Here is a 71182-nt window from a genome sequence, read left to right as displayed (position 1 = left end):
TGGCTTGAGGTCTCTCATCAGGGTGCAGTCAGATGCCAGGCGGGGCTGCTGTCATTTGGTTTGGGGCTGGGGGATTGACTTCCAAGGTGGCTCTATACACGTGGTGGAAGGGCTAGCGCCAGCTGTGACTGGAAGGCCTCATGTCCTTCCACGTGGACCTCTCCCCAGGGCTGCTTGAGCGTCCTCACAACATGGCGGCCAGCTTCCCTCAGAGCTGGTGACCCAGGAGAGAGCAGTGAGAAGCTCCGTGTATCTTATGACCTGGACGTGGAAGGTGCACTAGCCACTAGCTCCCCACTGGTTCCATCTCCTCGGCATCTCTGTGTCCTGGGGAGGCGAAGGGCTGTGCAGGAGGTGAGAATCACTGGGGGCCGTCTGGAGGAGGCTGCCTGCCACAGGGTGTGTGAAACCCAGACCCTGTGCTAGCTGCTTTATATATGTCTCTCCTCTCCACAGCTCTGAGGCAAGGCTCCTTCACCCTACTCACAGGAAGGAAACAGAGATGAAGTAATTTGCGTCTTGACCCTCCACGTAGATTTGAACTCCACCCCAAAGCTTGTGCATTAGGCCCTTGCCCTGTTCTGACTCTCGGTGTCTTCTATGCCTTCTGTCTTCCAGACAGTACTGTGTTCTGCTCAGCTGCTCTGTGAGAGATTCAGAGGCTCCATGTGGGGACGGCTGGGCTCTTGGACTGGAACACAGGACCAAGGCAGCGGTGAAGAGTGGTCTTCGTTTGAGCTCAGGCTGGTTTAATGGAAAGATGATGTCTAGAATCTGGGAGGTGAGAGTCACTGGTCTGGGCAGGCTGCAGGACTGGGGGTGACACTGCAAAAAAAAAGTCTGCAGATGCCAGAACCTATTTAGGAGGAACAATCCTGGGGCAAGTGGAAAGCTGAGGAAGTGGCAATGCTTAACCTAGTAAAAACAAGTAGACTTTGAGGTGGAAGATGGGGCTGTGGTGACGTCTACACACTTCTGTAGGAGCCCCTGGTGTGGGCCCCAGGGATGACTGCCAAATCTCCAGGCTGATTTCACCAAGAACCTGACTTCACCTCTTGCAGCCTATGCCCCTGAAAGCCATCAGAGGAGCTCATTTTCATGTGCAGATGTCACACATCACCCACCTGCTCAGCTCCCTTGGGCTTGGCACCAACACTGTGATGGTGAACTTGGCCATCAAGGCCTGGCCTCATCTCACACTGCGGGCTTTGCTCTCCATGCCCTCCCCAGACTGGCCATTCTTTTCCTTCTGCAAACAGTCCCTGCTCACCCACACAGATGGACACATGTGCATACAGAAACACGCTCACACACAGGAACGTGTCCACACCCACCCACGTACATGGACACACATGCACAAAACATAGAGACACGCACAGGACCATGCCCCCACACACATGCACATACAAACACACTTGGACACATGCATACACAGACACACACACAGATACACTCATCCATAGGAACACACTGTCCATACCCCATGTGTATACACATGGAACACAATCACACAAAAACATGCTCACACACCTATATCCACAAGCTCATTCACATACACACAAACACATTCACATATGAGAACATGTTGTCCATGCTCACACTCACATAGACACACACACACTTACTTATTCAGAGACACATGCTCACACACATTTACACATAGTCATACTATTCACATACACACTCACATGCACATCTGTATGATCACATGAATGCACACCTACTGACACTCACTCATGCTTGTTCACATGCACACACACAAACATGCACACATACACATTCATCCACATGGACTTCTTCTACTCACTCTTGCACACACACCTGCTCACTCACACACACATTCATACTCACACACACATGCTCACCCCCCACCTGTGCTCACACAGCCCCCACTCACACACACAGGCCCTACCTTTTTCTGAGTAACACCTGCTCAGTCCTCAGCCTGAGCCATGGTCTCTGGGGAGCCTTCCCGACTCTCCAGATGAAGTCAGACCTTCCTGTTTGGGTGCTCTCATAGCTGTTGTCGTTTGCACCTACCTGTTTGGTAGCTGTGCCCCCACTAGACAGTGGGCTCCAGCTGGATCTCCCACCCCTGCATTGAGGGCAGTGGGCACACTGTGAATTGTAGAAAGAAGTAGCAGGTGCTCTGTTCTGCAGGCAGCCCTGGTGGAGACTGACGTGGAGGGGGGAGCAGATGACCATTTGGGTCTAAGTCCCAACAGTCTCTGCATCCCAGGAGACAAGAAGATTGTGGTAAGTGCAAAGTCCCGTCTCAGGAATGAACTTGTGAATTAATCTTCATTTGCAGCCCTCAGAATCGCTCCTCTGAAATTCCTCGTACCCAGAACTGCTCCCGGGGAAACCAGGAGTGCCTTTCTTTCCTTCTGTCTGGTATTTTCCTTACATTAGCACTGTTTTGTACACCATGTGCCAGGCACCATCTCTCCCTGATTCTGACTTGTGCCCTGGTGTCACCATTGCTTAATCTCTGTGGGCCTCAGTTTCTTAAATCTCTGAAATGGGCTAATAAGCCCATCTTTAAGGAGAAGTACATGAAGTATCACATCTGGAAGCTCTGTGCACAGATGTGCAAGCCCTGCGCCTCTACTGTGTCCTGTCCTTGGCTCTCCTGCCCTCCCTCCTGCGGCTGAGGACGTGTGAGGCTTTCAGACACCCCTCTCCACCTGTTATTTCCCAACAAGAGCTCCACCTGGCACATCCTTAGGCCCTAGGCCCCACCCTGACAGACTCACTGTGAAACCAGGAGAGGCCGGCCCGTAAGGAGGAGGTGAGGGCCTGGGACTGGCGGTCTGAGTCCCAGAGGAGGGGTTGAATTCCTACTGGTCCCAGCCCACATGTTAGATGTTGACTCATGGGATTTTCTCAAGATAAGAGTGTTTGCCCCGAAGGGATGGCTGCCCCAGCCACAGGAGCTTGGTTCTCGGAGGTGGGTCCTCGCTGCTCTTGCTCCCCTAAATGCTCGCCCTCTGGGGCTGACTCCAGGGGCTCTGGCATGTTATTGATAAGGCTGCCTTTCTCGATGCTTCCTCTGTGAGCCTGCCCTCGGCAGGGTAGCCTGCCACCCTGCTGGAGGATGCCTGGTGGAAAGTTACCCCCTTAGCAGGCAGGTGGAATGGGGCTGTGTGGCTTTTGAGGGTGATTGCACACCCATTATGTTGGGGAAACAAGCCAGGAAGGGCTGAAGGGGTGGAGGGACCTCTGGAGAGGGCACCACTGCTGGTCTGTCTCTTAGTGTTAGGACCTGTCACTCCCCCAAAGTGGGCCTGGCTCAGACTGCATTGCCCTGGGCCTGGACGGCTGCAGCAGCCTGCTGTTCCGTCTCCTGCCCAGTCCCTCCTGGCTCCGTAGGCAGCCCCTTCCTCGCCTGGGAACTGTCAGCCAGAGCTCCCTGTTAACTTCCAGGGAAGCCTGAGCTCCTGGCCTGCATCTCAGAGTTTGGGTTCTTGCCTCATCTGTCTCGTGTCCTTTTGCCCACCTTTCCTTCCTGCCCGCTGATGGGAGAGTCTCTAGATTTAGGCTGGTACCCAGGGGAGTAAGCATGGGGTGGCTTGAACCTCAGTGACAAGAAAGGGCAGGGCTGACCACAGGGGCTCCCGCCAGGAGATGAGTCTACCCTGCTGAGGCACACATTGTCTTTCCCATGTGGGTTTCTTCTCATTGACCCTGTGCGGTTTTACTCTGGGAGGAGATTGCACCTAATGGAATAAGATTCCAGCTCTGCTGCTCATGGCTCTGAGCCTTTAGGCAAGTTCCTGAACCCTGTGAACCTCAAGTTCCTCATTTGTAGATTGGAAGTGATAGCAATACCCATCTTATAGTAGTAAGGATTGAATTGGATCATCATTAGAAGCACTTGGCCCATGGCCTGTTCACGTCAGTGTCCAACGAATGATGGCTGTTATTATTTGGAGGATTTTTGAGCCTATTAATCACTGGCCCCTTGTTGGCGTCTGATCCCCTAAGGAGGAGCTCCAGGAAGGCTTGTTGCCGAACATTAGGCATCTGCTCAGGGAAGGAGAGGCTTGGGTTTTCCTTGAGAGGCTGAGCCGAGGGAAGCTGCCCAGGCATCTGTTCAGGAAAGGAGAGGTTTGGGGTCTCCCTTGAGAGGCTGAGCCCAGGGAAGCTGCCCAGCAGCCCCAGGTGTGGGGTCACAGAGGAGGAGCTACCAAACCCCTGAGATCACAGAGGGCAGGACACAGGTCTGGGTCTGGAGTCTGGATGGGGAGGGAGAAGGTGACAGCGCAGGGGAGGAGGGTGGCTTATTTTCCTTTGTCCTCAGTCCTCTGAGTGCTTGATCATCCCAGAGGACCAGCCCCACTGCTTCTGTCCCCAGGACTACCTCTGGGCACTAATTCAGGCTGAGAACCAACGATCTGTTGTAAACAGAGATGGGAACATGTTTGGTCCCATGGGATAGGGTGGTGAGGAAGGGACAGATGCAGACTCCACCAGGTCCCCAGTGCTTGGAGCCCCTGCTCTCTAGAAGGGGGCCTGGGCCAGATCCGTGTTACTCAGTATGTGGCCCGAGGACCCCGCTGGGTGAGGGCTGTTAATGATCTAGTAAGTATGGAAATTTAGAGCAGACACTGAGACACATGACAGCCATTTGAACGAGTAATGATCTGTTGAATATAATAAAATATATAATATTATAATGAAATATAATAGTTGGCTTGCATCTTGTATCTTTTTTTCCGTATCATTGTTCTAGGAATTTATTTATTTAAAAAATATTGTATTTATTTATTTGAGAGAGAGAGAAAGCACAAGTAGGGGGAGCGGCAGAGGGAGAGGGAGAAGCAGACTGTTCCCCCAGCAGAAAGCCCAACATGGGGCTCAATCCCAGGACCCCGAGATCATGACCTGAGCCGATGGCAGACATTTCACCGACTGAGCCACCTGGGTGCCCTAGAACTTTATTTTTATTGTATTTTACAGAAGTATCCATCTGTGATGGGTTGGAAATTGAGACACAAAACCTTCATTAGTTCATCACCACAGGTGGTTTAAGTGCTGGGACCAGGTGGTCCCTAGAATTCTCCTTGTGCTGAGATGCCAGGACCCTTTGAGGAGGGGATGTGCTGTGGCCTGCAGTGACCTTGGGCCCCGAGCCCTGGGAATAATTGTCGTGGCAAATACACAGGGCAAGCTCGCTGAGCCCTGAGCCTGGCTCTGAGCCTGGCGCTGCCTGCTCACCTTGCCTGGGAAGTAGACCCTTTGTTGTACCCACAGGATCCTGTTTTTATTTAAAATTTTGATACTTTAGTCATCATATTTTTTTTTGTTTCGCACTCATTTGGATTATTTAGAATATTACATTAAAATATTATTTTTCTTGATCAGAGTTTTTGGTGCCCTTTACATTTGCACCCCAGGCCTATACCCTGACTAGAACCCAGGGGCTCTGGGGTCACCCACCACTGATAACCAGAGAAAACCAGTAAAGATGTTCAGAGGCTCATGAAGAACTGTTTATGGGCCCAAGGAGAGCTTATTGTCTGGGGGTAAGCCCTGGGCAGTTAGAAGAGGAAGTTAATGATGAAAAGTCTCTGGGTGAATAGTAGTATTCCCCTCTGTCTTTCCACAGGCTCATGTTTTAAGAAGCCCATCGGAATTGATAAAATCTTAAAAACTGGCTGGGTCTTGCTGAGAAATCAGGTATGTCATGGATGGAATGTTCCATTAACTCACCTACTAGAAACCATCATGCTCCCCTCCCCTTCACATTCTCCTGTCAAGACTGGCGTTATGGGAGAGGCACCTGCTGGTGTTCACGCATGAACAAGGGATGCCCCCTCCAACACAGAAGGAAGTTCTGCAAAGTTCTCTCAGGAGTGGGGAGGGGTGTTCGCCCATTGATGGTTTTCTACTTGATATGGTTCCTCAGAGGCCTGATCATAAGGTGACCTCACAGACAGCAGTGCTTTTGGAAAAGGAGAATGTTAAACACCCCAATAATGTTTTCTACACAGGCCACCATGATAAAGGGCCACAGCCAGGGGCTTGAACGACAGATACTTGTTTCTCACAGTTCTGGAGGCTGGATGTCCAAACTCAGAGTGCAGCACGGCTGCCTCCTGGCAGATGCTCTCTTCCTGGCTTCTAACTCTGTCTTCACATGGAGGAGAGAGAGCTCTGGTGTCCCTTCTTATGAGGATACTAGTCCCATCAGCAGGGTCCCACTCTCATGACCTCATAAACCCTAATTATCTCCTCCAGACTTCACCTTCAAATATCATCCCATGGGGGTTAGGGCTTCAATATACAGATTTGAGGGGGCACATTAAGTTCACGGCAACCTTTAATCTTCTACCTTAGAAGGGAGGGTTTGCCCCTGTAGATTTTTTTTGTTTATATTTTAGCTTATGAGGCTGGTGCTGGAATTGAGGCCAGTCATTTGGGATAGCTCCTTAGTGGTTCCCTTGGCCAGTGTTTCAGTTTTGGGGCAAACTAGGCTCAAATAATTAAGCTCAGGACCCAACTGACAGTGGTCTCTTCACCACAGTTCCTCCTGCCAAACCTGCACCCCAATTCTTGGCAGGTAGCTGGGTGGGCATGACCCACAGCAGGGGGTACCCAACAGCTAAGCTACAGGAGGAACCAGAGGTCCCACTACCCCACAGTCTCTTGCCTCTGTAAGCTGAGTTGTGGCTCACATGTTTTATTTTCCAAGCATGAAGGGACCTTAGCATTCGGATTTCTGGGGCTCTTGAGCTGGGCATGTTGACTTGTCTATGGACTTGGACTTCAACAGTGCACAGTGAAGCCACACTGTAACTTCTCCTGAACATGGATTTACTTGGAGAGTGGTTAATCATCAGCTGGGTCCAAGAATCTTTGCCCTGGTTGAGCTCCTTCTATTGTATTGTCTCCTAAACGTTCCCATTTATTCTTCAAGAAAATGTCCCTAGAACAACAAGACAAAAGTAAATAAATACTAGAAATTCATCGCTTCCTAATTATTTTATTACAGTTTTACAATTTTTAAAGATTATTTATTTATTTATTTATTTATTGACAGAGAGAGAGGCAGAGACATAGGCAGAGAGAGAAGCAGGCTCCATGCAGGGAGCCTGATGTGGGACTCGATCCTGGGACTCCAGGATCACATCCTGAGCTGAAGGCAGACGCTTAACCACTGAGCCACCCAGGGATCCCCAGTTTTGCAATTACCCATGCTCTTGAGGTTATTAACATTTTTGTAACTCTGTGGGGGAAATACTACATAGTGGTGTGCCACTATGCATCTCTTCTCAACTCAGTGTCCAGTGCTGCGACATCTGTAGCTACAAATGGATAATGATGGTAGTTTTTATACAAGAAGTTGGGCCTTCCCCTATGGCCCACCCCTCAGAGCTGAGAACCTGCTGTTACACATTTAACAGTGTCCCACTGGAAAGAGGAGTAAAAAAATGAGCTCAAGGTTTTTGGTCTCAGAAATGGGAAGAGTTGAGTTTCCATTTACCAAGTTCAGGAAAAATGCAGAAAAACAGTTCTGGGGTGGAAATCAGTGGTGTGGTTCTGAATATTTTACCTATGACATGAAAATCATACAAGTCTGGGGTTCAGGGAAAAGATTCTAGGTGAAGATAAATATTTGAGAGTCATCAGTGTTTGCTTGACAGCGCCGAGAGGGAAGATGAGGTCAAGGCAATGAGTTAGATAGGAGGAACACAGTTCCAGGACAATTGCTGGGGTCCTCCAATATTTATAGATCAGCATGAACACCAACCGCCAGCAGAGGAGACTAAGAATGGCCAAGGAAAGTTGTAAGAGAACCAGGAGGGTGCAATGCGTTTAAGAAGCCAAGTAAAGAAAGGACATCTAAAAGGAGGAAGTGATTAACTGTGTCAAATACAAATAATGACAGAATTGGTCATTACATTTGGCAACATAGAGCTATTGATGATCTTGGGAAAAGTCAAGGGGGTCGTGGACAAAAAGTCTGATTGGCATGGGTTCATGAGAGGATAGAAGGAAAAGAGGTAGGAACAGTAAGTAGAGATGACTCTTCAGAATGTTGAAAGAGAAGCAGAGACTGAAGTAGTTGCTGGAGGGGCATGTGAGTGCACGTGAGTGAAGATTCCCTTTTCTTAATTTAAGATGAGGTATATTTAGGCACACTTGTACAATGATGGGAATAATCTGGCACAGAGAGATAAATTGATGATACAAAGGAGAAGTGACAATTGCTAGAACAATGCCTTGGGTAGTTGAGAGAGGATGGAACTCAGAGCACAAGTGAAAAGATTGGCTTTAGGTGGGAGCATGGAACAGAAGGAAGGAAGGAAGGAAGGAAGGAAGGAAGGAAGGAAGGAAGGAAGGAAGGAAGGAAGAAGAAAGAGATAAAGAGAAAGAGAAAAGAAAAAAGAAAAAAAAGAAAATGTCCCTAGAATCACAAAAGCCCCTGGGATGCATAGTTGGGACAAACTTCCCCACATCTGAATGAGCAGGAAGTCTGCAAGCTTCCAGATGGAGTGACAGGGCTTCTGTTGGCCACAGCTGCCACCTGACTGACCCCCTTCCTTGTTCCCAGCTTAGGTTTGATTCGATTCTGGTGGGTGACTCATGGCTATGTCACACTCCAGGATGCATAGCTGGACATCAGTCCTTATGGTCCTGGGGGAGATTCATTCTGCAGCCGGGCCAGCCTCCCATGATGGGAGCCTCACCTGAGCATCACAGGTCAGAGCTGGGGCTATGTTTGTGGAACAAGTGCTCTGGTGACTCTCATCAGGGAGGTTTTTGGGAAACACCAGCTGGACTGCCCACCAGAGTCAATGGGGTCCTGCCTCTAGTCCCACCCCAGGCCAAGGGAATCAAAATCATGCAGACCTGGGCTGAGGAAAACTATTTTTCAAAACTGTGCCAGGTGATGAAAATAATAATAATAATAAAATAATAATGATAGTAGTAATAACCAGTTTGTTCCTTTTGTAAGGGATACATTTTAATTTTAAAGAGCTTAAATCACACAGAAACTACAAGAGAGAAAGAAGAAAAGTCATCCTAAGCTCTACCATCTAGGAGCAGCATTGTTAGCTTTATGCAGGCAATGTTTCTTTAAGCATCAGCACTGATGGAAGAAGGCTAGATGGACAGGCACACCTGGCCACACGTTCTGAGGCAGGTGGGCCCACGTTAGATCCCCACAGTCCAGGGGACTTTGCTCTCTGCAAGATCCATGGCACCTTCACTGGGCGCAGCCAGTGTAAACTCATACCTCACGGTGGCTGGAGTAGGTCCTGGCTGGGGAGTTCTTCCCGGAGGCCCAGAACCCACCATCTCTGTACCCATGTTAACCTTTCACACATTGCTGGCACCTCATAGCCCTCTGATCCAGCTGTCCTTTCTGACGGGAGTGGGGCACAGCGCCATTTTCTCCAAACCATCACCTTAAACAAATGGGAGCAATCAACCATTAACAATGTGAGACAACACGTTAATGTTGTGGCCCACCAAAACCAGGGGACTGTGGTTACTACTGACCCCAGCACCTCTGCACCAGAGCTTCCCAACAGAGGTTTATCGTGGTTGACCTCTCAGCCCATGGTGGAGCTGGGGTGGGGGCACATAGGCATCAAAGGCCCCAGGCCAGAAGCATCCAGCAAAGGAGCCTCAATGAACCATAGAATACTGCAGATATAGTAGTTTTTTCTACATAAACTGGAATATTAGTGTCCTCAGGCTGCTGTGACAAACTACCAAAAACTTGGTGACTTAAAAAAAATAGAAATTTATTTTCTCATAATTCTGGAAGCCAGAAGTCCAAAATGTAGGTGTCAGCAAGGTTGGGCTTAATCTGGAGGCTCTAGGGGAGGATCCTTCTTTGCCTCTTCCAGCTCCTGGTTGCTGCTGGCGTCCTTTGGCTTGTGGCCACATCGCTCCCATCACTGCCTCTGTCCTCACATGGCCTTCTCCTCTGTGTGTCTCCTCTTCTGTGTCTTAAAAGGACACTTGTCATTGGATTTCGGGCCTGCCCTAATGAATAATGATCTCATCTTGAGATGCTTGAATTGTATCTTTGAAGACCCGTTTTCCAAATAAGATCACATTGACAGGTTCTGGGAAATGGACTATCTTTTTGGGGTCACTATTCAACTCACCACAACTGTGCTGTGAAAAGCCGGAAGCATATCCAACAACCCGGAAGATAGCAGCAAGACCCTGCTCGGCCTGGGAGGTGTAATGGTCTGGGTGTGTGTCCCACCACACTCATGAGTTGAAAGCCTAACCCCCCAGGTGATGGTATTAGGAGGTGGAGCTGTTGGGAGGTGATTATATCCTGAGGGAAGAACCCTCAAGAGTGATATTATTGCCCTTATAACAGAGACCCCACAGAGCTCCCTCAACCCTGTGTGGGGACACAGCAATGAGTCTGTGACCCAGAGGAGAGCCTTCACTTGACCATGTTGGTGCCCTGATCTCAGACTTCCAGGCTCCAGAACTGTGAGAAGTAAATTTCTGTCATTTACAAGCCACCTGGTCTATGGTGTTTTGTTACAGCAACCTGACCAGTCTAAGACAAGAAGTTTCTCCAACCAGGGCTCTACCTCAAACAAACTGCCTAAGCCTAGTATGGGCTTCAGAGAGCTCCCAGTTGCTGAACCCCTAGAGACACTAGGAGGGTGACATGCCTGGGCAGGGTGCGGATGCCCCGTGTCCCGTTCTCCATACCGTGTCCTATGCACCTCTTCCACCTGGATGTTCATCTGTGTCCTTTATCATATCCTTCACTATATAGCAAACTGGCAAGTGTGTTTCCCTGAGTTCTGCAAGCTGTTCTAGAAAATTACGGAGCCTGGGGAGGGCGTGGAGGGAACCCTGATGTAGAACTGGTAGGACAGAAGTACAGATGGCACCTGAGACTCACAATCAGCATCTGAGTGGGAGCAGTCTTGTGGGACTGAGCCCTTCCCTTGTGGCATCTGTGCCAACTCCAGTTAGTGTCAGAATTGAATCGAGTCATAGGACACCCAGCTGGCGTCGCAGAGAAGTGCTCTATGGGTGGGAAACCCACATCTGGTGTCAGAAGTTTCGTGAGTGTGGGGAGGAATGAGAAACACACGTGTTTTTTCCGATGCAGTTCCCCACGAGGCCACCAGGAAAGGGGCATGCATCCTGTGTCGACAAATATAGGAAGCCACCCCACTCAGCCCGAGGATGTCCGGTGTGGCTTGGAAACCTCCTCTCTGCAGCTTTGGGGGCTTCCCCGGCAGCAACTTTCAGGTGCACATCTGAGGAGTCCTGGGGAGGACATCTGTCTGGGAAGCTTAGTTGGGGGGGGGGACATGCAAGCCTAACCCCTGCCTGGTCGGCCACCCAACACCACTTTCAAGGCACTTGCTAAATGCCTGGAGGTGCGTAAGGCTCAGGGATCCAGATGGGGACAGGCTAACTCTGCCTCCTGGAGACCCTGGTTGGGTGGGGGTTGGCTGGCCGGCTGGAGGGACAGCTCTGGGAGAGGGGTGCTGGTCCCAGCCCCTATCTGTTGAGTCAAGTGGATGATGGCTGGATAAGGAGGAAGGCTCACTCCACCGAGGAACAGGCCCTTGGGGGACCAGAGGAGCATGAACACCTGGCTAGTGGGGTGTGGGAGCAAAGCCATGTTGGGGGGACTTTGGTGGGCTGAGGAGGGAGCACAGGAGGCGCCCCGGGGCAGTAGAGGTGGGTGCAAGTTCTAGGCCAGGACGTGGGGCAGGAATGGAGCAGTGGGGCCGACAGCCGTCCCTGCCCTTCAACAGAGCAGGCTGCCCTGCTCCAAGCCCCGAACCTTCCATGCACCTGGGCAGAGTGCTGGCTTCCCTGCACTGGGCTGCACTGGGGGTGCTTCTGGCACTTTCTGGCCTGTGGCAGCTCCAGGCCTGGGCTGTGTCTGGCCCCCTGCCCCTGAAAGAGCAGGCCCACGTAGGCCCTCACGATGGGGAATGAGGAGACGCTAGTGCCTGGCAGTAGTTTCCCATTGCTGCTGCGACAGGTCACCACGGAGCCTTCGGGGGACCAGGGGAGAACCCATTTCCTTGCTTCCAGCTTTGGTAGAGGCGCCCATGTTCCTTGGCTCGGGGCCGGCACCACCAGACCTCTGCCCCGTTCCCACGGCTTCTCCCCAGGAGCCCCTCCTGCCTCCCTTGTGTAAGGGCCCTGGTGATCACTCGGGGCCTACGGACAAGCCGTCCCCTCTCCCTCTGTCTGGATCATGAATGCAGTCCCACCGGCCCAAGGCAACATGGTCACAGGTTCTGGAGACCAGGACGTGGACATCTCTGGGGCCAGCGTGCTGTCTACCTGAGGCCGTGGGAGCCGCGGCCCTAACCTAGTGCAATCCCGACCATTGCAGTGTCCGTTTTACAGATGAAGGACTGAGGCCCAGAGAGGTCAGGCAATTTGACGAGAGCCCCAGCTCCTGCACTTCGCGTGCTCCCTGGGCCTGAGATGAGGGGAGGGCACGAAGCCCAGGTCCTGGGAGGACTGGGGAGGCCGGACTTGGGCTGGAGTGGGGCCCTGGGCTGGGGCCTGGTGACAGTGCCCAGCACCCAGAGCTGCCCTCCCTGCCCCCGCAGCTGCCCGGCCGCACCCCTGTCCTGGGCGGGATGGGAGGCAGGGTCCGTGCTTGCAGCGTCTGGGCTCGGGTCCCAGCCTGGCTCGAGTAGCCACGGTCAGGCCACTGACCCCTCTGAGCTTCACTGTCTACACCCGCGAACCAGGAGTAACTCTTCTTTCTCAGAATCACTATGAAGCGTCGGCGCAATGACACCAGCCAAGGGCTTTAGCGCAGAGCCTGGGCACGGTCCGTGGAGCAGGACGCATGGCCACGACTGGGGGTGTCCCCTCACCGAGGTGAGCCGGCCGGTCTGGTCGGCCGCATGTGCGGGGAGGCCGCTGCTGACCCGAAGTGAGGGGGGCCCGGGGCTCCCGGCTCGCTGATGGGAGGCGCCCCTCGGGGTCTTGGTGTGGCCGAGGGGTTGGGTGGCCCTGGGCACGTCTCCTCCCCTCGCTGGGTTCCCACCTGTAAAATGGCAGAGTTGACCTGTGCGAGGTCTCCCAGCCCTGCTCTCTGGGGGGCCACGTGGGCAGAGGGGCGTCCTGGGGGAGCACGTCGGTTGGTGCTCAGGGCACCTGCTGGCTGGCACTTGGGCGTCGTGTTGGGTCAATACCCAGTAGTGGAACGGACCACGTGGTGTTTCTGGGTTTAGTGTTCCAGGACGGTGCATCCTGTTTCCACAGTGGCTGCGCCGGTTCGTGTTCCCAGTGGCCGGGCGCGGGGCTCCCCTCTCTCCACGCCCCTGTTACAGCCACGTCTCCTTCTTGATTGCCTTTCTCTCTCTAAGGTGATTTCAGGACAGAAACTGTCCTTATGCGAACTTTCCTATTCTTCTTTAAGCATACAGTTGTCCACCAATTGTAACATCGCCCCCAGCTTCCCTGACTGAGGGATGCAGCCCGAGATCTTTCTCGAAAGGATGGAAAAGTGCCGAGCATCCTCCTGAGGGAGTCTGAGCACACTGCCCGGCCTGGACCAGCGCTTCCCCATCGTGGCCGGAGAGGACCCCTGGCCCCCTGACCCCTGGCCCCCCGGCCCCCATCTGCCGGCCAGCCTCAGACGGCCCCAGCGGGGCAGCTGTCTCCACTCGTCCTTCCTGCTGTGGCTGCACTTTTATTTCCAAGCTCAGTGTCCATGGTAAACAGGAGACACCAGATTTTTTTCCGTCCTCCATTCCTACCCGTGTCAACCCACCAGACAGATGTTTTCCACTTGTCTTGCCTCCTCCCTGGCCAGGCAAGGTTTTGAATCAAGAAAGGGAAAATATAATTGCAGTGAGGAGTCAAACATCTTTGCCCTTGAAAGAGGAAAGTCATTCATGTGCTCAGTGGGAACTTTCTGAGTGTGGCCCTGGGATGCGGTGGGGTCACAGGCTCCCTCCCTCAAGGCACTCACAGTCTGGTGGAGGGGACGCGAGAGAGATCCTGGTTGGGGAGCAGCCCCCTGAGCAGCCCCCCAGGGTGGAAGGCCTGGGAAGGGGCCTTGGAGGGGAACTGAGAGCTCTCCAGGGGAAGGAGGGTGTACACTGCTGGGAAAGCATCTGCCAAGGGACAGCAATCGAGGAAGGGGGTGTGTTGGGGAGAGGGTGGGGCTGGCCTTTGGGTGCATGTGGCAGGGAGAGGCCAGATGGAGCTGGGTGCCAAGGAGGGCTCTAGGGCTGCATCCCAGAGGGACAGGGGGAGCTTCTGGAGAATCTGAGCAGGGTGCTATGCGGTCATACCTCGGAGGGCAAGCTGGAGGCAGCAGGTGCAGGCAATGGTCCAGGTGGGCCCAGCTAGGGAGGGGACAGGGCTTGAGAAATGCTCGGGAGATCAGAGCAATTCATCCTGAGGAGCCTCAGGCTTGAGGAATGAAGGAGGGGCTGAGTATGTCCCAGGTGTATGACCCCACTGGGCTCCAGGTTCAGGTCAGCTGGCTGGAGCAGGTCACGTTCTGGCCAGAAGGAGCAGGGTGCGAGGAAGGTATGAGGGTGAGGAACACACACACACACACACACACACACACGGGGCGGGGGTTCGGGGGCGATAATAACAGACATTTACTGAGTGCTTACTCTGTGCGTAAGCACTTCACACATACTATCTTACTGACTTCTCCCCATTTTACAGATGAGAACACTGAGCTTGGGAGAGAGCACATAGGTCCCTGTAGACGTGGCTGGGGATGCCAGAGCTGAATCCTAAATCAGGCAACCTGAGTGCGGAACTGCTTTGCCACCTGAGGCTCAGACAGCAGACCCTCACCTTGGGTGACACTGTGTGGCTGTCCAGTGGGGTTGGCATTGGGTCTGAAAGCTCCCTGAGCATTCCCCAAGCTACTCACTGGACAAAGCTGCTCCTCTTAAGCCAGTGTGGATGCTTTTCAGATCCCTTCCTTCCTGTTGTTTAACGGGGCCCTGGGTGTGTAGAGCTGGACTATGTATCATCTTTGTTTATGACACTCTCTGAGCTCCCCACGGAAGACCCTCTTCCTCTTCCCTGCCTCCCTCCCTGTCCCTTCCTCCTTCCCTTCCTTCCTGTATGTTAATCTAATAAACACCCGTTAATCAACATCCAACAAGAAAGCTGGAACCCTGACAACAATTGCCATGTTGTGTTCCTCCATCCAGAACTTTCCTCCCCCAACCCAAGGGAACAGATTTCCATAAATCTTCTGTTTATCATCCCCCTGGTTTCATTTGATCACATCTAAATATAACCTCAAAAATATTTTTAATTTTGGTCATGTTTAGCTTTAAAAAGGGCATTATGCTGTATAATTTAAAAAAAATGTGAAGTTTTAGAACAGTTTTGGATTTACGGAAAAATTGAGAATGCAGAGAGTTTGTGTAATCCTTTTGGACTTTCTTTTTTTCTCCCAAAATTATATTGCTGTTTTGGAAAGCATTTTTGGCATTGTCTCATGAATGAGCCTTTACATACCTCACATACCAGCAATTCTTCTCCTAGGTCTTACCAGGATGTTCATGGCAGCACCATTGCTAGTATTAAAACGTTGGACACAGCCCACATCCTGGCAACAGAAATAGACAAGTAGATAAATGAATTATGGTGTATTTAGACATTGGGATATTATGGAGCAGTAAAACTGAATGACAGTGGGGACACAAATATGAATGAATCCTAGAATCTAATTTGAATGGATATTCAAGTAAAATAAAAGGAAATCTGAGATTTTTCCCTCCTTGGTGCATAGGGGACCCCAAAAAGTTGTCCAGCATTTAGGGGCAATTGTGGTCAAAGGCCACCACCTTTTGAGAACAGGATGGGCAGATGTCAACAGAAGAGGGCGAGACTCTGTCTGCAGGAGGACCACCTCCAAGGTTGGTTTGGAGCTTGAGGTGTGGCCAAGTTGAATCAAGGTGACCAGAACTGGAGGTACCTGTAGAGGGTTATAATGCACCACAGTTGAAGCTGGGGAGCCAGTGTGGGAGGGGCCTCCGCTAGGCCTGGAGAGGGAGAGAGAGAGAGAAGACAGCTCCCAGGGGAGTGGGATGGGGAGACACCCTGAAACTGGCTGAACAAGCATTGTGGTCACCAGAGAACGGCCCAGAGCGGGGCGGGGGAACTTCTCCAAATGCTGCCCCAGCTGAACAAACTGTCCCTTAGCCTCATCCAATTTCCATGCTCACTTAGCAACCCTCATATTTTTCTAAAATAATTTTTATTGTAAAACAGTGCATCCTTATAAAAGAAAAAATTTAAATGCATAAAATAGAGAGAAGGAACAAAAACCATCCATGCTTTCAGTGCTCACTTTGGACTACATTTAGGCGTATTTTATTTCAGCCTTTTCCATATACTAATAATTATATCATGCCCATTATTTTAACTCATGTCTTTTATCCAAGCACACTTTTGCAATGTAAACCTTTTGTGGTCATAATCTTTAATGAATGTATATAGTTCATTGAGTGGAATCTATCTATCTATTTATCTATCCACCTATGTATCTACCCATCCATCCATCTATCCACCCTATTGATCACTGATCTATCTACCCATCCATCCATCCATTTATCTGTCCCACCTTCACTTCATAGAATATATTCTATAGAAAATATATATTTTTTATTCCAATGGTTGTTCTCCAATGGCTGGTTATTTTGGCTGTTTCTAGGTTTTCACTATTATAAGTAATCTTGCCAGGAATATCTTGGGGCAAAAAGCTTTTTCAGTATTCAAATTATTTCCTTAGGAGACATTCCCAGAAGTGGAATTATTAGATCAAAGGGTTTGAATATATTTAAGCCTCATGATACTTGCTGCCAGATTGCTTTCCAATTGTATGGCAACAACTCACCCTCCTGCAGGCATCCTGTGATCAAGCGTATTTCACTGCACCTTCATGAGCATTGAGCATCTAATTTTTAAATAGCTCTGCTAATTTCTGATGACCAGTCTATGGAAATCAATGACATCCTAGAAAAGACAGGAGCTGTCCTAGAGGGCCAGGTCCTGGGAAAACTGTCCTCCAGTGTGTATTATGCTGCTGTCCTATTGACCACAAGTTTGCCATCATTTGACTCCAAGTGAGCCAGTCCCTTGGGCAAGACGACCAAATGGAGTTCTATGGTCAGCTGAGCTGAGGCCCAAACCCATGGATTTGAAGGTCAAAGGATCCAGTCAGGAGTCTCTCTGGCCCCTCGTAACCGCAACTGTTTCTGGAGAAATGAATGCCCTAGAAGGAAAGAAAAATATGAGAGTGCCAGTCATTGGTGCACCTTCTATTTCACTCCTATCAGTGCAAAATGAACAAACCTTTTCAAACATTATAAAGAGAAAGGGAAAGGATTTCATTCAAGCCCAAGGTAGGACAGCTGCCCGGGATACACAATCCTCACGAAGAAGAGAGTGCTCCGGGGAAGGAACATTTGGTGCAGGGTGATGTGTCTTTTACATAAAGAATGACAAATCATCATGAAGAAGTACATTCCAGAAAGTTACAGACCTTATCTTATGTTTTTAATATGTGCAAGACTGTATGACTTGAATATTTGGGAACCAAGGAGATTTTTTGTTATGTTTTTCTTATCTTTATGTCTGGAATGCTCCTTTTTGGTTATTTATTATTTTTTTTAAAGAAGCAGACATACAGTGTGTGCTCGGGGCAGAAATAGAGCCCGTGTTTTGAGATTTTGCCGAGTCATTTTGGACTTTGGCAAAATGTTGAAGGAGAGCTTTCCTGGGAGCCCAGAGAAAAGTTGAAAATTTCCCTTATCACTCCTGTGTTCTCCTCACCAGTAGATCTGCAGTTTGTTCAGGCAGTTTTGTAGATGCCCTGAGCTCATAGTGGGAGCCCGGACCCCAGCCCCAGGAGACGAATCACAGCTGTAGTACGGCTGGCATAATAACATCATTCCCACTGGCCAATCAGTGGTCCCAGGCAGGTATACGATGCCATTTTGGTCAATAAAGTGTAGGTAGAAGTTGGCCAGAGTAGAAGTAGAGTAAAAGTTGGGACACCTTTGACTCGCATGACTCTTTAGCCCTTTGCCCTCTGCTCTTTTTGCTGCCTGGAATGCACATGGAATGCCCTCTTGTGACTGCGCTGACAAGCATGAGGACAAAAGCTACTACAGCAAGAATGCCTGAGCAGAAAGATAGATGAGCCTGTGTCCTTGAGGAGCTGGTCCACTCTTTAATCGCCTGTTCCAAGACTTACTTCCTGCTTTGCAGAAAAACAATCTTATGTGTATTTATGTCACTTTGACAGGCTCCTCAGTTACTTGCATCTGAATGCATTCCTACCAAGAGCTGACATTCTGTGGGAGCCAGGATTAATAATGCTAGCTGCTGCGACAATGTTCGGCGGCTAAACACCATTCAGTTTGTTTCTCACTCGTGTCACCATCTGATGTGGGTTAGGCAATGCTCCTCCAAGCTGTGACCCAGAGATCTAGGCTCCTTCCATCCCGTGACATTATCTTTTTCAACACACGCATGGTCTCCGTGGTTGCCATGGAAGGGGAGGGGGAATGCAGACAACCAAGTCCGTGATCTTATGGCCAACCCTGTAAACAGCACGGATTGCTTTTGCTGGCATCTCCTTGGTCAAGACCCTGTCATAGAGCCTCAATCTAACTGCAAAGCAGAGGCTGGGATGTCGTCTTTCTGTATGCTCAGGAGGAAGAAATGGGGTTAGTGAGCTAGCAGCTGGTCTCTACTCCACACTCGCTGAAAGGGAACCATCCCAGAGATGAACACGTTGGCATCACAGTTTGCCAAAGACCCATCTGGGAATGTGGGCTCTGGATCTGGAAAGCGAGACTGCTCTAATGTGCAGTGGCCGAGCTGTGTCTGAAGATTGGCAGTCTGTCATCGGCGTCCAGGGGCAACCTTGCCAAATGCCTGATTTCTGTTTTTGTTGCTTTGCTTTGGAAAAAAAAAGTGATATTGACATTTTTCAGAAGTGTGATTTATTTAGGTGTTTTTTAAAAAAGATTTTATTTATTTATTCATGAGAGACAGAGAGAGGCAGAGACACAGGCAGAGGGAGAAGCAGGCTCCCTGCAGGGATCCTAATGTGGGATGCAATTCCAGGACCCTGGGATCACTCCCTGAGCCAAAGGCAGATGCTTAAATGCTGAGCCACCCAGGTCATCCCAGAAGTGCGATTTAAAAAATACTAAGACTCCCTCCCTCCCTCCCTCCCTCCCTCCTTTCCTTCCTTCCTTCCTTCCTTCCTTCCTTCCTTCCTTCCTTCCTTCCTTCCTTCCTTCCTTCCCTTCCTTCCATTTGTATATCCTGAAGAGTTGGGTGACCTGTGGCTTGGTTTGGAATGGACTCATCGGGATCTAAATCAGTTTGGTCAGAATGTCTTCTCTTAGATGCTATTTTCACAAATTCTTGTTAACAGTCATGGGTACTGACTCTGTGCAAAACTCTGGGCCACCCTTGGGGCCCAGATACAACCAAACAGTGTTCTTGCCCTCAAGGAACCTGTCGTTTTGCCATCATACATGTCCACAATAAGAGGGGAAGGACAGGAGGCAGCCAAAATGGGTGTCATGGCTGAGACCCCAGGGTTTATTGCACCACATGTGGTCACACAGGGGAAACTCACCGGTCAGGGCCTTTAAGAAATCTTGGTGCCATCATTCATTCACTATCAGGCAGTGTGTGCAAAATGCTAAGGACCGTATCTGAGATGTGACACACTCTTTCCATTCATTCATTCATCTAATTGGGAAGGAATCCCTGTTATGTTCCAGGCCCTGGGCTGATGCTGAGGATAGGTAGAGAAGGCTCTATAGGGTTGTAAATCTGGCAATCCAGTTCCGAAGCTCCCATCCAGCTGAGGAGCTGATCAGACAAGCAGACAATTATAGCACAGTGATGGGAGGTGTACTGTTCATTGTGGGAGCACACAGATGGGAGGTAGGGAGGGCTTCCTGGAGGAAGTGGCACCTAAGCAGAACCATGAAGGATGAATAGGCAGGAGCTGGCCACGCAGAGATGTTATATAATTCACAGGTCTCAAGGCAAAACGAAAATGCAGGGCCTCTTATTTAAAAAGCAAGGACCAGTGCCATTTCAAGGCGCTAAAATACAAAGCTTTCCCCATTTCTTCCACATTTACCTCTCTTGTCTTATCATAGGGTTTTTACTTGTATTTAATGATTTTCTACATAAAGAACAATTAAAAATTAAAATTATTGGCACACATTTGACCGGTCATCTTTATATTGTGCAATACCGGTTTTAAATGGAGATCTAAGAGCCTTTAGCTTGTAAGCGGAATCGCTGAAACGACATGTCCTATTTCAAAGGTCCTGCCCGCACATGAACTTCATTCTTACCAGAAAAGTGAGAACACTCAACTATTTTTGTTTTGCTTCTTGACGAAATCACATTCTGCCCACGTGCTGGGCCTTCGCCTTCCTGCTGAGCCAGGAAGGGCTGAGTCAGAGGGAACTATGGGGGGGCCGTCTCTCCCGGTCCTTCAGCACCTTCAATTTTGGCAGAAGTGATTGGCTAATGCAGGGACCTCATGTGACTAAGAGAGGGTGACGCAGTGCCCCGGTCCTTCTCGTTTCTCAGAATGCCCCGTGCATGAGTATGTGTGTGCATGCGCGTGCTTGTGTGTGCACGTGCGTGTGTTCTGAAGAAGCTCTGATCAGAATGGTTGCAGATATGACGTGCGTACCCAGGGCTGCCTGTGAGTGCGGCTGAACTGCACACGTCCGCGGGGCCGCTGGAGTGGCACGCTTGCAGCATGGCAAGGAGCAGCACATGCACACACACACACTGCATGCACCACCACCCTCCACCCCGCTGCTCACAGGCACCCGTTGTTGTCCCATCGCATCTCATCTCCAAACCACAGCTGGGAAGACGGAACTATGGCTTTAAGATAGTGACCGCAGAGCATTAAGCCAAGTGAGGAGCCCTCCTGGGCGTCGGGCCAGGTGGGCCAGGTGCGGTGCTACGGGAGCTGTGCCGGGTGAGTGTGAGAAGGCAGGGAGCGGTGGCAGACGTGCCCACTGCACATACCTCCTGCCCCGCACGCAGGCTCCGGCCCACGGCACTCACAAGATACAAGAGTTCAAAGATAAGGTTAAGAATTTCACGATGGCAGTCAGATGCATTAAGTACCTTGCCCTGGTGAGCACCGGGCCCTCCTGGGGCTGGAACCCGTGTGACAGCAGGGGTCACGAGCTCCCGGGGCTGCCCCAGGGACCCGGTGATGACAGCTTCCAGTAATAGAGAAGATACAGTGGGAGGGCTCCAAAGCCTGCCCAGGCTCTGTGTTTCCCTTCTGTGATGCATGGGGGGCTCCCTGTACCCCAACTTCTAGCCATTCTCTGTCCTCTTGCCCCTGCTCATCTCAGCTTCAGGGATCCCCGGAAATGAAGGCTTGCCTCTGGGCTAGCCCCATGTGACCACGCTGAGAGCTGGGAGCTCCACAGCAGGCAGGACCTCAAGAAGGCCTGGCAGACAGAGGGCTTGTGGAAAGCCTAACTGGAGTCGGGGTGGGGGGGTGTCTCTTCCTTGGACTGACTCCAAGGCATCCCAGAGCGAGGGACCCCAGCACAGCCCACCAAGTCCACGCCCAGCCTCCACTGGCCTCTTCTCCTCCGCAGGCCTTTACGTCGCCTCGACCCTGCAGAGAGCAGTATTTGGAAAGCGCCCATGTGCCAGCATCCCAACCTTGACCTACCAGTTTGGCCCATCATCCTTGACTAGGGTGCTGGTGTCTCCGTGCTCAGCCCCCTGCCCACCTCTCCAGCCTTGTCTCCGCCTGCCCCGGTGTCTCTCCAACCACCTGGCCAGGGTAAGGGCACTACAGAAGGGGCGCAGCGATGCAGGCTGCCAGGTGGCCCTGGGGGTGAGGAGTTGTGAACGGGCTATGAGGAAGCACGATGGCTCAAGGACTCTGCTTCCAGTTCTGCTAAGTCAGCTGGAAGCTGGTAAGGCTGGAGCAGATCTGCTCAAGGAGATGCAAAGCAACAGGAAGTCTGGAGATAACACAGGATGGGGGAGGAAGTGGAGGACGCAAGCTCCCTCCTGGCCGGGTGCCCCCTCTCCCTGGCGCCGGAGCTGCCCGTGATCAGCTGCCTTCAAGTCTCCGTGGCGTGAGCCGAGCTGCCTCGAAGTGTCAGGAGGCCCCAAGCATTTCTGGCCACTTCCGGTCCAAGTGGCTCTATTTCTGGCAGTTTAATTTTAGATGCTCCGCTCCGGCGTGGGAAGGAAGACAGGAAGGGCACTTAGGTGGCTGGACCAGAGGGGAACTACAGCTGCACGACTTTTCAGACTGTGTCCCGTTAGCAACAGGCTGCTCGTGGCTGCTGAGCTGTGCCACCCACACCTACTTCCAGGTCGGAGGGCCGGGAGGGCAGGGGACCAGGCTGAGCCGAGGCCAGATACAGCTGGGAAGCTCTTCTACACCGAAGAAACCAGGGTGTGTTTGCAGAAGAACCAGCACATTCTGAGGAACTTGGGCCTCCTTGTAAGGATGGGGATGGGCTAGGAGTCGGCCAGGCCCCGGTCATGACCCCAGGATGATGTGAGGATTCGTGGACACAACAGCAGGTCTGGGCCAGCTCAGTGCCTGGCACCCGGCACGACATCCGTCAGTGATCGCCTGTCTCCTGCCCTGTCCCTCTCTTCCCTCATAGAGGCATCTCAGGGGGGAAGAGGCTGCCCAGGACCAGATAGCTTGCCTTTGGGGACTCCGGCCAGCGTGGAAATCCACAGGCCTGAGGGTGGAGGCCAGTAGGAAAGAATTTGGGTGGGGATGGTCTTTAAAAACTGGTCACCACAGGAGTGGTGACTGACGAGTCTCCTGATACTTAAGAAAGGGAAAGGGTAAGTTTCCAGATCTAAGACTGATGGATTATATTTTTGATTGAGCTCATCCCTGGCCCGAATTCTGGGACACGTTATAAAACAGAAAAGAAAGTGGAGATCACAAAGAAGTCTGGTTTGTTTGGTATTACAATATTTACTTGTCTGTTTACTTATAGGGCTGAGCAGAGGGCTGGTGCTCGATCCGCGCACTTGAAAATGAACTGTTAGCAAGCCAGGGTGATGTCATTTGCCCCTGGCCACGGGGTTCCTATGGGTGTCCCAGGAAAATGCCCTATGGGTAGGCTATTTGGAAATTTGGCAGGGCATTTCAGAGTCCCTCCTGAAATCTTCGTGAACCACAGAGGGGAAATGGGAACTGAATGTTGGCCAGTTGAGGTAGGACTGAATTTGGTTGTTGGACTAGCTGTGAATCTGGTAGAGCTGTGAGATTGCCGATATTTGACCATTTTGACCTACAAACATGGCCAGGTCGCACGGTTCACCGGCTATTTATTGGACTAGGAAACTGCATAAATCCCTTCCAGCACAAGGGCTCTGTATTGCTAGGAGACTCTGCTTGCCCAGAGAAGCTGGAACTCCAGCCACTGCATGGAGGTGAAGACTCCGATTCTGGGGTCAGAGGCTCTTGGCTCAAATTCTGGCCCCTACCACTCCTAGGGTTCATGAAGGAGCATGCACAGTGTGCCCAGCCTGGTGCCTGCCCAGGGCTGGCCCCTCTCTCTGCTGAGGGTCTTTGCACCATCACCTGCTCTCTGCTCTACCCCGGGGTGAGAGGCAAAGCAGGAATGAAGCCAGGAGGTGTAAGGTCAGAGCTGTAAGTGGCAGTGCATTGGGTTTGGGATCCAGGGGGAACAACAGGGGTAGGGGAACTTTGTGCAGTGGATAGAACCAAAGGATGGGGAGGCGCTAGGAAGATGCCATGAGCATTGAGACTAGCATTTGCCAAAATGTAGATAGCAACCGGGGCCAGAGACATAAGTAGGGCGCTCAAGGATCTAGTTTGTTAGTTATTGCTGCAAAACCAACTCTCAGCCCCCAACTCAGTGGCCTCCAACAGCAAGTCTTTGTTCTCAAGATCAAGGGTCTATGGGATGGACGCCGGACCTGGGGGTGGCTATTTCAGACGTGGGTTGGATTTTTGTTCTCGTTTTAGGATGAAGAGAAGGAGCATGGCTAGGGCATGTTTTCCTCAAGGGGTGAATGGAAGCATGCCATGTTCCTTGAGGCCTGTCACTTCTACCTAAATCCCATTGGCCACGGCAAGGCCAGGTTGGATGAGGGAGGAGGGTGCACAAACCCTATGGAGGTGGAGGAGGGGGAATGAATGATCACCAGACAAGAATCCATTTTGCCACCATGTTCATCTGTAGGAAAGAGTCAGCAGCCACTAACACGAGTACTCAGGTATGCTGGAGAGCTTCTCTTTATTTTCATTTTTAAATTTTTCTTAGAGAGAGAGTGCAAGTGCATGTGTATGTGTGTAGGGGCAGGGGCGGAGGAGGGAGGTGCAGAGGGAGAGAGAGAATCCTACGCAGCTTTCACACCCACTGTGGAGCCCAACGTGGGGTTTGAGCTCATGACCCTGACATCATGACTGGACCTGAAATCAAGAGTTGGATGCTTAACTGACTGAACCACCCAGATGCCCCTGGAGAGCTTCTCTTTATTATTTATTTAAAAAAAGACTTTACTTATTTATTTGATAGAGAGAGTACAAGCAGGAGAGCAGCAGAGGGAGAAGGAGAAGTAGACTCCCTGCTGGGCAGGGCGCCTGACATGGTGCTTGATCCCGGGACCCTGGGATCATGACCTGAGTTGAAGGCAGCTGCCTACTGACTCAGCCACCCAGGTGCCCTGAGAGCCTCTCTTTAAAAGGCTGGGGACACACTCGTTACACAGCTTCATCAAGCTGCTCTGTGACCCTGACAGATTCTAGTCATGAAAGCAGCCACTCCCATTATGCTCCTTCTATGGAAGCCAATTAGTGCCAATCCTCAAATCAGCCCTACCAGGTAGTGTTATTTAATTTTCTCTTTGAGGAAACCGAGTCTTTGAGATGTCAGTTGACCTGTCCTGGCCCTTAAGGCATTTCAAGGCAGAACCAGGACTCCAAGGCAGATCCGGGTGCCCCAAGGTCTGTATGCTTTACCTTGTGCCAGCCTTGAAGGCCTGAGACCAAGGCACAGGAGATTCCAGCTCACAATAGGCTGCAAAGAGGTGTTTAGGGGCAGAGAGGGTGCCCTGTGATCCCACTTCTAAAACGGAGTCCCATGCCTATCTGGCTGCTTTGAGGGACTGGCCAGAGTGACTTTCCTTTCATGAGACTGGGTGAAACTCATACTTAGTCGCCTTTATGGGGTATGTTAAAATGGCCAGCTCCAGACTAGCAGGGGGTAAATTTGGGTTCTTTATGGTGAAATGTATCATGCTGAAGACATCACATTGGTCCCCTAGGAGGTAGGAGACAATGAAGTCATCATTGCTCATAAAGCTCATCTGCCCTGAGCTCAGCTCTGCTGCTGGCTGCCCTGGCTATGGATGCTCAGTAAGGGGACAGATTCTTAATTCCATACCTATTAGTGTGGATGCCATGGGAAGGACGGCTCAGCCATTGATCCTGCTGGGACAGATGGCCCTGTGTTCCTGCCAGGGCTTCCCAGAGATCCTGATTCTGAGTTTTGGGGGCCTGGCATATAGGTCACCCCCGGAAATGACCTTGGAAAACCATATGTTGGGGCCCTGCAGCGGGAGCATTTGTATTCATGAGAAAATTGACGATCTCATACCTCTGGGCTATAAAAGGGCCTTGGTGCCAGGCTAATAAAACTCCGAAATCAATATTCCACGAGGTCCTAAGTGTTGCAGAATGAGGCGCTGTTTGCTTCAGGTTTGCCTCTGAAATTAGATAAATTAACGTAATGAATTCTCACAACTCATTTGCATACATCGCCAATTTGATTTTAGAGGGAAGCATCGGAGAAGATGGTGCTGTGGATGCGCATGTTGGGTTTGACCTATTTTCTGAGCTCTTTGTGTCTGCAGCGTGTGCACATTCTCTTCAAATGAAGCCGTGGCACCGTGCTTTAGAATGAGTAGGAGGTCCTCCGCCGGCACAGAAATGAGCCGATGCCCCAGGGAAGATACTGGGTGGCGTGTGAACTTCAGGGACTGTGCTTCTGGTGGCCTCTGGCTCAGCCAGTGACATTGGGAAGGCGTCTCGACCTCCTAGAAAGTCCATCTGTGTGCTCGAGGCTGGAATTCTGGGGGGGGGGGCTGCCCACAGCCTGCGTGGGTGCTGGGAGGAGGCCGTGCTGTGGCTGAGGGTCCTCTGTCTGTGCTCGCTCCCTTCTCTCTTCTGTGCAGCTCATACCAGCTCTCCAGGCCGGGAGAGGGGACCCCACGCCCCAGGCCATCTTCACAAGGAGCCTGAGCCGGCCACACGGTGTGGCGAGGAGCACTGCGATCCTCGGGCAGCATGCCACACACGCGGGGAAAGAGGTGCCCTCTGCAACGTGGAAAGAGCCAGACCTGGGACTGGTCCCAGGGCATGTCCCATCCCTGTCCCCAGATGGTCTTCAACACCCTTTGCTTTCACTGATGAGCCCTGGGAGTGCTGGCTCCTTCCTGGGCTCCTAGTGGAATCTCACCTGTGGGAGAGATGGATCCATTTCCCCCCATACTGGGCCGTGTGCAGGCCCCAGCTCTGGGAAGTAAGGCTCTCCCATTAAACGCGCTTGTTCCTCCTGATGTGTGGAGATGGGGTTCTAGAAGCCTGGAGTGTGAGTGTAAGAACCTGGCAGACGAGGAGGTGAAAGCTGTGTGAGAAGTCAAGGTTTCTCAACCCTGAGAAGGAAGCAGGTGAAATAGTAAACCTCCTGCCAGAAGCTTTGAAAACAGCATTGTTCATCTGCCAGCAGGCGTCTTGTGTGTCCCCTTGAGGACGGTCACACAGGCATCTCATTATTCCGGGGACATGGCCTCATGTCCTGCCTCCAAGTCTTTGGCCCGGAGAGCCCTCGGTGACTCCGCTGACCCGGAGCCTGGCTCCCCACAGCCTCTTGGGCCCGAGTGCGGCACTGTCGACAGTGCTGTCTCCATCAGCGCCATCACCTGCCCTTGTCTTGTTCTTACATTCTGGAACATTCTGGGTAGAAGTTTTAGCCAAATGCCAGTATAACGCCATGCACTAGGTCAGAGTGTTCTTGGGTGCCATCGAACAATGGGAATTGGCAAAAATGCGTCATGTTTGCCAGTGGCAAGAACCCCCAAGTCAAGTGGCAAATGCCCCTGATGCAGGACAGGCAGGAAGAAAGTTCTGCCCAAAGTCTAAGTGTCTTCTAGGCAAGGAGGCCTGGCGCGGCGGTGTGGGGTCTCGCGATGCCGGCAACAGCGAGGTGAGGATGAGGTGGTTCTCACCTCATAGGGCTAGAGCAAGCGTGCCGGCTCCAGTGGCAGTGTGGAGCACGGTGGCCCGTGATCAAACTGTCATACCTGTCAGGTGCCGCCGTGGCACGGCCAGGCTCCCTCCACCTCATTTCAGGGTTTGCTCCTCATCCACGGCAGGGATGGGGCCCACCAGGGGCCTCCTCAGAGTCACCCTCAGGTCCCCCTGCCCTTCCCCACCCTTGGAAAGGGAGGAAAGTAAGGAAGAACAACGACCCCTGGGGTCACACTGCCACCACACCAGGCCTTGCAGACCTGCCACCCAAGATTAGCTCCACCCTTGGGCAGGGATTCCCTCTGTCCCAAGATCCCATCCTGCCCCAGGCACAGGATGTAAAGTCTCAGCATCTGAGTCTGGGTTCTGTGCATTAGAGTTCAGGTTTTGGGCGAATGATTCTCTGTCTCAAGACTCAGTTTCCTCCTCTGTAAAATGGGTGTAATCCTGCCTCCTTTGCTGGCTTGTGGGAGAGGCGGAGGACATGCACAGCAGGAAAGGGCTTTGTAAATGGGGGATGCTCTTGATGCATCTTGGTGACGATACATCCGGCTTTCAGGGGTGTGAAGACGTGGCCTTCCAAACAGTCTACATTGATTTTTCACAAGACCACTGAGGACCTGTCAGTAGGGATGCCATTGTACGAATGACAAGACTTCTATGAACCTCGAGGAGCAGGAGAAGCAAATGCCAAAGGTGGGTGCTCCTGGGTGAGTGTTTCAGCTTCAGTTAGTTTTTCCATTAGAGACACTCACAGCTGGGCTGGACCAGCCCTGAAGGTGTGCTGCTCCGTGGGGCTGCGGTAGAAGGCACAGAAGGACCAGACTGGGGAGGTGGGGGGCAGGGAGGAGGACATTTAGTGGGGGAGGCCTCCCGCCTAAGAGTGGCTACTGCCGCAGCTCTGTCCTGGAGGTAGTGGGGGGCCAGGCTGAGGGGGACCAAGGGGTCTGCATCTCTCTGACCGGACCCTGCTTCCCTAGGTTACCAGAATCCTCCAGGGGCTGACATCTGCCCCAGGGGACCCTTTGGTCAGTGTGTTGGATCAAGAACTCCCCCTGCCCCCCAGGCATTGGCTCGGTGGAATGTGACTGGGTGACACACCATCCTTCTCTGTTCTCCTGGGACTACGATCTAAGCTCAGGAAGAGCCCTGACCGCTAACCACAGCCTTAGCTAGGAGCTCCCTGCTGTACCTGACGCAGGTATGGGGTCCAGGGCTGCAGGTGTCAGATATCTGAGGGTCCAGGCTGCTGGCTTAGATGTGGAGAGTGGATGGGGCAAAGCCACTCCCCAGGGAGGGGGGGACTTGCAGGGAAGTGGTGAGCCCACCCGCTCTGAACCAGCAGCGTGCTCAGCACGAGCCAGGGAAGAAAGCTAGGCCTGCGTGCGGGTGTGCGAAACCTCCCAGGTTTTAACATTTTTAATTCCCGTGTATTCACATACAGTGTTACATTAGCTTCAGGTGTGCAGTATAGTGATTCAACCCTCCCGTGCAACACCCGGTGCTCATCAGGGTAGGTATAATCGGTGTTCTCTTCATCCCCATCACCTATTTCCCCTGCCCTCCCCCCCACCTCCCCTCTACAAACCACCTGTTTGTTCTCTATGGCTCAGTTTTTTGGTTTCTCTCTCTTTTCTTTCATTTGTTCATTTGTTTTGTTTCTTAAATTCCACATATGAGTGAAATCGTATGGTATTTGTCTTTCTCTGACTTATTTCACTTAGCATTATACTCTCTAGATCTATCCATGTTGTTGCAAATGGCAGGATTTTATTGTTTTTTATGGCCGATTAATATTCCATTGTGTATATATGTATATTTGCAGCCTCTTCTTATCCATCCATCAGTCAATGGGCATTTGGGCTGCTTCCATATCTTGGCATGAATAATGCTGCTATAAACAGAGGTGTTCCCAAATCTTTCCAAATTAGTGTTTCAGGTCTCACATTTAGGTCCTTAATCCATTCGACTTTATTTATTTATTTATTTTTATTTATTTATTTTTTATTTATTTATTTTTTTTAATTTATTTTTTATTGGTGTTCAATTTACTAACATACAGAATAACCCCCAGTGCCCGTCACTCCCACCCCCCGCCCTCCTCCCCTTCCACCACCCCTAGTTCGTTTCCCAGAGTTAGCAGTCTTTACGTTCTGTCTCCCTTTCTGATATTTCCCACACATTTCTTCCCCCTTCCCTTATATTCCCTTTCACTATTATTTATATTCCCCAAATGAATGAGAACATATAATGTTTGTCCTTCTCCGACTGGCTTACTTCACTCAGCCGACTTTATTTTTGTATATGATGTAAGAAAATGGTCCAGTCTCATTCTTCTGCATGTAGCTTTCCAGTTTTCCCAACACCATTTGCTGAAGAGACTGTCCTTTTCCCATTGCGTATTTTTGCCTTCTTTGTCAAAGATGAATTGACCATATAATTGTGGATTTATTTCTGGGATTTCTATTCTGTTCTATGGATGTGTGTATGTATTTTTGTGCCAGCACCATATTGTTTTGATGACTTGTAATATAGCTTAAAGCCTGGCATTGTGACGATGCCCCCAAATTTGTTCTTTTTTAAGATTGCTTTGGCTATTTGGGGTCTTTTGCGATTCCACACAAATTTCGGGACTGTTTGTTGCAACTCTGTGAAAAATGCTGTGGGTATTTTGATAGGGATTGCATTCGATCTGTAGATTGTTTGGGTGGTTTAGACATTTTAACAATATTTGTTCTTCCAATCTATTAGCATGGAATGTCTTTCCATTTCTTTGTATCCTCTTCAATTTCTTTTATCAGTGTTTCCTAGTTTTCAGAGTGCAGGTCTTTCACCTCTTTGCTTAAGTTTATTGCTAGGTATCTTATTATTTTTGGTGCAATTATAAATGGGATTATTTTCTTAATTTCTCTTTCTGCTGCTTCATTGTTAGTGTATAGAAATGCTACGGATTTCTGCACATTGATTTTGCATCCAACACCCTCACTGAATTCATTTATCAGTTCTAGCAATGTTTTGGTGAAGTCTTTAGGGTTTTCTATATATAGTATCATGACATCTACAAACAGTGAAAGTTTGACTTCTTCCTTACCAATTTGGATGCTTTTTACTTCTGTTTTTGTCTGATTGCTAAGGCTTCCAGTACTTGTGTTGAATAAAAGTGGTGAGAATGGACGACCTTGTCTTGCTCCTGAACTTAGAGGAAGACCTCTCAGCTTTTCCCCATTGAGGATATTAGCTGTGGGTTTTTCATATATGGTGTTTATTATGTTGACGTATGTTCCCTTTAAACCTATTTTGTTGAGGGTTTTTTTTTTATCATAAATGGGTGTTATATTTTGTCAAATACTTTTTCTGCATCTATTGAAATGATTATATGGTTTTTATCCTTTTTTTTGTGGATCTGATGTATCACGTTGATTGGTTTGTGAGAAATATCCCAATTTTTAAAAAAAGATTTTATTTATTTATTCATGAGAGACACAGAGAGAGGCAGAGACATAGACAGAGAGAGAAGCAGGCTCCTCGCAAGGAGCCTGATGCAGGACTCAATCCCCAGACCAGGATCACGCCCTGAGCTGAAGGCAGATGCTCAACCACTGAGTCACCCAGGAGTCCCCAAATCTTCCAATTTTTAAGTGATAGAACCACTTCAGATTTCTGTAAGATGATGTGAAGAGCTAAGCAGTGCAATAGAGGACAGTTGGGTGCACGGAAGACAGAGAGACAGGAGGCCACCTCCCTCCCTTCCTTCCCCAGGGCTGGCTGGTGCATGACCTACAGGCGGGGGACTCCCTGACCCTTCCTCCCAGCTGCTCCTCCCCAGGACATATCACATCTTCCCTTCCTCCCCTGCCATGTCTGCCTTCTTGTCCCTTACTCTGAGCGTCACACTGCTGTCCCTTTGGCCCCTCCCAGGTCTAGCTCTGGATCTTGCCTGGTTTTCCTCTCTGACCAACCCCCTGCAGGTCATGCACTACCATCCCCTCCCTCTCCTGACCTGCCCTCCAATCTGCTAGTCCCAGCAGCTCCCAACAGCCTTTACCACCATCAAAAACTGCTGGCTTCCAGGTGTGTCCCTCGGAGAACATGCTTGGGAGGAACAGCACCTCTTGCTCCCCCAGCCGTCCTTCTGTTCATGGCCTCATCCTGGAAGGACTGGGTGTGTCATTCTTCGTGCCGGCCACACCCCAGCTAGCCCAGAGTCTTGGTTGATGTCCTCCCTTCTCCCCCCATTTTCTATCTTTACTCTTCAAATTCACCCAGGAGCAGAGTGGAAGATGGCAGAGAGAGAACCTGTGGATCAGTCAGTCACCCCACAAGCAACCTCTCTCACATGCTTCTTTCCCATCAGCCCCTGGCCTGCTCCTCTGGGTTAGAACCAGCCTGAGCCTTGGACTGCGAGGCCGTGCAACTCCAGGGCTGCAGCAAGACCACAGTCAATTCCCATGGTGCCTTTGCACTAATGAGAGCCCAGTGCTCCTCGCTCAAGAAAGACATTTGGTAGTTAGTCCAACATTGCAATCTGAATTGCTGGGGGAAGGGCACTCCCTGGCACACAGCAACTCTGGTTGCACATATGTGTGTGTGGGCAAGTGCACACGAACCCGAACCTACCTTCCTGTCCAATTACACAGCTCCTAGGCACTGGAGCATTTGTATCTGTTTAGTCTGAAGGAGTGCAAATCAGGCCTCAGACAGCAACGGGGGAGGGGGGCAGGAGAGGCAACCTGGGGATGTCTACGCTCCAAGTGTCCACAATGAGTGCCTGTGAGTATGTACATGGCAGGGTAGGTTAATGTGGAAGGGATTTCCCGCTGACTCTACTCCTCAACCTTACAGACTGGCCAGGAAGTCTAGAACTCCATGGCCCCTTGTGCATTCTATGTGCTATGTCTACAAGCTGTGTGAAGCCCCTCTCAGTGAAGGCACCCATGTGCAGTGTGCAACCTGAACATCCACACAAGGCCTTCTTGGGTTAAAAGTATAGGTTTGGATAATAGTCCCCTGGGCTTGTATCTGGGCTCTGCTAATTGTTAGCTTGAGACCGAGCTTTGCATAAATTAACCACGCACCGTGTGTAGCTTTTACTATCAGGGAGCTACGAAAACGGGCAGATCCTGGCGACCGGGGGCCCTGGGTACCGTCAGTGTTACAGCCCTCAGCTAACAAGACAGGCCCGAGGGCCCGCAAATGTAGAGTTCAGGTCTGAAAGGGAGGGCAACCCTGAATCTTTTCAAAAGGTGTCCTGGGTAACTCCAGCAGATAATCCCTGAGCCCACTGCCCCCGGATGGGCCAAACTACCCAAGGTTCTCCAAACCTCTAGCTCTGCCATGACTTCTGCCCTTGTTCCTGCTGTCCCCTGCCTGGGCCGTGCAGACCTGGTGAGCTGACCTCGTCCCTCTGGGCTCCGTGTCAATACCCTGACCCCTGCATAGAAGGAATCTGGTGGTCCTCCCTTCTCTGAGCGGGCTGGCCCCGTGCTTGGTCTCTGACCTGGATGGTGGGCAGCCCGAGGGCCCTTGGGCTCGAGCAGACTCACCCCCGAACCTCAGCGAGGCGCTGGGCACACAGGCCACCAGCGGATATGGGTGAAGGACCATGGCATGTCACTGTGCCCCTACGTGTCCCCTGGGCTGTGAGCTCCTGAGGGGCAGACGCTGGCTTCTCTGGATCTTGGAATCTCCCAGTCTCTGCCAGGAGGCAGGGGCTGAGCGGTGGTGGGGAAACAGGCTCAGAAAGCCCATGTGGGAATTCGAGAAGCTGCTGAAAGAGCTATTGCCTCCTCAGCAAGAGGAGAGAGGGGAGGAGTGACACAGCTTCTGGGCTGCCCGACAGGATGTGCGTTAACTCCTCCAGAAACCACAGCACCAGGGGCTTTGGGGCTGAAATTCCTGCAGGACACCAGAGATTGTTCTATAAAAATACCCTTTTAAAAATAGCAGCTGGTTTGGTTTTGTTTCCTAAAGGCCGTGGAGTGCGGCTTCCTGATTTGGGAAGACAAGTGTCTGAGCAGCACAGGGAAGGCCAGGGTTTGGGCCCTGGAGGGTCAGCCTGGGAGTTCAGGGTGCCATCCGCACTCTCACGGGGGCCCTGGGGGCCGGACCTGGCGGCCGCACCCATGGGCAGTGACCCGTGACCCACAGAGGCTCTTCAGGTTTTATCCTCCCCCACTGCTTCCTCCCCCTCCCCTCCTCTCCTCCACTCCCCCCTCCCCTCTCCCTTCCTGCTCCACATATAGACCTGAGCTTAGAAGAGCTCCAGAGACTGGCACCCGGAGGTGTGAGTCCAGATCCATCACTTCCCAGCTCTGAGATCTTGGTCAAATAACCTCACCTCTCTGGCTCCTTTCCTTCTTCTACAAAATAGGAGTAACAAGAGTCCTAGCCTGATAAGGCCCTGGTCGGATGACAGAGGCAGCGGCCTGGAGTCACCTACTTCCCCATCAGGCCACCCCTCAGGACTGACTCATCAGAGGGTGACGAGGGGGAAGAATGGGAAGCCCCTGCTCTGGGTGGCTCGAGGGGCCACGCGGCACAGCAGGGGTCCCTCCGTGGCTGTGTCCTCCTGCCGTGGAGTAGGAGCGACGTGTTTCCCTTTTGGTTTTCTGTTTTCCCAAAAGTTGTGCCTTTTGCTGCACTGTGCTTGCGGTCAGAAAGACGAAAACAATAAATGCCATTTAGAAAGAAAATAGCATTTGCTGAGAACTTCTGCTTTCTGGTCTCAGCTGGAACCCAAGGGCCCTGGGGGGAGGACTTCGTGTGGGCTTCAGGCTGCCACGCAGTAGGTGGGAGCCACCAGGGCCGGGACTCTGCAGGGACTTGAGCCGACCACCCTGGGCTGGGTGGCCTGCAGCAACCAGCGGCCATTCCAGCCCCAGCAGGGGCCTGTGGGGAAGATCCGGGTTGGGTGTGTTTGCTCCTGTGTCCCCCACTCCCTTCCTCCACGGTGACCACCTCCTGCCACTCTGCCTTCGGGGGCCCTGCTTCCCCCCTTCTCTGTCTTTTGGGGCTGTTGACAAAACTCCAACTCCTTGGTCAGGGGCTGGGATATTTCGACCCAAAGCTCTGTTCCTGTGGACATTTTGTCCTCGAGACATTTTGAATTCAAGGATTTTAATCAGAATTAGTCAACAGTGATGCGTTTCCCTCTAGAAAGTACCAGAATTCCACAGGGAACTCCATTAAGCCAATTTAATCCCTTTACCAGTTTTCTGTCCAGCACAGTTAAACCATTTCCGATGTTTCCGTCTCCATTTTGCTGAAATTATTTTCATAGAGATCAATTCTCTTGCATTTAGAATTTCGCAGCGGAGGTTTGCTCCATAAATCAGTTCCTTCTCCATCTCAGACTTTACTAATCGCAGCTGCCGCCGTGGCGCTGTGTGGAGTCCGTCAAGGTTGGTCTTCCTGGGTTATGGTCTAGTTTGCGTTTTTCGGAGTTAATCCATGAGGACACAGTGAGCAGTTTCAGGAGACAGGGAGCTAGTGGGGCAGGGCCCGTGGAGGAGGGGAGAGGGAAGGGACAGAGGGAGACACAGAGAGGGGGACTGAGGGGCCTCTGGGCAGAAACAGAGCTGATGCTCAACTGAGGCTCCTGGTGAAAGACCACAGCCCTCCCTCTGCCAGTCTGAAGGCCCTTCCAGGAGCATCCTGGCTGCTACTGATGCAGGTGTGCTGCCACCTGGCACACGGGCTGGAAGGTAAGATGGAGGGGCTGCCAGCTGCCACGTTCTGCTGCATGAACAGAGCCTAAGTAGGAGGGTCAAGGAGCACAGAAGAACGGTGGACCAGGAGACAGCCAGGAAGGGAAGTCCAAGGGCCTTGATCATTTCAGACCCTGGATCCAGCCATGCCTGACTGCAGCGCCCCAAGCTGCCCTGTTATATACTTCTCCAATTTTTTTTTCTTAAGGTAATTGATTTGGGGTTCTTTCACTTGCAACCAAACATATTCTCCTGAACACCCTCCAGCTCTGGGCTCACACGTCTGTGGTGTCTGTTCCCGCTCATGTGATTTGATGTTCCTCAAAGCCTTTCAGGAACCCCCTTGTCTCTCCCCCCCCACCCCGTGTCTTCTCCCTTGGCTTAGCGTTGACCTATCAGGAGTCTATGGACTACAGACATTCTTTTTCAGATGCCTCTTGAGTGCCCAGCATGATGCTGGGGACCAAGAATGGGGTGGAAGCATTGGGACAAACTCCTCAATCTCACTTCTCTGTTGCCTTCTCTGTGAAGCAGGTAAATCACAATTCTCGCCAGCAGCTCTGTGAACAGCAGACTGTCGAGGTACTAGGAGATGCTGGTAGTCACTCACTGCTTGAACCATGGTGGAAAGGGCCCCCCGGAGGCTGGGGCAGGAGCCTCAGGATGGCTCCCAAGGTTTCACGGCTCTTAGAGGCCAGGGAGTTAGTGACCTGTGACCCGCCCTCGTGAAGGGAAACCTCTGGACTGAGAGGCCGAGAGGGGTCAGGGGTCCCGAGGGACAGGCTGAGTGCCCAGCACGCACCTGCTGCAGCGAGCAAGGCCGCAGGTGGGCAGCCTGTGAGATGGGCGCCCCGGAGCCCTGGTCTGGCGCTGGGATATTCATTCCCATGCTGTGTCTGTATTGCTGATGCCTGCTGGAAGCCAGATCCTCAGAAATAGCTGGCACCCTCTTTTCTCGTGGCGCCTGTAACCACAGGTACATCAGTCTCTGCTGTTTACCGGAGTCCAGAGTGGGGCCTTCTGTGGCCTCTTGGACCCTGGTTCTGGCCACGATGTTTATTGGAAACACGGGGGGAGCCTCAGCACGGCTCCCTGGTGGTGGGGCCTCCTGTGCAGCATTACACATCTGTGGGGTGCTCCCCTACATTCTGGGGGTGTCTGCTCGGTGGTGGCATTCCTCTGTAGGCATGTGGAAATTTGATTGGGGGGGGCGGGGAAAGCTGTGACAGGTGTTTTTTGGAGCAGTGAACTCAATCCTCAAACATGATTTTGTATTTTGAGAGCTAACAAGCAAAACCAAACACCAACCTTTGTTTTCATAAAACAAAGAAAGGCAAAACTGAAAAAATTGTCTTGGTGGCAGGGAGTCCTCACAGGAGTGGGAGGGAGGCAGAAGCACACCTGGGGTGGGGGTGGTCACCGTGGAAAGCTGTCTCCCTGCGCTGCTCCAGCCCGCCTCGCCTGGATTAGCCCTGACCTGACGCAGAATCAGCTGTCTTGTCCCACAACTTTAGGCATTTTGAAATGTGTCGGAGACGTCCTTCCTTGCCACATACAAAGAACATGTATCGTGTTACAGAGAACCGAGGTGATAAGGGTTGTGTGACCCCCATGTATTTTCCATCCAAAAATGCCAGGGAGTAGGGACACCTGGATGGCTCAGCAGTTGACTGCCTTCAGCCCAGGGCGTGATCCTGGGGTCCCGGGATCGAGTCCTGTGTTGGGCTCCCTGCGTGGAGCCTGCTTCTCCCTTTGCCTGTGTCTCTGCCTCTCTCTCTCTCTCTCTCTCTCTCTGTCTCTCATGAATAAATAAATAAAATCTTAACAACAACAACAAAAGGCCAGGGAGGGGTGGGGCTTGAGCCTCTGCAGTAGAGCAGGGTGGTGGCTGTGAGGGGCAGAGGAATCCACCCCGGGTGTCCCCAGAAGGTCTGTCCTCCTTCTTTGAGTCCTGGCTGAGCCCTTGGACCTCAGGGGATCCTGTCGGAGAAGGCCAGGAGCCCTGGACTGTGGTCCCCAACACAGTCCATGGAGACCGTGAAAGACAGGAGACGGACCAGATGACCTGGTCTGAGCTGCAGGGGCGGTATCATAGCTGTGTGACCTTGGACAACTCACTTAACCTCGGTTCCCATCTCTATAAGCTGGGGCGGCCGCTCCTCCCCTGTTCCACTGGTTAGCATCAAGACAACCCCTGTCCTCCCTCCCCTGAAAGACTGTAGGCAGCGAACGGATCTGGACGACCCTCCCCGCTGATAACCAACATCTGTCGAGAGCGTCTGTGTGCCGGGCACCGCTCAGATGTTTTTACCTGTGCTTATTCAACAAGTCCTCCCCACGACCTCATGGGGCAGGTGCTATTCCTATTCTTTTTTTACAGATGAGGCGACCGAGGCAGAGTGAGCTGAGAGAGGAGGCGCCAGTGTTTGAATGTGGGTGGCCTGGCTTCTAGTCTGGGTGGCTGGGTGCCGGTCCACCCCACCTCCAATGACAGTCCTGCCAGTCGGTGGGTGGGTGACAGCAACACCCTGGTGGCCTCTGCCGAGTGCAAAGGGGAAAGGACACCACCTGATCTTCTGAAATCTAGGAGCTTTCTGTGGGCAAAGAACCATCCGTGTTTCTTTCTCCACCTGCATTTCCTCTTCGACTTTCTTCAAACTTCCTTGTTGGCTTCCTTTTTTTTTTTTTTTTTTTTTTTTTTAAGATTTTATTTATTTATTCATGAGAGACACACCACAGAGAGGCAGAGACACAGGCAGAGGGAGAAGCAGGCTCCCTGTGGGGAGCCCGATGTGGGACTCGATCCCAGGACCCCGGGATCACGACCTGAGCCAAAGGCAGACGCTCAACCGCTGAGCCACCCAGGCACCCCACATGTTGGCTTTCTGAGACAGCTCCCAGTTGGGGAAGGTGAGGCATAGAGGGGTGACTTGTCCAAGGTCATGTAGCACGCTGCTGGCAAGAGGAGCTGGAGCCTTCTGGCTGCAAGTTCAGGGCTTCGTGGCGCTGCCAAAGTAATTTTTAATATGACAAACGTAATGGGGAGGGAAACAGAGCTAGAGAAGGGGCTCCCTGTTTTTCTGTTTCGGACTGAGATCCTCCACTTGGGGAAATCTGCCTAGTGGGCAGCTGCCTCTTATGACGAGTACCAGACCAAGAGCACAAAGGTGGGGTCTGTCTGCAGGCTCAGGAACAGAGCTTAGCTAGGGACCAGAGAAGGGTGGTCAGGCCTCGCACTCCCTTCCCTCTGACAGGTGACAGACCTCGTGGAACCCTGCTTGGCCTGGGGGTGGCTGGGGATAGTCGAAGGGCACAGGGAGGCACACCAGTGCTGCTGAGCGCACTCCTGCCCACAGCTCGGTAGCTAGCACGTGGGCTTTGGGGCCCTGCTTCGTAACCCGGCTCAGCCACTCACTGGCTGGGAGACCTTGGGCAAGTCCCTTATCCACTCTGTGTCCTGGTTCCGTTTGGTGCAAAGTAGTGATTATAAGAGTAAACACCCCAGAGGGCCTTGTCGGGTTAAATGGGACGGGTGGATACGGCGTGTGTGCACTCGATAAACGTTAGCTGTTATCAGGATTCATATTATCATTAGCCGTAATGATGGCTGTCGGTTGCATATCTGGTTTGTTCCAGGCTTGTTCCTGGGGTCATGCACTTGAGAAATGTGACAGTCAAAAAAAGTTTGCAGAGTTTATGCAGGTGATTCCTGGCTTAGGCCAGGACCCTGACGGTAGGGTCAGAGTCAGAGTGAATCCTAGAACCACTACTTACCTTGGTGGGGACGACAGTGGGTCACCTCATCTCTCTGAGCCTTGGTTTTCTCATCTGTAGAATGGGAATCTGTTGGTTCAAAACGTTCTTCACTGGGAGTAACAGAATGCTCAGCTAACACTGGCATAGATGAAGAGGGGTTATTTTTTAAACTGCCCTCACCAGAAGTTTGGAGTAGATGGTCCAAGGTTATTGGCGTGGCTCCCAACAGCAGCCCACATTCTTCTTCTCCTTTTTTTTTTTTTTTTTTCCAACTCTTAGAATATTGGTTCTGTCCTCATGCTTGCTGCCTCATGGCCTCAAAATGATCGCTCCAACACCTGCCTCTGGTGCCTCTGGTTTGTGTTCTGGTCAGAAAGAAGAACAAAGTATTCTGTTTTCAGAAGGGGAGCCTGCCTTTGGCTGATGTCTTGTTGGCTAGAATTATGGTGAATGATCACCCCTCACTTCAGTGGGGCCTGGGAAATAAATTATTTTCACTCCCTAGACTCATCAGCAGAGGGGAGACAATTGTGGGTCCCTTTAGGCAGCAAATCCGCAGGGCCCAGCGTGGGGCCTTGGAGAGGATGTACGTGAAATGCTAATTCCAGTGCCTGACACAGATTAAGTGCCCAAGGAGGGAACACTTTATCCTTATTAGCTAAATTTGCTAAGGAATGAATTTTAAGAAGGGAAGGATTAATATCTTACAGTGCAAACCGGGCCTTCGTAAATGGATTTCCTTCTAGTTCTTCTCTTGGCTTCCATTGGCCTGCGTGGGGTTGCCCTTATGTCTCCCAATCTCAGACAAAGCTTCCACTGAAATCGCCTGCCAGGGGGCCATTCTGAGCCCCCCACCCCTCTTCCTGGGCCCTCCTCAGACTGGAGGCTTCGTGCTGCCTGGAGAGACTTGGCTTTGGGCACCCGTTACAAAACACCTGGAGAGTGTGTTTGGCCAGGGGGAGGCCGGACTGCCCTGCGACCTATCAGTGCAAACACGGGGTTAACCTGCGTGTTCTCACCCCATCCCGATGCAATTGGTGATTTCGGCCAGGAGGCCCTGAGAGGTTCCTCCCAGCCTCCTGACTTTTCCAGAAAGCTACCATCCTTTCCTGCATGGTTTCATTTTTAAGAGCGTTTTTAAAAAATGTGTTCATCCAGATAGAACTCCGAATTCATGATAAATTCATGATAACACAGCGGGTGTTTATGGCAATAAGTGTTTTCTTTGGGCTCTTGGTTGTTTACTGCCTGGGGTGATTATGCATGCAGGGGGGTCAGAAAGGAAAGTCATTAATTTCACAGCCAACCACAGGTCTCCTCGCGTAGCGGGCACCTCACCTCCAACCTGTCTCAGCAGCTAAGGAACGTGAACCTCAAACCTGGGGTCATCCCCCCGGCAGATCTCCGTTGGTTCGGGAGCCAGTGCTTGGGGAGGGCAGGAAGGAAGGGTTGTTATCAGGAACTACCCCGAGGTCTAATCAAACTGACTTGCTGATTCCCAGGTGCCAGTGACCACTGGACAGCACTTTGGCAAGACGTGGGGTGGCAGCCGTTGATCTGTGAGTCTCCCCCTGAGCAGAGAGGCTGGCAGCTTGTGATTCACTCTGGGGCTGAAGGGGGTTGAGCCGAATAACAACCCCGTGGAAAGTGGGAATTAAACAGATCTTTCAGCCTTGGCTCCCCGGCTTCATGGACCTTGCTAACAAATCACAGGCCCCGGTGCCAGGCCATCAACACAGCTGCAGGAGATGGGACGGCCGGGTTTTGATGGCTGACTTGGTTGATGCTTGGACCGAGGGTATCATCAATCTTGATACTTTTGGAAAGCTGTATGGATTTTGCTGGGGGAGGAGACTAGCTATATTAGTGGGTTAGGAAGGCTTATAAATTAAAAGCATGTTGCTGGTAGTTCTTTCGAAGTTCTCTGTGGCATTTTACATCCACCCTTACATAAAAACATCTAACATTTATTGGAGTACGTCCCATGTGCCAGATAGTGTGGAGGTCTCCCATGGATGAGCCTCCTGTGTTAATCTTCACCATGACGCTCTGAGGGAGGAACAATTCTTTTTTTTCCCCCTTTTTTCTTTTTTAAAAAAGAATTTACTGGGACACTTGCGTGGCTCAGCGGTTGAGCGCCTGCCTTCGGCCCAGGGCATGATCCTGGAGTCTCGGGATGGAGTCCCATGTCGGGCTCCTTGCATGGAGCCTGCTTCTCCTTCTGCCTGTGTCTCTACCTCTCTCTCTGTGTCTCTCATGAATAAATAAAATCTTAAAAAAATAATAAAAAATAAAAAGAATTTACTTATTTATTTGAGAGAGAGCACCAAAGAGAAAGAGCATGAGTGGGGAGGTGGGGCAGAGGAAGAGGGAGAAACAGACTCCCCACTAAGCAGGGAGCTCTATCCCAGGACCCTGAGATCATGACCCAAGCTGAGCTCGGCAGACTGAGCTCCCCCAGCACCCCGGGAGGAACAATTCTTATCTTCAAATTGAGGATGAAGAGATTCAGGTACCAAGAATAGAAGTTGCTCATCTGGGGACGCATCTGTTGGACCTGGCCTGAGAATGTGTTTAGTGTTTGATGGCTGTTAATGACAGCTGGCAATCCTTAGAATTACCATTTCCATGTGTCTCCCGTGGTAGAGCTACTGCATTAGCAATAGTACTAATTAGCAAATAATAACAACTAGCAACTAATAATAATAATTGCTAATAATTATGGTGTTATAATTAACTAAAATAATATATCAATTAATGATAATAATAATTAGCAATGGCTAGTGTATCCCCTTGCACCTGTACTCTGTCTTAGTTGTTCTAAGGCAGTTCTGTTCTGTTCTTTCTTTTTTTTTTTCAAGTAGGTTCTAGGCCCAGCATGGAGCCTAATGTGGAACTTGAACTCATGGCCCTGAGATCCAGACCTGAGCTGAGATTAAAAGTCGGACTGAGCCACCCAGGCGCCCCCCTCAAGGTGAGCGTTCTTAGCAGTTGTGATGCACAGAACACCAGGGGTCATCTGGCCACGCACAGTGGCACTCTTTTGCTATCAGGAGGACAAAGGATCCAAGTCTAGAATAAGAGTTTACTTCCTACAACCACTTCTTAAGCCATCTTGGATTGGTCTCCCCCAGAAGCAGACCCTTGTAGTAAGTAGTTTATCTAGGAGGTGATCTCAGGGAACATCTGTAGGCAGATGAGAGGGGAAGGGTACAGCAGCTGATGGGTGGTGTACTATCAAGCCAGTTTTGAGCTGTGGGCATCTGGAGCTCATTCCCACCCGAGAACTGCGTGGCGGTGTGACCACAGCTCAGAGTCCCTTCGCAGAGGGCTGTGGCAGCTGGGCTACTTACCCTCCAACCTGTGTCACTTATGGCTTGAGGGCTACTTCTGGAGACTTTTTACACTGCAGTTCTTCTGGCCCATACAGCCCATGGGCTGAGCGTGGCTGCCCGTGCTCCTGTGGCAGGAAGAACCTTCAGGCAGAGTCATGGGTTTGCAGTACGCAGCCTTTGGTGTCTGGAGAAGAATGCCAAGGGGATGGGTGAGCATCTGCCCCCGGGGGCTCACTGCTCCCAAGCCGTCTGTTCTGATCTCGGACTCCAGGTTGCTGGAAAGCCCTCTCTTCAGATCCAAAATCGGTCTGGTGTAGTCTGAAAACGACCCCACAAGGGTAGTGAGTCCCAGTGCCTAGACCCTGTGAATGCTGCATTATTGGGGAAAAGGTTCTTTGTTGACGTGAGCGAATCAAAGACTTTGTGATGAGAGATTATCCAGGATTTTGGGGTGGATCCTAATTGTTATCCTGGGTGTCCTTGTGAGAGAGACGTGGGGATCTGAAGACGGAACAGGAGAAGGCAAGGTGATCACGGGGTGGAGATTGGAACAATGCCGTCGCAAGCCAAGGAAGGTTGCAGCCCCAGAAGCTGGAGGAGGCAGGGGAGAAATGCTCCTCCGGAGCCTCTGGAGGGATGCAACACTGCCCAAACCTTGATTTCGGACCAAGGATACTATTTTGGCATTTTGGCCTCCAGAACAGTGAGAAAATAAATTTCTGTTGTTTTAAGCTACCGAGCTTGTGGTAGTTTATTCCAGAAGACCCAGGAAATTCATATAGCATGGCTTTGAGCTCTCCTGCTCTGCCAAGATTGCTCTTCCAATAACCGTAGAAGGACCCGTGCTCCCTGGGCCTTTTTTCCTGCAGGCGAAGCAGAACACCCCAGTGTCCTCTGCTGGTTCTTCCACCGGCACACTCTTCTTCATTCCTTTACTTGGGTAAAGAAAGAAGGCATAGCAACAGACAATAGCCAGCCAGCCCTGGACCTTCTCCCAGATTCTGGAAGCTGAACCCAAGAATTGATGCCAGACCCAACCAAGCCCGTGCTTGCCATGCCTCATCATATATGGTAGACTGTGCTTCTGTGTCCAACTTCGTGGCTGGCTCAGTTGGCAGCATTGTCTCTCTACCACTTCCCAGTCCTTGCCCTGAGGCCCCAGAATGCCTAGTGGCCAAGTCCAAATATAATGACCACAACTTGTTCGTCACTAGCTTCCAAAGAGTGACCAACTAAGAAATCACAGGTCACTGGTCCTCTGCAGGTCTCAAAGTCCTGACTGAATCCTGCAAAAGTTCCTGCCTTAGTCAACCAGGACCCCAAGGCTAGAGCCTTACTACAAATGATCTGGAGATCTTGTTACAGAGCAGGTTCTGATTTGGCAGATCTGGGATGGGGCCCGGATACTGTATTTCTAACAACCTTCAAGGTGGTGCTGGGCTGCAGACCACACCTGGGGTAGGATGAATATGGAGACACCAAGGTCACTGGCTGAGTACTTACCATGCTTCAAATGCAGGTCATTTTCTGTAGAGCTTTAGCAAATCTCAAACACAAATCTCTGTTTTCCATTGCGTAGAGTGGTGTTTTCATGGTTTGGTTGCTAAGATTATTGCATTTATAACTCCATTAGGAAACACCTTATCCCTGTCTTGCCTAGAACAGAATGCCAATCGAGTTTTCCCCAAGAGTCCGTATCTGGCTTTGGCCCTCATTTCTTGTTGGGCTGTAGATTCCAAGTGGATTGACAGTGTGCCCTTCTGCAGACTCTCTAGGACTTCTCTTCTAGAATGAATGTCAAAATAATCCTGACTCCACGTTCAAATGGAAGGCACCAGAGAACTGGCTAAGACAATGACACTGCCTTGTGCTTGAGTGTGTGCCAAAGCAGGGGATTCAGAATAGTGCTCACTACCTTTCCATCCAAACCCACACCCTCCACACCTTGCCTTGGTGGAGACCACCACAGTGCTTCCAGCCTGCCTCCCTCCCTGGCCTTTGGTGTCTCTGGGATGGGAATCATGTCAGCCCATCTCTGTGGCTCTGGTACCTGGCTCATTAGGGGCCTAAATAAATGTGTGCATTAAGTATATACTCTCCAAAGACTTTTATTTTATCTCCTTGCCTGAGAGGATAAGAGACCTGCCCAGAGTCCCACAGCCAATGACAGGGAAGGCAGATTCCTCATGGCTTTTCTGAACCAGCCTATAAACTCATGCAGAAGCAGACCTCATCCAGCCTGATGAGTTGATAAACTGAGGCCTGGGAGACCCAAAGACTTGGCCAGGACTCTTACAGTAAGTCAGACAATAGCTGGGCCTGGATTCTGGCTCTCCTGGCATAGATCTCTGCCAACACCTCCTTTGGGATTCTATTTGTTTCCACTAAAAAAATCAAGAGGAAAAATCATGAGGAAACTCTTCCAAGCTCTATAAAGAGAGGAGGTGGCTGAGCCCATGATTCTTGTCTTCTGGGCTTGGGTTCCCAACCTGAAGCCCTGCCTTGGTTTACTCCCTGAGATTTGGGAGTGCTGACCCCATCTGCAGGAATGGCAAGACCCTGTGATTTTGTATGTTTGTTTGAAGGTGAAGTATGATGCCCTGGAAACAACAAGGGCCAGGCTTTAGAAAGTGTAGGTAGACCTTTTACCCAGCCAATTCCATTTCTAGGAATCTCTTTTACAGAAATTCTCGTATAAATGCACAAAGTTTTATGTATATGGATACTCATTGCGGTTATATAAGAAACACATCTATCCCTCTGACTATTCTGAAGTCAGGGGAAAGTAGGGAAAAGCTTCCTTTATGTACCAACATGGGGAGATCCAAGGTATACTATTAAATGAAAAAAAACAAATCACAGAAGAATATATATGGGGTACCCTGTTCATTATTGAATATATTTATGTATGTGGATATATAGGAAAGTCCTCAACGTACTCAAGAATTTGTGGTTCCTTCTGGAAGGAAGTATATGATAAGGGGTGAGGGAAGGGTGAAAAGGAGCTTCTGATTTTAATTTTACATATTTTTTGTTTGAATTCTAAACAAAGAATTAATAAAATATCCCTTCTGTGAGTAAAAAAAACATACCAAAGGAAGCAAACAATGGCTTTGGCCATTGTTCTAACATATGCTTGGTCCTTGTGTTTGTTGTCTGTGCTCCAAACCCAGGGGCATGAAGCCACACGCATTGATTAGCTCATGGTTTCTCTGGGTCGAGAATCTGGGCATGGCTGAGTCTGGGCCTCCCGCTCATCGTCTCTCACAGTGCTGCAACCGGGGGCTGTTGTCTCATCTGAGGGCTCCTGTCAGAGGAAGGTGATCTTCCAAGGCCACTCACGTGGCTGTTGGCAGGTGTCAGGTCCCCACGGGCTGTTGGCCAGAGACCACCTTCAGGTCCTTGCCACAAGGACCTCTCCAAGGGTAGCTCACAACATGGCAACTGGCTTTCCTCAGAGTGAGCAAGTGAGAGAGTGGGGAAAGTGAGCTAGGTGAAGCCAGAGTCTTTTTGTAACCCAACCTCTGCAGTGACCTCCGCTCACATTTGACATGTTTTATGCAGACCACAGTGTCTCTAGGTCCCACCTGCAGTCACGGAGAGGGGATTATACTAGGAGGTAGAGGCTATGGAGAGCCAACCCAGAAGTTGCCTACCATACTCCTGGTCTCTTCTCTTCAGTGTTCACAAGCTTTGAGACATTGGCCAGGTCACAGAAAACCTCTGGACTCCAATTCCTTATCTGTAAAATGGGCTTCTAGCAGCTGTGGCCCTCACAAGGCCATTGTGAGGATGACCTATGACGGTGTGTGCAAAATAGCCAAGCACAGCACTTTCTCAGGGCAAGGCCCCATCTCCTTCTCTCCCCTGGCTGTAGAAGGACTGTGGATTCAACATTTTTCATGATTGTCTCTACAAGTTAGAAATCTATCCACGCAGACCCTGCTTCTCCGGAAACTCACTTTCAGGGGACTCTCTAGATAAAATTATGTTTATGTCAAGGAGCCTGGAATAAAGAGTTCTCTATTTAAAGGCTGCCAACACGGTGAGGAGGCAGGATGGAATGCAATGTTAATAATTGCTATGTGGGCATGAAGGTGCCATAGATTATAGAATGCTGGGAGAAAATGGGGCCTTTTGCTGTGGGTCTCAGTCATTAGCAAAATTTCGCATTCAAAATTAGTCAGAAAAGGTAATTAGTGTCAAGGAGTGATTGCAGCACTATCGTTAACATGACGGATGCCGGTGTGGGCTCACGCTAATGACTTATGGAATTTTCATTCGGGAGAGAATCGGAGCAATTTGGTGGTCAGCAGACAGTCTGAGAATCAATCACCATGATAGTCAATAATTTATCATTTCTATTTAAAGTCTGAAATCTGTATCAGCTTAAACAGAAGTGAGCCCCAATGAAGGAAGGTTAGCATCCAGCAAAATCCTGGGCCATGGATCCATCTGCCTAAGAGGCATCCATTTCTTCCCAGTGCAGAGGAAACAGAGCTTTGTTAGAAGCATCCGCTTCCGACTCCATGTTGGGGTGGAAACCATCACCCCATCATTGGGAATCATCATTCTCTGTGGGCGGCAGGAAAGTCAGGATTTACATGTTAAACTAGATTTAGCTTCATAAGTTCATCTCTGGTAATTAGCAAAACAGCTCCTACCATTCAGCGGTCCCCTGGTAACTGCGAGGTGGGGCGGGGTCAGCTCCCCCCACAGGGAGAACACGGACTCAGGGACCCTGGTCCTGACCTTGATCTTGTCCTTTCAGCACGAACAAGGTTGATAATGTCAATAATAGTAACGACACCAGCAAGTAGTTTCTGGGAGCTTACTGTGTGCCTGGTATTTGCTGAGCATTTTGCACATGTTATTTCAATGCGATCCTAATAGATGGAGGCTTAGAGAGGTTGAGGAAGTTGCTCAAGGTCACACAGCAAGCAATTACAGGGTAGATCTTCATACTCAGATCCTGGTCTCCTAAGTACCATGTTATGTTGAACTGCTGGATATAGGAAACTGTAGCTAAATTCTTATTACCTCAGCCATCTCATCTATAAAATATGAATAATAATGTGCTCCGTGCACAATTTCAGGAATGGGTTGCCTGGCGAGCTGTTGTGTGGGGTGTCTAAAGCCTGAAGGTAACTGTGATCTGGTAATTGGAACACATGGGCACACAGCAGGCACCCGTGTGCTGTTGCTTTGGATTGAAGGCTCCCGTCTCTACCTCCTCCCTTCTCACATCCACAGGGGACCCCCAGTCCTGCCCTGTCATTCCCTGTGGTCCCGTGTGTCCACACCACCCCACGCTCTTATCATCCATGTGGTCTATAGATGCTCTTCTACTACTGCATGTCTGTGAGTCCCCTCTTCTTAAGCTCCCGGTGAGGCCCCATTTCCTTTAGGATTCAGTGCAACCTCCTCAGAGTAGTATTCAAGGAGCCCCATCTCCTTGGATAATCTGGCTCCAACCTGGGCCCAGAATACTTTCTTGCACAGCTTGCACAAGTCTTAAGTCCCTCTTCCTCCTCCAGCTCCTTCTCTCTCCTCTCCACCACCATCGTCACAGTTACCATCCTCTTCATGACGACCACCACCGGTCTTCAGTTCCTCGTGACCCCACCAACATCCCCAGCCCATCAAGTTCCCGGGAAAGGGTCCCTGTCCCTGTCTCCTTGCAGGGACCCATGTTTGTTGTCCCGTTCTCCAGACTGGGGCTTCTCAGATACATTCTGGCAATATCTCCATGCCCAGGAAGCCCCAGAGAGACAGTTGGGGCTGGAGACAGTCTGAACTGGAGAGAGGGTAAGCTCACTGCACATGGATGGATTCTCCCAGCTCCATGCACTTGGTGCAAATTTAAAGCATGTCCTTTGTCTTCCTCTCTGTTTTTCATATCAACCATCCGGCTAAAAATCCACATTTTTGGTTCAAATTGATGGTCACCAAACTTCCATTCTGGGATATCGAGCTTTCAGGATAGGAGAACCCCCTGAAATCACATACAAATATAAATACAAATTTAAGACAAAGGCCTCCAGCTTTCACAATTACTCCCAGAAGCCCATGACCCAGCAAGACTTTCCCAGGAGATGTGAGGTGCTAGGGGCGAGTCCCATGGGGTCCCCAGGGTTCTGAGACCAGGGACCAGAGGAGGCACACAGTAGAGCATCAGCAGGCCTTGACTACACTACAAAGGATTACAAATCCGCAATCACAGCAGATTTTAACATGCTTCTCTCAGCAACTGTTAGATCAGGCAAACATAAAAGTAACAAGGTTGTAGAAAAGTTGAAGCACACATTGATCTAACGACAAATCAAAGAGCTCGGGTACCCGCCCGCTAGAGCATACATATTTTTCCAAGCATATGAGTATATTTATACCAAAACTGATAGTATTAAGCCATAGAATACACCTTGACAGATGCCAAATCATCAAATCCTAGAGAAATTATGTTCTCTGCTCACATGTAATAAAATTAGAGAGCAAAACCTTCTATATGCTTGGAAATAAGAAAAAATTAGTATATAATTCATATATCAAAGAAGAGATTATAACGGAAATTTCATAATACTTAACACTGAACAATAACAGAACACTATGTATATCAGCCAGGACGGGCGAGGTTATGCTAGGATAACAAGCAGCTTCCAAGTCTGCGTGGCTTACACACCAAAGCCTTGTTTCTCCTTTCTGTTACGTGTCTGTTGTTGGCCAGGAAGACATTCTACTTCACACCTTCTTTACTCAGAGACAAGGGCTGATGGAACCTCAACCATCTGGAATGTCACCAATCCCTGTGGCTGGAAAGTCTGGAAAAGAGACTGGAAAAGAGGAGAGCCCTGGGAAATGGAAGTGTCTGGAAAATGCTTCCACCCAAGAGCAGCACTCACCGGTTCCACTAGCATTTCTGCACAGCCAGGCTGAGCTTGAAGGGGGGAAGAGATATAGTCCTGTCATAGGTGGGAGGGTGCCAGTCACCAGTGGGTGGTAGTAATAGCGGCCACCACCCATGACAACACATGGGATTCAATACAAGCAATGGCTTGAGAGAAACAGATGGCCTTTATGTGCCAAAGTTCGAAGGGAAGAAAGGCTGAGAACCAACGAGCTAGGAGTTCGACTTAAGAGAGTACAAGGATCATGAAGCAGAGAAGCCCCAAAGAAAGCAGAAGAAAATGACGAAATGATGGCAGAAATGAATGAAAGACAAAATAAAGGGATCATTGAAAAGATCAAAATCGAAAACCGATTCATTTAAAAAACAAACAAACAAACAACGAACTAGCAAGATAGAGAAACGTATGACAAGATGGAGTAATTCAAAGAGAGGGAAAAAACCGCCACCAATCAACAATATTAGGCATTTCTTGTGAAAATGACAGAAGAGGTCAGCTTCGATGGCAGTGGCAGCCAAGAGCAGGGAGGAGCACAAGAGGTCTTTGTGAGATGGAGGTGGAGGGGAGGCCAGGGTCAGGCTTGCTGTCGAAAACTGGGGAATGAGGCGGGTCTCTCAGCTTCTGAGGAGGGCTTGGCGGGGAGAACAGACTTACTGCCTGTGCTTTTAACCAAAGTTCTAGAATGTTCTAAGCACTGATCTAAGCATTTCATATGCAGAAACTCATTTATTCCTCCTCACACCCCCAGGACTGGTGAAGTCCAGAGAGTTTAAACATTTTCCCCCAGGTCACAGGGCTGATATGTGGTGGAGCCAGATTCAAACACAGGTACCTGGACCCCAGGTCCCATGTGCTCAACTAGGGTCATTTCTGTGGCCTCCCGTCTAGAAAGCCAGTCCAACCGCCCAGTCACCCAGGCTGATCCAGGCTGACCCAAGCACAGGAGCCCTCCACCCTGGTGTCATCTGTCTATACTTACGTATCATGGTTTTGCTGTGAGAAAAGGTTTATTTTAACATGCTCAGATTCAACAATGTGTGCCCTCACTGCTTCTGGTGAAGTGCATTCCATTCCCAGGTTATATGGGCCTTCACCCATGTCTTCCTGTGGTACCTATAGGGTTTCAGCTTTTATATTTAAATGTCTGATCCATTTTGGATTTTGCCCCAGTGTGTGGTGTAAGCTCCAGGTCTGACTTTTTCCATATGGCTATCCAATTATCTTAACTCCACTTAAAAAAAAAAAAAATAAAATAAAAAAATCATCTCTCCACACAGACTTGCGAAGCCGCCTTTCGCATATAAGAACTTTCCAGATGCAGTTGGATCTATTTCTGGATTTTCTTTCAGTCCCATTGGTCTGTTTATTCATGTGCCAATCCCAAACTCCTAATTACAGGCTTTACAGTATGTGTTAATGGCGGGTAGCCCTGCCCCCATATGGCTCTTCGTTTTCCGGGTTCTTCTGGCTAGATTTGCTTTTTTTGTTCTCCAGGATAAACTTTTTAATCAACTTGCCTCGCTCCAGAAAAAAACCTGGTGGTATTTTTTTTTTTTTTAAATTGGAAGTGCATTAAATCTGTAAATTAACTTAGGCAGAAGTGACATCTTTATGATGATGAGTCTCTTGAGTCAAGAGCCTCATATGTCTCTCCCTCCAAAATAAAATTTTCAGGGGAAAAACAAGCTTCTGGGGGACACATACAAAAAACATTCCTACTTAGGTGAACTTTAAGGACCGTACAAAACAACAGTCTATACAGTTTACGGATTCATACATTTGTTGTAAGCAGACTAAGATTAGCATGTGAAGGACTCACACCATTTTAGGACAAGGAGTTACTTCTGAGGCGGGGTGGGGGGGAATGAAATGTGTGACTTTAACTGATTTTAAATGCTTTCAGAGGGAGAGAGACAGAGAAATCTGAAGCAATGATGGCAGATGTTTGATCTCAGTGGAGGATAAATAGTCTGTTGTATTATTTCTCTATACTTTTGGATATGTTTGAAATGTTTCATACGTTAAAAACAAAAGAAAAAAGGAAATATGGCTTGTGGGGACTCCCCAGAAAATAGCACACTTTAATTTCTTTTCTTTTCTTTTTTTTTTTTTTTACTTTAATTTCTTTTTATGTGGCTGTGGAGTCGTGTCTGCCGGTTAGGCCTCTGTCGGGGGAAGCCAGTAGATCTTTCAGTGGAAAGAGATTTTATTAAAGACTTTGCAGCCGGCTCAGCAGCTGGAGTGGGAAGATTTCCTTCCTTTAAATGGGCAGCCTTAGCAGTTCCAAAGCAGACAAGAGATAGTGTGAAATTTAGGGTTTAATGAAATCTTCCTTCCGTGCCTGAGTTTGTGATAGGAAGGGTCTCACGGTATTAAAAACGTGTTTCTCAGTATGTTGTAAACATCTCATTTTCTTCCTCTAACTCCAGCCACAAGATTTAAAATCACTTGAAAAACAAAAACAAAAAAACTCCCCCAAAACCCCAAACCTAAAAAAAAACCCAACTTCCAAATGGAAGAAGGAATGGTTTCTCCTCCCGACTACACAATGGTCTTAAAAGACCCTTATTTAGAACAGCTGACAGGAAATTGTATTTTCATAAACTGATTTATTGTGCTGTCCTAATACCTCCCATTTCAATAGGACTTAAGAAAACAGTTTCAAAATTGAGTTACTGAGTCGGTTCATTCGGAACAATTTTCCTCTATGAGGAAAAGTTTTCATTACTGAAAGTGGCCCAAATCAAGGCAATCATGTTTTTCTGAATTCATTGCCTCCCAGGCACGCCCTTCAGGGGGGCTAGGTGGCCTTGCCTCGACATTCTGAGCTGTGCTTGTTTGCTGAAGTGTGTGAGCTTGGTGGGAGCCCAGCCGTTGCAAACAATTCCTTCATTTCTGTTCTCGGCAGTGGGCTTGCATATATTACAATTGCCTCCTCAGGCCCACACAGGATTTCCAGAGAAATGAGCATTGCATTAAGACACCCTGTTTTATGTGAGGAGAAACAGTGATAGGTAATTAGGCCTGGCAGCAGCACTTGGTCTCCACAGATGCCAGAGGGAAGGCCCCCGGGAGCCACTTATACTTCAAGGAATAGTTCTCCCACTCCTGTTCTTCCCTGAGGAAAGTCCCCACCAGCATCCTTAAAAAAAAAAAAAAAAAAAAAAAAAAAAAAGACTTAAATTGCTGGTGAGATAGTTAACTCCAGGAAAGAACTGCTAATACACGTGAGACAGCCCTTTGTGAAAAATGCAAAGTCCAGCTGGCATTCCCAAGAAAGGCTCGAGAGAGTCTGTAGTGTCTCAAGGAAGAGAAAATCTTGAGGTAAGTTGACACGAGTTGCTTTTCCTGAACCGGAACCAGGGAGTGGAGGAGTGCACTCCATGAAAGAATTTACCAACAAGAATTTCCCAAGGAAAATCTTTGACCTTGATTGAGTTTTTAACTGAAATCATGAACATCAAGAAAGGGACCAGGAAGGCAATGAAACTGGTTTCCTGTTGTATTGTTGGTCTTTCTGTTGAATTGGACTTGGAAATGCTCAGTTTTGTCTTGTGTGAGGGAGTCAAGGCAGACCATGGGCTCTGCAAGGGAGACGTGACCAGTGGTGATTCTGGAGGTTCGCATGGTGGGTCTTCATCTTTGTCCTTATATCTTCTCATCCTGTTGTTTCCTGATTCTATTCACCAACTCATTGGTCTCCCAGGGTCCAAACCTGCAGATGTGATGATATTTCTAGCTCCTCCCATTTCTGGGCAACCCACAGTCATCAGTGGTCACATCATGTGACTTCACCTCCCATTGCCTCTTTCATCTGCCCCTCTGGCCATGGATGGCATAACCACCCAGGGAAACTTCCTGACTTCCAGTCTGGTCTTCTTGGACTCTTTAAACAGGTCTTCGGGGATCTTAAAATATCCCTGGATTTGGGTTTTCCCAAAGTATAGCTGGGATTGTGTTACTCCTCTGCTCAAGAACTTTCAACTGCTCCCCATTGTCTGCAGCATGAAGTCCATGGACACTTAGGCTTCCCTTCCCAGCTCTGACTCATCTCCAGCTTTGTCTCAGGTCCCTCTGGATTGGCAGCTATCCCGCCTCTCTTTGGTTCTTGAGTTCTGTAAGGTCTTCCAATCTCAGGACATTTACACAAGCTGTTCTCTTTACCCTGGACCCAGGACTCCTCTTTTGTCATGGCTGGCTCTTGGTCCTTCAGATCTTGGCTTCCATCGCACCCTCTCGATGGAAACTGTGAGTGTCTATTAGCGATTCTGTTATGATACCACATAACACAACATCCTTCTTAGTAGTGATCATCTATACTTAATTATTTACTGGCTTGTTTACTTGTTTACATCTGTTTCATCATTAAATTGTAAACTCTGTTTACTCTGTGTTTTATCATTAAATTGTAAACTCTGTGGGGCAGGAAATATGTCTTTTTTATTCACCCATGAATGTTTAGTATTTTGCACAGCACATGCTACATGGTAGGTAGCAGACAATCAACGATGATTTATTGAATACATGAAAGAATATTTAGATTAAATGATTAGAAGTAGAATTATTGTATCAGATGGACGGTGCACATTTTTGAGATTTTGGATGCATGTTTCCAAACTGCTTTCCACAGAAGTGTAAAAATTTGCACTCTACTAGCAGTGTGTGCTATTGACCATCTCTCTACATGTTTCCCAGCACTGTGTATTATTTTTAAAATATTTGCCGGTTTAAAGGTGAAAATAGTTTACGTGCTAACTAATGGAGTTCAATGGTTTTTCATATTTTCCGTTTCCCATGAATTTTATTTATTTCCTCTATTCCTCTTCCTTTGGGGGCTTTTTGGGAGCTATTCATACCTGTTCCTGTGAGAATCACTCACTTTACTGTTGTTGTGCCGGAGGATGGTAGCTTGTGATCACCCCTGCAAAACAACATACACGCTTTTCGCAGACACTTAGCAGGGGATCCTTTTCTCACATCCATTTCTTTGGAAATGTGGTTTGTATTTAAAACTCTTAGACGTCATTCGTTGTCTGTGTCTCCATGACCCCTAAACCAGTATGGCAAAAACAAAACCCCTCACACCAGTGGTTGACATGATTGATTATGTTTTGTGTGTTTCATCTGGAACTTCGGGTGTTGTGTACACATAGACTCTGGTTCCCTGGGGAGAGTTAAAGAGCTCTAAAAACAGTTGCTTTTTCTGTGTTTGTTTTGTTTTCCTCATAAGAATGTCCGGCATTTTTTTTTTTTTTTTTAATGTGGCCGATGAGATGGGGTAGGTCCTTAAGAGCCAGGGAATGTCTTGTGCCCAAGCAGATATTAAACAGGCACCAGGTAAGAGGGTACTGAGATGCCTCAGGGGTGGCCCCAGCTTGGGCCATAGGCATGCAAATGTTTTCATAGTGGTTTCATGGCGAGGGGCACCTGTGTGCGTGTGTCCTTGACTGTGGGCAAGTGTCAGAGTCTACACCTGGGTCCTTCATCTATTCATCAGAAGGCCTCTCTCCCACCATGGACTTGTCTTTTGGTGGGAGAGACAGTTAATGAAGAAGTCAGCAAGTAAATAGGGTGTCAGGGCAGGGAATCCTGGTGGGATATGCTTCAGATGAAGGGTTTGGAAAGAGAGTGCTGGCTCTTTCGGTCAACCACCAAGAGCAACAAAGAGATGCATCGGGCAGGTGTGTCTGATGGCTGGAGACTTGTGAGGCCTCCACCAGGCCCTGGGAAAGAAATTGTTCATTGCTCACTGATACCCATTCTCTCCTTTCCTATCCTAGAACCCCTGAGTTTTATTTTTTTATATTTTTTTAAGATTTTATTTATTTATTCATGAGAGACAGAGAGAGAAGGCAGTGACACAGGCAGAGGGGAAAGCAGGCTCCATGCTGGGAGCCTGATGTGGGACTCCATCCCGGGACTCTGGGATCACGCCCTGAGCCGAAGGCAGGCGCTAAACTGCTGAGCCACCTGGGGATCCCAGAACCCCTGAGTTTTATTTGGGCGCAAGGCTGCAATGAATAAAAACTGGCCCTATGACTAAGTTCTGGCCAATAGAATATAAATGCAGAAAGGGTGTGTGCAATGTCTGCTAACTGTCTTGAGGGTTATCCTTCTTTATCCCTTTCTTCTTCCCTGGATAAAAGGGATGTGATGATTGGCACTCACGCAGCCTTTTTGGACTAGGATGTAGAAGACTCGTGCTGATGATAGCAAGGTAACAAGATAGAAGGAGCCTGGGTCACTGACCCGATGGAGTGCCATAACAGATCTAGATTGTCCACCTCTGACCTTGTTTACCTAAGGGACGCAAACGTCTATCTTGTTTAAGTCACTGTTACTGTGTGACCAATAGCAGTATCATACACGCAGCCAAAGTGACTCCTAACTCACATATGCCCTGCGAATGCATCACCTTGACAGCTGGGATCATGCTTTGACTTATTTAATGTCCCCTTTCCCAAAAGCTTTGTGTGCTGCAGGGCACTGAAGGGGTGCTGGGAGGAGGGGTCCATTTTCGAGAGAGTTCATTCATATCGCTGGCAGGAACCATTAGTGCATCATCATGTGGTTGTCTCCATAGGACTCCTTGGTTGTCTTGGTGACATGGAGGCTGGCTCCTCCCTGAGAGAGTGGTACAAGAGGAACAAGGCAGAAACACTGTCTTTCATGACTCTGTCTCCAAAGGACTCTCCTGCTGTTTCATGATGTCCTACTCCACCTTATTCACTGTGGAGGGAACTATGCAGTGTGTCACCACCAGGAGGCTGGCATCATTGGAGGCCATCTTGGGTCTTGTCCCATTTCATCCTCAAGACAATTTTCCATCTTACTGGAGGGTACCTCAAGGTTCTCTTTTTTGTCCCTCAGCAAAGACAGTCTTAGCTGCAGGTGCCACAGAGAGGCCTCCTGTGCCCTTGGGTCAGTCAGATAGAGCCAATATTTGACAAAGGGTCACCTTGGAGATGATCGGATGGAAGAGGCCATGTATGCTTTAAAGATGACAGGCTAGTGTCCAAATCTCCCTGCCTGCAGGAGTTGGACGTAGAGTTCAGGGACCAGATCTTATCTGTGGAGCAAAATATGTGATAGCATTTGAGCTCAGCAGCTGCTCAGGCTGATTGATGAGAAAAGGAAGTACCTGCCAGTGATTGGTCCTTCCAAGCTGGTGTCTGTTTGCAGCTGAGCCTGGGAGCCAGTGCCATGGCTCTTTCTCGGGTATGTCCACACTAATAAAAGTGACATGTGGCCAGTGACTTTCAGCTGAGGGAGCAGTGGTGTGCTGGAGCCAACCTGAAATACCTCATAACTGCCGATTGTCCAATTTTCAGGAATTTTGAGAGCCGATTGTTAAACATTACATAAACTCATAATTAAATCCTATGAAAAACAAAAGCGATAAATACTCACAACTCATCACTTGCTAATTCTTTTACTGTGATGCATATTGAGGTTATTTGTGTCTATTGTATCTGTGTGGTGAAGATACCGTGTTATGCTGAGCCTCTTTCCTGGCCCTGCACAAGTGACCTCACACTGGTAGCCCGAAGCTGGCCATGGTGGGACTATTTACACCACCAAAGTTGGCAAATGCTACCAGTCAATGACACCTCCACCCCTGGAGTCTGTTGTTGAACATTTGCCAGCGCACCATTGTGAGGGGCATGGCAAGGAAGGATCACCTGGCTCAACAGGTGCTGTCACCCAGGGAAGAGGGCACTTAGGTGGTAATAACCTCTCTCAAAGCCCTGGTCCCTGATCCACCTTGATCTTGATTCACTGAACAGGTATCTCTCTCCCTCTAGACCTTAGGGGGAGCTGGCAGTCTCTGGGTACCCTTCTGGCCCTACAGTGGAGACAAAGCTATTAATTTTAAGAGAGCTTTTAATTTTAAAGAGTGCCCCTTTAAAATACCCCAGATGCCAGCCACCAGAGATTTCCTGTCTCGTGGAGGGTTATGGGTTCTAGGTCTGTGTGGTACTGAGGGTGGGAAGGCGAACTCCTGGTAGACCTTGAAGGGGTCCACAAAAGAAAGATGAGCTGGATCTGATCAGAAGGTCACATCCTTCCTGCATATTGACAGACAAGCAGAAAAGGAGAATTCCAGAAGCTGTCATGTAAACCAGTTCCTGACTCCAGCACCCTGCTGTCTTGACAACCGGGTGTGCTGTGCTGCAATTCGTTTCCCTGGAAAATTGGAAGAGACCAGAAAAGAAGGAGTTAATCCATCGCCACCACAGGAATGATCCCTCATTCTGCCTTTGGTGCTGCAGACCATTAAAATGTAATATTACGTGTATCACGGTCCATTTCCTGTATGTGGGGAGTGTGGCAGTATGTCTGGGACTGCGGCATCTTGCGCGCTGTGCTCCAAGTCCCCAGAGCCATAGATCACGCTGGGATGGGGCACGGAGAACCTGGGCGTGAGGGTCAGCTTGCGGGGGGTTGGAGCACTTTGAGTCTCCCTCAGGGTTCCCCTGCCTTGGAGACCTTGCTGGCGCCCATCAGGCAATGGGGATGTGGAATCGGGGAGCCATTCTGCTATCCCTTAGGTGACGATCATGGGGTCGTTCACACTGGAAGGGACCCTGAAGGGCCCATTTTTCAGATGATGAAGCTGAGGGGCAGCAGGCTCAGACCAGAGGCCCTCCGCCCGCCCCCACTTCCCCGGATAAAGGTCAGGTGGGTGCCATGGGCTCCTGGTCTTGGCGGGGGAGAGGCATCTGGTCTGCTGCGCGGGAAACAAGGCTGAAAATCGGTTAATTGCCAGCCTTGGATCTGCCTCCTCCACCTCCAAAGGGTTCCAGGATGCAAAGTCAACAGGACCCAGAGCTGTTTGTGCACCATCGCTCCTAAGTGCAAATCTACAATCCTTTCAGTTATAACTGCCAGCTCCAACCTGGAATGCCTGGGAAGCAAGGTGGGACTGGGGAATGGAGAAAGACCCCTGCCACCCTCATCCAGGGCAGCTCCAGCCCTCCCTCAGGGAGGCGTTGTGTCTGGGTAGGGCTTCACAAGGCCATTGTCACCCCCTTCTTCTTTAAGTTATTTATTTTCGTATTTGAGACAGAGAGAGAGAGAGAGAGAGAGAAAGAAGAGAGAGAACAGAGAGAGGTGGGGGAGGAGCAGAGGGAAAGGGACAAGCAGACTCCATTCAGAGCATAGAGCCTGATAAGGGGCTCGACCTCACAACCCTGAGATTGCAACCTGAGCCGAAATCAAGAGTCCAATGTTCAACCGACTGAACCACCCAGGTGCCCCCGAACCCACAACTTCAGTCTGGACCTGGGCAGAGGCTCACCACCCACCTCCTCTCCAGCTGTCACTGCTTCCCCCTATGCTCCCTCCTCCTGGCACTCGGATGGGTCAGGTCACTGGTCCCCAGCAGTCCTCAGTGGGCTCCTGGGGCCCACAGCAAGGTCCAGCAGCTTACCAGGCTTGCTGGTCCTGGGAAGACCCTGCCCTACACATCTGGCCTGGGTCCTCACAGTCCGCTCAGTTGGAAATCCTTTCCCAGCTTAGGCGAACGAAACTCCCTCACTCTTGGGCCTTTTCTTCCTGCCTTTTCCTCTGCTTCTAATATTCTTCCCCATTGTTTGATTTGACTGATGAAAGAACTAATCCACCGAGGCCCAGTTTTCTGTTTCTGTAGCCTTGGAGCTCATCACAGTATGTGGCACTTTGGTTTGCTCTGGACAGCTTTCCACCGTAGCCTGGGCCGCATCTGTCCTGGTGGCTATTATAGATGAATACCCAGCACAGGGCTTGGCACAGAGTAGCCACTCAGCTGAATTAACTTCAACCAATGGACACAAGCCACCAGGGACAGAGCTTTCTAGAATTTCCACAGGTGCTGCACACTACCTTAGAAGGTAGTGAGTTTTCTGGCACTGGAGATGTACTAGTAGCAGTTAGACATCCCTGGCAAGTTTATACATTATATTGAGGATGAGTTTCTATGGCTAATTAAGATTCTAGAATTTCCCTCCTGTACCAATGTGGAGGTTGAGGAATGAGGAATGTGTGGCAGCATAGGCCAGAGTTGGGAGGGAGGAGGATGGCATCACAGAGGAGAGAGAGTTTGGATGGTGGCTTCTCTTTACCTGGACATGCCCGGTGGCTCCATTTACTCATGAGTCATGTGCCTTTTGCTGTGCCCAGGGCTTTACACGTATGTGCTCAGTTAAGTCCTGACTGTGGCCCTATGAGAAAAGTTCCATTATTATACTCCTTTTGTAGAGAACTAATGAGGCCCAGGTCATGCAGCGGATAGATTGTGGAGGCGAGATGTGATGGAGGCTGTCTGCATCCAGAACCCAGGTTCTTAGCTAAGATACTCCACCACTTCCCCGAGTCTGAAAAATGCCTCCATTGCTTTGTCCCCTTCAGGTTTTAACTGCTCTGCCCAGACCTCCCTTCCTGCAGGCTCCTACCCTCACTCAGCTGTGCTGTTTCATGAACCTGCCCTGGCTAGTCCTATCCCTGGACCTCTCACCTTCAGGTCCAGGAGTTCATTCTCTCTTATTAGCATTTGTTACTGATTGCATGAACTTCACAAGTATCTCTGTTCAAGGGTTTCCCCAGAGATGGCTGCAGTCAGCTTTTCTCCAAAGTTTCCTGTGTGATGCCCACCACCAGGCAACACTCTCCTTTCCTATGTGAACCCTACACAATGGCAATGAGTGGTAGGAGGATAGGGGTGGGGTTCAGAGGCTGATCCCCCTTTGCCCCAAAGAGTACTTTCCTAATTGGAGTTCAAGAAGGAAACGGATGTTCTCCCTGCAAATCCTGCTCAAAAACTGCTCTTTGTAAGAGTATTAACAATTATAATGAAAACATTGACATAATCACTCTGGGCATAGGCCATTGTAAGCACTTTGTATGTATCATCTCATCTAATCCTCTTATCATCCCAAGAGGTAGGATCCCTTTCTCTTTACTTTATAATCTCATTTTATGGATAATAAACTGAGGCCAAAGAGGTAAGGTCCTCACAGTGCTACACTTAAGTGTCAGAGCTGGGATTCAAATCTGGGTCCATTTGATTTCCAAGACTTGAATGCTTAACTTCCTTGGCCAGTTGCCTTCTAGAAGAAGGCTGTTAACAACTAAAGAGGACCTTGCTGGGAGAGATTGGAATCGGATGATGACAGACCTCAGGGTTGGACAGGCACCACTTGGATTTCCCCATGCAGCCACTGTCCTCTCTAATGCAACATGCTGGAGGCAGTCACTTGGAAAATTGAAAAATGATGAAGGCCCAAGTGAGGTGACCATTTTGATATCAGTCAATGGTTTTATGTTGTGGGAGAGCCCGGGCAAAAGCAGAGAGGCCTTTTGTCAAAGTTGTCTGCAGGGAGATGAAATGAGCCATAAGATAGAGCGAGGGCCAAGAAGAAGGGGCTAGAGCTTGGCCATTTATCCCCTGTGGGAACCCACTTAGCAGACAGCCTCTCTAATCCTCTCTTGGGGCTCCCTCCTGACACAGCAGCTTTGGTGGGGGTTCCCAGCTCTGTTCTCTCCCTGGGAGCCCAGATCACATCAGAAAGGGAGGAATTTGCCCTTTAACCTAGAGCTCCCCTTTCTCAGAGATCTGACTGCATGGGTTTTATTTTTAGAAAGAGTACAAGATTATTGAATTGACAAAATGGGCTTTAGTTAAAGAGCAGCAGGAGGAGTAGAGGGAGGTTTGGGAGGATTCTCGGAAGACAGAGATGCAGCCTGGGAGGGCAGGCCCTGTGCAGGAGTAGCCATCTGTGCAAGTGTTTTGGTCCTGGCGGCCTCAGGGCCATACGGAGCCCAGGAACCCAGAATCCCAGCTGATAAGGTGCCTGAGGGAGCCTGCCACGGGTCTGGCCTTGACCTACACAGCCCACGTCCACCCCAGCTTCTGAGACAGGCTGGGGTTTGTCAGCATTTAGTTCCACCATATTGCCCTAAACAAAAATTCAAATGAAAGATGAGGTAGCAGGCAGTACCTCAGAAGGGAAGCTCTGTTTATTGAGTGTCTGCTGGCGCCGGGAACTATGCTAGGTACTTTATAATTTCACTCAATCCTTATTGCATTCCTTTGAGATACATTTTAAGGAAACAGGAATTTGAACCGTTGGGTCTCTGCCCTGGACCAAAGCACTGTCACGCATGTTATTTATTTCTCCATCACAACAGCCCCCTGTGGTTAGGAGCACAAACTCAAACTCAGGGAGGTCAAGTCATTCGCCAAGTCCCCAGAGCTAATAGCTGGCGGAGCAGCAGTTAGTCTGTTGTTGCTTCCAAAGCCCACGCTGTCAATCCTCAAGGCTACCTTGTTCCTCCTCAGTGCTATTGCAACAGGCTCCATGTTAGGAGTGAAGCCCCTGGGGATGGGGCTCAGGGAAGGAGAATGACTAAATCCAGTGCCACAAGAGAAAAATAGGGATCAGACAGGACAGCTAGGTTCTGGGGGTAAAGGAGGGGAGGCAGAAATGACAACTTCATGGCTATGAGCTCTTGCACCTGCAGGGCATGTGGAATGGAGGCTGACTTGCATAAGTGCTGAGTCACGGTAGGTTGGTGGCAATGGGGCCTCACCCAGGCTGGATGATGCATGGAGAACACAGAGGGTATAAAACAGCAGTGCCCTGAAGGTCAAGGCTGAGAGTGAATTCATGTGCTTGGAAGACTCCTGTGGCCCATGCTGTTTACTTAACTGTCCTCAATGTCAGCATAGGGCCCAAAAGGAGATGTGTTTCCTTTGCCCAGGATTGATTTTAGTTAGACATTTGGATAGTATTATCAGCCCTTAAAGCAAGTGACTGACTTCTAGGAACCTACGTGCGGAGTCTACAACCAATGCAACACCACATATCAGGTAGTGCAAGCGATGTACATCCAGGCCAGCCTCAAATCCCAGCTACAACAGTGAGCAGCTGTGTGAGTTCAGGCAATTGGGGCAACCTCTCTAAGTTCTGGTAAACCTCAGTTTCCTTGCATGCACAAAAGGCAGGCTAATACACCTTCCAGAGTTATCTTATTGTGTGCCCTTTGCATGGTGCCTGGCCTAGAGTATACAAGGCATGGTAGCCACTGGGACTGTATTCAAGGTAGAAAATGGGAACCTGGTGACAGGTCATAAGGTGAGGAGAGAAAGCCCTGGAGGGGCTTAGGCAAAGTGCTTCCCATCTGTAAGTTGGGGTGGGTTGGTGGGACGTGACTATCATATGGGCCCTTTATGCCCCTCCCAAGTACTCTAGTCTCAGATTCTGGGATTTATAAGATCTGAGTCAGTAAGTCATAGAAAGATCATCTCAACCTGATGGAAAGATTGTGATGGGAGTTAGGTCAGTTTGTTAATTGCTCAGAGACCCAAGAGTTGAGCCTTTGGTTGGGTGTGTGCCTCCCCTCCCAGAGCAGCACTGATGGCTGAGGTCTCCACTTCCCCACTCCCTGGGGGAGGCCTCTGATAGACAGAACCCACTCCCTGCCTCAGAGAGGCTTCAAGCTGTCTACATTGATGGGAAAGTCACAAATGGGAAAGTGATGTGGTGAGGTCTGATTTCCTCTTGACTGCAGCCACCATTGCCTCTGTCTCCCGTCTCCATGGCTCCTAATTGTTTTCTCTGGTCCAAGGCTGTTGGGACTTAAAGCTCTGGAACCAGTCCCTGCTTCAACACCAGCCAATATCTGCTGTCTCTGTTGCAATAGGACATCTTTGAGCAAGGATCAAAATAGCCCTAGAGTTTGGGGTGGAGAGCGTAGGCCCTCAAGCATGTTTCTTTCTAGTTATTTCCCGTTATTTCCCCCCAGGGAATGGAGAAGACGGAATATAGTCAAAAACAAACCAATCTCAAATTAAAAAAAGGCCTTAGTTTAAGCTTGTTTATGGTTTGTAACCTATTCTCATGAACTACAGAAAAAGATAGAATATTGTCACTTTTTCTTTAGTACTTTTATAGGGAGGGCTCTTAAGTTAATGTGGAATTCTATCACAATTTGTACTGCTTAGATTATGCAAAAATATCCCACTCTGGGTTGAGGGACAGTTTCTTTAAACCTCTCCTCTCATCAAAAATCATCACTGGTTTCCCACTACTCACAAAGAAAGTCTAGGCTCCTTAGTGCCCCATAGATTCAACTACCCCAGGCTCTGGTCTTCTCATTGTCTTCTATGGATGGTGATGGAATGAATGCTCATTTGTGTTTCCACCTGACAAAATCCATCCATTCTTCAAAGCCTCCCTTGAATGTTCCCTCTGCCCCGAAAGCCCATCTCCTCCCCACAATATCCTGCTCCTTCCATTCTACAGCGCCTTGCTAATACCTCCACCTCCTCCTCAGCCCTTGAGTCCTTCCCTGGGTGCTTGGGTTCTCTGAGCACATGCGTGTCTTTCTTCCCTAGCCTCTTCCCAGATTTGTAGTGATGGAGAGCAGTGTCCATGGGGGAGTCACCCTCATTGCCCAGCATTTAGCAGAGTGGTGGCATTCAGCCTCTGAGTAAGAAGCTGGGGACCATTATTAAGAAGACCCTGAGTGTTAGATGGTCCAGTGGGGAAGATGAATGAAGAAACAGAACTACTCCTGAGTCTTAAACCAGTGTGTCAGTCAGGGGCTTGGCAGGCAGGAAAGGGAATCATTTATTTTTTAATTTTTTTATTAAGGATTTTATTTATTTATTCATGAGAGACAGAGAGAGAGAGAGAGAGAGAGAGAGGCAGAGAGACACAGGCAGAGGGAGAATCAGGCTCCATGCAGGGAGCCTGACGTGGGACTTGATCCCAGGTCTCCAGGATCACGCCCTGGGCCAAAGGTGGCACTAAACCGCTGAGCCACCTGGGCTGCCAGAGAGGGAATCATTTAAAGCAATGATCTAAGGGAGTTAAATGAAGGGTCCATTTACAAAATGTGGGCAGGCTAGAAGGATCCTGAAAGGGGTGGGATGGCATCCTAGAGCTGGGAGCAGGAAGAAGCCTTTGCCATCTCTAAGCTAGCAAGGTAGGAGCCGAAAGGGCTTCCTAGTATGGGCATTAGGAAAGCTTTAGGAGAAGAAACGCAGAGCCCTCAGACCGTGGCCTAGCAGGCAAGAAACCAGATAAATAAATACCCTGGCCTTTCTCTGCTCCCACCCTCTGATCTCTAGCCTGTGCCCCCCCCATTGGCCAAAACCAGAGCCAAACTGGGTTCAGCTGATACACATCACAAAGATGAGCCTCCTGGGCCACAAAGTGGGTGCAGAATGGGAGAAACACTTGGGAAATGTCCAATCACATGGCTCCTGGTTGTCCTTGTGCCTGGCTTTACCCATTATACAAAGGATAGTTGGCTTACCCACCGTAGGTCTCCTAGGAAAATCTGTTATCAGTACCACCGCCCTTAGTCCTGTGCAGGCCAGGCCCCTGCTCAGGTCCAGAGCTTTGGAGTACCTTGCAAAAACATTTAAAAATCTGTCTCTAGTGCTCAGAAGAGATGGGGTGGCAGTGCTGGCTGGGCAGGAAGCCCAAAGCCTGGACTGGGTCACAGGTGGGCCCTGAATCCCATTTCTTTTCTTTGAGGATCACTCCAGCCTTCTACCCTCTGCTCCTTCCTGACCTGACATCTATTGGGTGGACCAGATGCTCCAAGGAGCTCTGGGACTCCCACTTATGCAGTCATCCTAGAGCCCTGGCACCTTGGCATGGGGGATTGTTCCCAGTGGCTGCTGTGGTATTTATTTTTCAGCTTTAGGGAGATAAAGTTGACATATGGTGTAAGTTTAAGATGTGCAAAGTGTTGATTTGATACAGTTATGTATTGCAAAGTGATTGCCACTGTAGTGTTAGCTAATGCCTCCAAACTATAACATAGTTACTGTGTGTGTGCATGTGCGTGTGCATGTGTGTGTGCGCGTGGTGAGAACATTTGAGACCTATTATCTACTTTCAAGTATATTATACAGTATTATTAAATATAATCACCGTGCTGTACTCTGGACCCCTGGGGCTTATTTATCTTGTAACTGAGAGTTTGTACCCTTTGACCAGTATCTCCCCATTTCTCCCTCCCCCAGCCCCTACTAACCACCGCTCTTCTCTTTATTTCTAAGAGTTTGGCTTTTTTAGATTCCACACGATAGTGAGATCATACAGCATTTGTCTTTCTCTGTCTTATTATACTTAACATGATGTCTTCAAGTTTTGTCACACTCGGCAGGGGTCCTTCTTTCTGGTGGCTGATAGCATTCCATGGTCTATGGACGCCACGTCTTCTTTATCCATTTATCCTTTGACAGACACTAAAGTTGTTTCTATGTCTCGACTACTGTGAATAATGGTGCAATGAATGTGGAAGAGCAGTATTCCCTTTGAGATCCTGATTTCAATTTCTACGGTTACATGACCGGAAGTGGGATTGCTGGATCACATGGTAGTTCTATTTTTAAACTGTTGAAGAACCTCCATACCGTTTTCCATAATAACTACACCAAATTTCATCCCTCACAACAATGCATGACTGTTCCGTTTTCTCCACATCCTCAAAAGTATTTATAATCTCTTGTCTTTTTGATGACGGCCATTCTCACGAGTATGAGGTAATATTGCAGTTTTGATTTGCATTTCTGGTGGATTTTTTTTCCAGGATCATGTGAGATTGGGCTGCTGATTTGGGGTGACTCAAATTGCAGTATAGACAGAAGCCTGGAAACAATATTTGCCTGGGGACCTATATGCTAGGGATGGCACTCTCTATTTTCTCTAGGGGGTCCTTTCTGGGGTTCTAAAGTTTGATCCCCTTGCTCCCAGGCTCAGCCTTGGTGCATTGGCAGGGCTGGTACAGGCCTCTGCTAGTTGAGTCCACAAATGTGGCCAACACTATAGAAATCTGAGAAATCGGGGATCCCTGGGTGGCTCAGTGGTTTAGGGCTGCCTTCAGCCCGGGGCGTGATCCTGGAGTCCCGGGATCGAGTCCCACATCCGGCTCCCTGTGTGAAGCCTGCTTCTCCCTCTGCCTGTGTCTCTGCCTCTCTCTCTCTCTCTCTGTCTCTCATGAATAAATTAATAAAATCTTAAAAAAAAAAGAAATCTGAGAAATCACCAGCAGGCCCCCAAAGTACCACCATCCCCCCAAAACCCAACCACAAGCTTCTTCCAAGGGTGGCCAGGTTAGCGGAAGAAGCATTTTGCCTCTTATGCCTGATTTCCTCCACTGACCATTTACTAGGACCCCCATCACAATTCTGAGATATTACAATATTCCAAGGGATGTTTTGATTTCATAAATGATTTACCCACAATAAATTAATACATTCATTAACCTTCTAGGGCTCCTGGAGGGCAATTTTTTTTTTTTTTTTTTAGGAGAAGAAAGAGCCAAGAACACAGCCAATATTTCAATAGATGTCTTTCCTGCTCTCATCTGCTGGTGGGAGGACAAGCCATTGTAATCTTTCTAGAGGGCGATTTGGCAACACTTACTAAAGCCTTTAAAATGTACTTACTCTGTAGTCCAACTGTTCTTCTAGGAATTTACCTGAAAGAAAGAATTCAGGATGTGCTCAGAGATGGGTCTCTGAGGATACTTTTCAAGCGTGGTTTACAATAGTGAGAGCACAAAAAATATGTATATGGGAAGCCAACGATTCGGAGTGGGTTATCTAGAGCATACATGCAGTGAAGCCTTGTCTAGCCACTGAGAATGTTGTTCCCAGAGAACAACTGTTGATATGGAAAGATATTTATGATGCATTTTATGGGTCTGTAAAGTAACAAAACAGAACAGGCAGTGGGGAGTGAGCTCAGGAAGGGGTCTGCTTCTCCCTCTGCCCATCCCCATGCTCGCTCTCTCTTGAATAAATAAAAAATCTAAAAAAAAACTTATGTCTGGATATGTATGAAAAAAAAAGACTGGAGAACTATATATCCGAATACAATAGTGGGATTATGTTTCTTTTCTTTGATTGGAATAGTTCGGTAAAATATCACACATTACACATGCAATCTTTTTAAAGTAAGGAGGAATTATGCTCTGGATTCCTTCAGTGCCTCCCCATGGGCAAACCCATCTCACCTGCCACCTCGGTGAAGCTACTTTGGAAAATAGGTAATTACTGGGCCTGCTGGGAGCGCATGTCCCTGACAGGGCCTGTGGGGTGAAGCAAGAAGGCGGTTCCACGCTTGCCTTTAAGTCGCCTGAATTCTAGGAGAGAGAACGCAGGGTCTGTGTGTGTGTGTGTGTGTGTGTGTGTGTGTGTGTGTGTGTGGCGGGGAGTAGGTTGGGATGAGGCTCATGCAGAGCTGGACACATCAGAGTAGGTGACATGCCTTGGACAGATGGGCAGGGTCTTAAGGTACATCTGTGGGCAAGTGTCCTCCAAGGTGTGGAGAGTGAGACCCTGAGGGGCAGTGGCTGTCCCTTCTAGCGGGTCCTCCCTTTAATGTGACTCACACAGAGCCTGCCCCGGGGCGCCAGCACCTCAGGAAGCACCCTGATTCTATGTAGGTCCCCGTCAGAGGCCCCTTCCTCCTGGGGGAAGCAGGGCCCGAGTGGCTGGAAGCAAAGAACCGCCTCCCGTGGCTCTGACTTCCTCCTGCCTTCTTGTCGCATGGGGCCGGAGACCCGCACGCGCATCTGAGCGTGAGGAAAGTTGCCTCCCGTGTCCTAAGCCTCTGTGGGTCAGAGTTTCTTTTCCGTGCAGCTGGATTCCCACCTGATGGCATCACCTCCAGGCTGCGAGGCCCCGAACCAGTTACGTGGCCCTTTGAAGACAACTTTCTTCTTGTGAGATGGAAATCGGTTCCCAGGGTATCCTGTGGAGGAAATACCACGAACGCACACTCAGCACGTGGCAGGGGCTCCATCCAGGAGACGTGGGCTTGGTGGAGCGTGCGGAGAGCCGGCCACGCGGCCTTGGCAGGTGCCCTCCTGGGGCAGGTGGGCCCTCCCGGAGTGGGGTGCACCTGCCCTGTCCACCATCCTCGGCGCCCCCGGCTGCTGGCGCCAAGCTCCCTGGCCTCTCGTCCTCCCTGTGGCCTGATGGTCCCACACGGGGCAGGGGTGGTCCTAGGTTAGCGGGGAACCTCCCCACCCCCCGGCTCACAGCGGCGGCCTCAGCAGTGTGCACACCGGGCCAGCTTCCCCCGTGTCCCACCCCCAGGGACAACTGCGCTGCGGCTCACCGATCCGAGTGAAAGCCTAAGGGGTTTATGCTTCCCCGGCCAAAAGCAACATCCTGATCTCGAGTTACCTAAAGGACATGCTCTCGGTGACAGCGTTTCTGGTGACTGGAGGCCCGTCCGCTCCTCTCGGGGCCTTGGAAGGCCCTGATAAGCCTGAGAGTCCGCAGCCCTGAGCCTGCCCTGAAGGGAGCTGTGTCCTGCCCCTGTCCCCTTTAATGAGCACAAACAACGTCCTGGTGCCGTCCCCACGGACCCTCCTCCCAGGGAGGGGGCACGCTCACTCCGGCGCACGTGCCCACGTGGGCCTGGCTGTCCCCAGGCAGCAGACAGAAACGACACCAGCCGTGCAGCCACACATCGGAAGTTAGCATTCCGGCCTTGCCACTTACTGGCTTATGGCTTGTTGAGTGAGTGAGTTCACCTTTCTGGACCTCAGTTTCTTCATCCGAAAAATGGGGATCATAACAGCAGCCACCTCAGAGGGTTGGTGTGTGATGGGATGTGCTCACAAGAGGGCTGATGCTGTGACTCGATGATGGGCACGTTGGCATGAGCCAGGCCCTGGCGGTGGGGGGGTGCGGGGGCGGAGCATGGGCCTGACTGTGCTCATGTGCACGGGAAGCCTGCACACCTCTGCCCTTTGGACTGAAGATGGGTCACAGGTGACCCCGGGGGAGGGTGTGGGGAGCTGAGGAGCACTCGAGCTGTGTGAAAACGGAGAGGAAAAGGCAGGAGCAAGCCAGGAGGTTGGACAAGCTGAGCAGAGCTGGTGGGCGGGCATGGTGGGGGGCAGAGGACAGCTTGGGGCGGGATGCCCGGCTCGGGGAGGCAGAGGCCGCATGTAGGCGGCAGTGGCCTAGGCTCGGGGGAAGTTACCCATCAGTAAGGCTTTGCCCTGAGTCTGGTGGGGGGAGGGTCTGGGGTCCCCGGGCCAGTGGGCAGTGGTAGAGGGAGCCTCTGTTGTCAGGTAGGGGCCAGCAGAAGGGACCTCTCTGCTTCTCTGGGGCCACACTGGCTCCCAGAAGAGGACAAAGCACCAGAGGAATAGAAGGAAATGCAAAGTGAGGTCTGCAAACCCTAAGGCCCCGGGCGGGGTCCCTTCCCAGGGACGTCTCTCAGTGACTGCACGGGCCCCTCTGGCCCTGGGCTGCACCCTACCCCAACCCTCCCTCCCGCCGGGCACAGACAGCCCTGCAGACATACCTGAGACAGGTGCCCGTCTCAGCTGAGGGCCCAGGGCCTGGAGACCCTGGCCCCATTTTCCCTTGGACCTTTAATGAGCCTTGAGCATGTATTTTTGGAAGCAGTAATGACGGCTCTCCAGGAAATGAGGGGCAGGGTGAAATATATTGCTGCTGCCACATATTTGTGGTTGGTTTGTTTTTATTTTTAAAATAATGATGCCGTTGAATTCAATTATTTCTAACTATGAAAATGACTGGATCTTGATGGCGCTGGAGTTTGTGGTCTGGAGCCAGGAACAGACATCCAAGGTGAGGTTTGGCCAAGTGAGATGCTGGGGTCCGGACCAAGGGGGTAGGGAAATGAGGAAAGAGGCCGGTGGGTCCGAAGCAAAATAGCTCTTTGCGGGGACTTGTCAGGTGTCCTGTGCCCATTTCGCAGTCGGAGAAGCTGAGCCTGAGGGAGGTCTTGACTTGTCCCACTGAGGCCTCTGGACTGCCTGGCTCCCCTGACCCCTGCCTGATGGGGGTCCGGACGCCAGGCAGGGGCTGAGGATTCCTGGCTGTGGGGCCTGCATGGAGGCGTCAGGCTCAGTGTTCAGCTTGGCTCTGCTGATCACAGCAGGTGCCCGAGGGCCGGGGACAGCACTGGTGGGCGACTGCGCTGCCAGCCAGCCCAGGATTTCCATTTCTTCCTCTTCACGTTCGGATCACTCTGGGGGATCACACCCCCACTCTCAGCCTTCTTCCCTGCACCTTCCTGACCCTGGGGTGGCGCAGGATTAATTGCTCCTTTTCCTGTGACTACCGTCCTTCTTGGCCGTGGATCCTCCTGGGAACTGGAGGGCACTGGGGTGCCCCAGCTGACTGGATACACATCGCCGTCGCCCACAGTTGCCCATCTCTGCCTGAGGAGGAGTGAGCAAGCCAGGATCACCCAGCGCCACCTCTGCCCTCCACCCCCCGCACCCCTACGCGCAGGTGCTGGGCTTTCCTCAAGCCACAGGGTCCTGCTCAGACCCATGGAACTCTGTCTGCTGTCTAGGGGTGGATGTGGGTGGTCAGCAAATTCATGTTGGATGGTGGGGGGGCACGGTGAGATCTGGAATACTTGCGTAGGTGACACTAGTCCCTTTGTGTGTACCACTGGGTGTCCTAGTGCTGCTGCAACAGATGGCCAGGAGCTTGGCTTTAAACAACAGAATCATCTGTACCGTTGTGGAGGCCAGAGTCTCAAGTCAAGGTATCAGCAGGGCCACAGCACTCTCTCTCTCTCTGGAAGCTCTAGTTCCAGCTTCTGGTGGCCCCAGGATGTTCCTGGGCTTGTGGCCACCGGGTCCATCTCTACCTCTGCATTCATGTGAGCTGCTCCCTGTGTCTCTTTTCTGTTCCTCATAAGGACCCTCACTGGATGTAGGGCCCACCTGAATCCAGGACCATCTTATCTCAAGATCCTTACTTTACACCTGCAAAGATCCTTATTCCAAATAAGGTCATGTTCCAAGTTTCTGGGCAAGCATGTGTTTTGGAAGCCATGGTTCACCCTGCTACAGTGACATTTTCTTGCTCTTAGGGAGCATTCTCCACCCTTTGCACAGGCCAGGCACCCTGCATGCCCTGCCCGCTGGCCTCTCCCCAGTCTGGCCTCACCCTGCATGTCCTTTTCTCCTGCAAGCTCTTACCCATTCATAGCCTGATTGGAATGCTGTGCATTGCTCTGCATGCTCCCAGGTGGCCTCCGAGCCTCTGCTCTAGAATGTTCTGTGCTAGGTCCCTGCAGGTACTGCAGCCCTGGCACAGGGGTCTTCATCAGCCCTTCCCCCCCAGGGGTCTGTGCTGATAACTGTGTAGCAATT

The 71182-nt window shown here is 50.1% G+C and overlaps 2 long non-coding RNA genes across 3 annotated transcripts in view; one reads left to right on the top strand and one right to left on the bottom strand.

Annotated features, from left to right (window-relative positions):
• The first annotated feature begins 22018 nt into the window (after positions 1–22018).
• On the top strand, positions 22019–40912 carry LOC119866613. Of its 2 annotated transcripts, XR_005380732.1 has the most exons (4): positions 22019–24282; positions 27876–28012; positions 28297–28517; positions 40281–40912. It is a non-coding gene; the product is annotated as an uncharacterized LOC119866613 (long non-coding RNA). The 2 variants fall into 2 exon arrangements; XR_005380731.1 differs by lacking the exon at positions 40281–40912 and having other exon boundaries at positions 28297–28917.
• Positions 40913–69510: 28598 nt separating this feature from the next.
• The window catches only part of LOC106557989, a 6707-nt gene continuing 5035 nt past the window's right edge, over positions 69511–71182 (bottom strand). Inside the window, exon 2 of the long non-coding RNA XR_005380730.1 lies at positions 69511–71182. This exon is cut by the window's right edge and continues 4418 nt beyond it. This is a non-coding gene — a long non-coding RNA (uncharacterized LOC106557989).

Source organism: Canis lupus, chromosome 28, assembly GCF_011100685.1.
Source record: "Canis lupus familiaris isolate Mischka breed German Shepherd chromosome 28, alternate assembly UU_Cfam_GSD_1.0, whole genome shotgun sequence".
Lineage (NCBI taxonomy): Eukaryota > Metazoa > Chordata > Mammalia > Carnivora > Canidae > Canis > Canis lupus.
The sequence above is the reverse complement of the archived record's forward strand: the minus strand, read 5'-3'. Positions and strand labels throughout refer to the sequence as shown.